The 71,228-nt window shown below is 44.3% G+C and overlaps 4 protein-coding genes across 7 annotated transcripts in view; 1 reads left to right on the top strand and 3 right to left on the bottom strand.

The window, feature by feature from the left end:
- Positions 1-380, bottom strand: part of LOC149466279 (uncharacterized) — a 139,235-nt gene extending 138,855 nt beyond the window's left edge. The window contains exons 1-2 of the mRNA XM_089672727.1: positions 164-380; positions 1-70 (exon numbers count right to left, since the gene is read on the bottom strand). The exon at positions 1-70 is cut by the window's left edge and continues 111 nt beyond it. The gene's annotated coding sequence lies outside the window, so the exon portion shown is untranslated. The remainder of the gene's footprint in view (positions 71-163) is intronic.
- A 1,311-nt stretch (positions 381-1,691) lies between these two features.
- Positions 1,692-23,069, top strand: LOC149466283 (uncharacterized). 3 transcript variants are annotated; one of them, XM_089672898.1, is made up of 8 exons: positions 1,692-1,896; positions 3,483-3,591; positions 4,862-4,996; positions 5,082-5,205; positions 9,416-9,636; positions 9,818-9,914; positions 10,193-10,282; positions 18,173-23,069. In XM_089672898.1, the coding sequence occupies exons 2-8, from the start codon at positions 3,514-3,516 to the stop codon at positions 19,915-19,917; spliced, it is 2,490 nt and encodes an 829-aa protein (XP_089529024.1). In that variant the 5' UTR covers positions 1,692-1,896; positions 3,483-3,513; the 3' UTR covers positions 19,918-23,069. The 3 variants fall into 3 exon arrangements, with proteins under 3 accessions (XP_089529024.1, XP_089529025.1, XP_089529026.1); XM_089672899.1 differs by lacking the exon at positions 1,692-1,896 and having other exon boundaries at positions 3,417-3,591; XM_089672900.1 differs by lacking the exons at positions 1,692-1,896; positions 3,483-3,591; positions 4,862-4,996; positions 5,082-5,205 and adding an exon at positions 5,312-5,367.
- Positions 23,070-38,963: 15,894 nt separating this feature from the next.
- On the bottom strand, positions 38,964-53,100 carry LOC149466284 (uncharacterized). The gene is made up of 8 exons (XM_089672976.1): positions 52,866-53,100; positions 50,152-50,297; positions 46,635-46,787; positions 46,425-46,548; positions 46,098-46,195; positions 45,898-46,006; positions 45,313-45,414; positions 38,964-42,987 (listed from the first exon to the last, which is right to left on the bottom strand). Exons 2-8 carry the CDS (start codon positions 50,227-50,229, stop codon positions 42,257-42,259), a joined length of 1,395 nt encoding a protein of 464 aa, XP_089529102.1. The 5' UTR covers positions 50,230-50,297; positions 52,866-53,100; the 3' UTR covers positions 38,964-42,256.
- Positions 53,101-60,289: 7,189 nt separating this feature from the next.
- Positions 60,290-66,264, bottom strand: LOC149466285 (uncharacterized). Of its 2 annotated transcripts, none has more exons than XM_089672945.1 (9): positions 66,160-66,264; positions 65,655-65,804; positions 64,850-65,002; positions 64,640-64,763; positions 64,379-64,483; positions 64,185-64,282; positions 63,801-63,918; positions 63,425-63,529; positions 60,290-61,542 (listed from the first exon to the last, which is right to left on the bottom strand). In XM_089672945.1, the coding sequence occupies exons 2-9, from the start codon at positions 65,730-65,732 to the stop codon at positions 60,710-60,712; spliced, it is 1,614 nt and encodes a 537-aa protein (XP_089529071.1). In that variant the 5' UTR covers positions 65,733-65,804; positions 66,160-66,264; the 3' UTR covers positions 60,290-60,709. The 2 variants fall into 2 exon arrangements, with proteins under 2 accessions (XP_089529071.1, XP_089529072.1); XM_089672946.1 differs by lacking the exon at positions 66,160-66,264 and adding an exon at positions 65,888-66,115.
- Between the last annotated feature and the right edge of the window lie 4,964 nt (positions 66,265-71,228).

The following is a 71,228-nucleotide window of genomic DNA, read 5'->3' on the forward strand; positions in this document are numbered from 1 at the left end:
CCGAAAAACAGTTCTGGCCTTCAATTTGGGCGTTCTGCTGGATTGGAGTGTTCCTTTAATTACAAGATATCTGTAATGATAAGAGGCAAAGCATATAAGACGTACGCTCAAGCATCCTACTTCAAAATATAAAGAGAGAGAGGGGGGAGGGATGGGGACATACGCAGGGGGAGATCGCTCTGTTAGGTCAAGCAGTATGAACGTAATAGCTTCCTCCTCCTCACTAACCAGCCACTCTCCAGCCTCAAACAACTACTGGAGCTCCACCCCTTCCTACTGTGACCTACAACAAAATGGACCCTATTGGCTCTGGGCTATAAGAAAATGGACACAACAATGCTTGATCTAGGGCTAGGCTACAGCAAAATAGCAACTTTGTCCCCCTCGCAGGACATGAAACCTCTAATGGTGGCTCTGGTGCATAGCAAATACTAGAGGCAAAAGACAGGGGTACAAAGTGTCCTCAATGAAGGAGGTAGCCATTTTATTGTAACCCAAAGAAGAAAGACCTTCCTGGTGAGTGTTCAGGCTGGAAATAGTGTTTTTATTGAGGAGGAGATAAAAAAAAATTGTATTATTATTAATATGAGAGGAGTATCTAAATGCAGGAATAAAACTAAATGGCCACAAGTCTATTTGGCTCTGGGCTACAAGAAAATGGAACAACAATGCTTGCTCTAGGCTGCAACTAAATAGCAACTGTGTCCCCCTTGCAGGACATGAAACCTCTAATGGTGGCTCTGGGGCAGAGCAAACACTAGAGGCAAAATACAGGGGCACAAAGTGTCCTCAATGAAGGAGAGGAAGTGGCCATTTTCTTGTAGCATAAAAATTGTTTCTAATTATATTTAGCAAAGTGGCAAACTTTGTGTGTGTCATTGGACTGGAGTAACCCGTGTCTGCTTCTAATTTTATATGAAACAATATTACCAATATGGGAACAAATTGTCCCCAATGAAGGAGGTAGCCATTTTGTTGTAGTCCAAAGAAGAAAGACCTTCCTGATGTGTGTTCAGGCTGGAAATAGTGTTTTTATTGAGGAAGAGGAGGTAAAAAAAATTGTATTATTATGAGAGGAGTATCTAAATGCAGGAATAAAACTAAATGGCCACAATGCCATTTGACTCTGGGCTACAAGAAAATGGACATACAATGCTTGCTCTAGGCTACAACAAAATAGCGACTTTGTCCTTTCATAGGACATTTAACCTCTAAAGGTGGCTCTGGGGCAGAGCAAATACTAGAGGAAAAATAGAGGGGGGCAAAATGTCCTCAATGAAGGAGAGGAAGTGGCCATTTTCTTGTAGCACACAATTTGTTTCTAATTATATTTAGAAAAGTAGGGGAACTGTATGCGTCACTGGAATGCAGTAACCCATGTCTGCTTACTTCTAATCGGATAAAAAAACAATGTTGTCAATAAGGGGACAAAAAATGTCCTCACTGCAGGAGGTAGCCATTTTGTTGTAGACCACAGAAGAAAGACATTCCTGATGTGTGTTCAGGCTGGAAATTGTGTGTTTATTGAGGAGGAGGTAAAAAAAAAATTGTATTATTATTATTATGAGAGGGTTATTTAAATGAAGAAATAAAACTGTAACATGTTGGCTATTGTTCTATGTGTGGGAGCACAGTGGCCATTTTGTTGTAGACCAAAGAAGAAAGCAGCTATTTCTGATGCATGATCAGTCTGGGGATTGTGAATGGAGAGGAGGTACTAAAGCCTTTTTTATTATAAGAATCATATCTGAATGCAGAAACAAATCTGTAATATATTGTTAATCGTTTGTTTGTGTGTGTGTATATATGTGGCACAGTGGCCATTTTGTTGTAGGCCAGAGTAGCAGGAACGGGCAGGAGCAGTGAGCCTGGAGAGTGTGCGCTCAGTAGGAGAAGGTAAGAGTCTGTATTTGCTCTCCCTCTCTCTTTAACCCGTTGCTGCCCACGTAACACGTATGTGCGGTGGTAAATGGGTGGACTTTAACGCCCATACACTGCACATATACTTTGCCGGCTGATATCTCTGTGCCAAGAGTACGCTCACTACACACTGCTAGCACAGAGACTGAGCTGTCAAAGACAGATCTTGATCCAGACTAATGAGTGCTAGCTGCCGGGACTGGCTCCCGATCATCTGACCACAGTGACAGTCATGATTGCCAATCCTTCCTGCTCCCAAGCCACGTGTTTGAAACTCTTTAACCACTTTCGTACCTGTCCGAGAGACCCGAGCGACCAACCAGCACGTCCGCCGACTGGCCGGACAACCGACCAAAGTCAGGATCGGCTTTGAGCGGTTGTCCATTATAGTAACCCGGAAGTGGTGGTCACTTCCGGTCAGGGGCGGACTGACAACTCATGGGGCCCCCGGGCATTAGGGGACCTTGGGGCCCCTGTGTCCTTGCTCACACTCAAACCACACCCAAAAAGCCTATGAATAAGGTACCAGGGGCATCTCATGGGGCCCCCTTCTGACCCCGGGCCCTCGGGCACTGCCCGAGTTCCCAAATGCTCAGTCCGCCGCTGCTTCCGGTTTACTCAGAACTAAATGGCCCCATTTTTAAAAAATGTAAAGCATTCAAAAACACAGATCTTGGTGTTTCGAAAGCTTTTAAGTGCAGAGGAGGGACTTGGGGTCTTATAGAGCCCAGATCTACCCATAAAGAGGACCTGTCACATGTCTATTGCTGTCACAAGGATGTTTACATTCCTCGTGACAGCAATAAAAGTCATCAAAATAAATTAAAGAAATAGTGTACAAATAAAATAAATTATTGATTATAAACAAAAAAATTAAATGTAAGTGCCCCCGTCCCCTCATGCTCACACACAAAGCCAAATGCACGAGTCGGTCCCACACGCATGCAAACAGTGATTGTCCCACACGTGAGGTATCACTGCGGATGTCAGATCATGGGCAGCAATTCTGGCACCACACCGAAATCTAAAACGGTAACCTGTAAAGGCTTTTAAAGCATCACCCGTAGATAGTAAAATTTATGTGGTTCGTCGTCGTTGCATGGGCGCATGCAATTTTAAAGCGTGACATGTTTGGTATCTATTTACTCACCGTTACATCATCTTTTATATTTTACAAAAAAAATGGATTATCTCTTCTGTTTTTTTTTTGCATTACAATTCAAAATACAGTTTTTTTCCCCAAAAATTACATTTGAAAAACCACTGCACAAATATCGTGTGACATAAAAAAAATTTGCAAAACCCACCAATTTATTTTCTAGCTCTGCTTTAAAAAATAACAAAAACATAAATAAATTATAAAAATGTATATAATATAAATATTGATTTTTACATATAAACAAAAGTGTCAGAAAAAGGCCTGGAGGTCAAGTGGATAAAGGGACACAGGGCTAAGTGGGTAAAGGGACACCGGGGTGGGTGGGTAGGGGTTAAATATCAACAATAAAAATCTATGCTTCTTTCTTATTTTTACTGTTTATCTCCTCCAATTCTAAAACTAGTTTATAAAGGAAGTAGGTCAGCTGACTGAGCATGGAGACGGAGCGGAGACGTGTAGTGGAGCGGATATTAGACCTCACCCTGGAGATCATCTACCTGCTGAATGGAGAGGTGAGGAGGATTCTGGGAGGTCACATGACATCACTGTTATCTCTATTAATAAAACATGGACCTGACTGGAGAGGTGAGGAGGATTCTGGGAGGTCAGATGACATCATTCCTTTCTCTAGTATTAAGACACAGATCTGACCAGAGAGGTGAGGGGGATTCTGGGAGGTCACATGACATCACTCCTATTTCTATTAATAAAACAGACCTGACCTGTCACGTCTATGGTAGTGAGCTCTATAAAACCACAGCTTGGGGTTCCCCAGGGCGCGGAATCTAAGCCCCAGCCTGCTTGTTCACCAGGGCCCCTGATGGTGGGGATAGACTTGCAGCAGGCTGGGACCAGGTCGCGGCCCCCAGATACACCCAGCTGAGGTGGAGCAGACCACTAGCGGGAGCAGGGTGCAAGGGAGAAGACACCGGGAATCCAATGGGCAAGCCAAGGTCAGGATAGGCGGAAAATCTAGCAAGGTCAGAAACAAAGCCGGGGTCGGTACACAGATAGACAACACTGGATACATAGCTGAACCACTCAGGGACTCCAACAACACAAAGTTGCTCAGGCAATGTGGCCTAGTCTGGGCACATCTTAAATAGACAGGCAGACAAGGAGGCGGGACAGGAAGTGATGGAAGGGAAGGACATAAAACCCAGGGAATAGCAGACGACACCCACAGGTGAGCACAGAACAACACACGTGAAGAAATCAAGAGCAGCAAGGAGGTAAGAGTAAACACACAAGAGGCTGCAAGCTAACTTGTGACATGACCGGAGAGGTGAGGAGGATTCTGGGAGGTCACATGACATCACTTTTATCTCTATTAATAAAACACGGACCTGACCGGAGAGGTGAGGAGTATTTTGGGAGGTCACATGACATCACTAAAAACAATACTTGATCCCCTTCTGAGCACTGTGGTTCCTCCCGTTGGCTTGTACTTAATGGGGGAATATGTGCAGCTGCTGGGGAGCAGAGAAGCTGTGGCTTTTCAATATATGGGCTGTGGTAAACAGGTTGCAGAATTAAGGCCCTCTTTAAACATCTTAACAAATGGTAATCAGCGTAAACTTATAATGTAAAGAAGTATCAATACAGGTTTGTATTTGGCATTCTTCTGAACACAGGAGTGCTCACACGTTTCACTTCTTGTCATCCCACGATACGAAAAATGGTATAGTTGAAATCCTGAAAATACTGTATATGCTACACTTCTTTGGCAATCAAAGCATCAATGTTGTCCGGGTGGTCACCAGTATTTTTGTTTACATATAGAATTATATAACTCTCAAGCTTTCCAAAATGAAAAAACAAAGTCCTGTTATAGAACCTCCGTCTCACTACCAAAGAAAAACCAACAAGAAGATTCAAGAAGCAACCAGACAGATCACTGAGCTGCTAACAGGAGAGGTGAGCGCTGCTGGGAATTCTGGGACATTCTCCAGTAAAGACAAGGGATGTGTCTGGATGGTGACTGTATCATTGTGTGTGTCAGGTTCCTATAAGGTGTCAGGATGTCACTGTCTATTTCTCCATGGAGGAGTGGGAGTATCTAGAAGGACACAAGGATCTCTACAAGGACGTCATGATGGAGAACCGGCTGCCCCTCACATCACCGGGTAAGAGGAGACTTTCATTTCTTGTATTGAGGATCCACCTAGATATGCACATCCTCTGATATAAAGTCATAGAAACATTAGAGGAGTGGGAGTATATAGAAGGACACAAGGATCTGTAGAAGAACGTCATGATGGAGAACCGGCTGCCCCTCACATCACCGGGTAAGAGGAGACTTTCATTTCTTGTATTGAGGATCCACCTAGATACACACATCCTCTGATATAAAGACATTATTATTATTATTATTATTATACAGTATTTATAAAGCGCCAATAGTTCGCTCAGCGCTGTACATTACAGAGGGGGACAGAACATATGACAGAACAATACCAATACAATGCAAAACATGAGGGGATTGAGGGCCCTGCTCTTTCGAGCTTACAATCTAGGAGGGAGGGGATGGTGGCACAGGAGGAGATAGCTGTGGGGGATGGAGTGGTAGGAAGAGTGGAGGAGGTCGGCAAGTTAGCAGGGGGTGGGGTAGGCTTCCCTGAACAGATGGGTTTTCAGGGTGCGCCTAAAGGAGAGGAGAGTAGGTGATAATCTGATGGGTTGGGGCAGGGAGTTCCAGAGGATGGGTGACACCCTGGAGAAGTCCTGGAGGCGGGCATGGGAGGAGGAGACCAGGGAACTAGAGAGAAGGAGGTCTTGTGAGGAGCGGAGTGTACGTGCTGGGCGGTACTTGGATATTAGGTCATTGATGTAGTTCGGGGCAGTATGGTGGACAGCTTTGTACGTCAGCGTTAGGATTTTGAATTTGATCCGTTGCGCAATCGGAAGCCAGTGGAGGGATTGGCAGAGGGGGGTGGCGGAGACAGAGCGGTTGGAAAGGTGAATGAGTCTGGCAGCCGTATTCAGGATCGACTTAAGCGGGGATAGCCAGCGGCGAGGCAGGCCAGTGAGGAGGGAGTTGCAGTAGTCGAGTCGTGATATGATGAGGGAGTGGATGAGCAGTTTAGTGGTTTCTGGGGTTAGGAACGTGCGGATTTTGGCGATGTTGCGGAGGTGGAGTCTGCACGAGTTTGTTAAAGATTGGACTTGGGGCTGAAAGGATAGGTTAGAGTCCAGAATGACACCAAGTACTCTGGCCTGCAGGGCGGGTTTGATGGTAGCGTTGTTGGATGTGACGGAGAAGTCAATGGGGGGTGGTGTCCGGGCTGGGGGGAAGACAAGAAACTCGGTTTTGGAGAGGTTCAATTTAAGGAAGTGGAGCGACATCCAGTCTGATATGTCGCTCAGTAGGTGTGTGATTCAGGCTGAGACCAAGGAGGTGAGGTGGGGGGTTGAGAGATAGATTTGTGTGTCATCGGCATAGAGGTGGTAGTTGAAGCCGTGAGAGTGTATGAGTTGGCCAAGGGAGGAGGTATAGATGGAGAAGGGGCCCGAGGACAGAGCCTTGAGGGACCCCAACAGAGAGGGGGAGTGAGGGGGAGGTGGTAGCATTATAGGTAACGCTGAAGGAGCGTTGTGACAGGTAGGATGAGAGCCAGGAGAGAGCAGAATCTCTGAGGCCGAGGGAGTGTAGTTTTTTGAGGAGGAGGGGGTGGTCGACTGTGTCGAAGGCCGCAGAGAGGTCAAGGAGTAGGAGCACTGAATAGTGGCCATTAGCTTGGCGGTTAGCAGGTCGTTGGAGAGTTTGAGTAAGGCAGTTTCGGTGGAGTGTAGGGAACGGAAGCTGGACTGTAGGGGATCGAGGAGGTTGTTGTCGTTGAGGTGAGAGCATAGGCGGGTGTAGACTAGGCGCTTGAGGAGTTTAGATGTAAATGGGAGCAGGGAGATGGGTCTGAGGTTGTTCGGGTCATTGGGGTCCAGGGAGGGCTTTTTAAGTATGGGGGTGATGTGTGCATGTTTCAGAGGGGAGGGGAAAGTGCTGGAGGAGAGGGAGAGATTGAAGATGTGGGTGAGGGAGCGTAGGATGGAGGGGGAGGGAGGTCGTAGGAGTTGTGAGGGGATAGGATCGAGGGGCCAGGTGGTGAGGCGGGCATCAGAGAGGATCTTGGAGACTTCCACGATGGTAGTAAGGTCAAAGGTGCGGAGTGTTGGGGGAGCTTCAGTATGAGGAATGTAGGGTGGGGTGGAAGAGGAGGTCAGAGCCGTGGTGGGGCCGTGGGAGAGGGGTGATGAGGGGGTAGCTGAGTGAGGGTGAAGGGGGTTGGAGAGAGTTTGAGCAGCGACGAAGTCCGTGCGGGTTATGTCGAGGGGGAGGGGGGATGAGGGGGTAGCTGTGTGAGAGGGGACGGGTTGAGAGGGCGTGTGACTTGCGGCAATGTCCTTGCGAATTGTGTCAATCTTGTTTTTGAAGTGATTGGCAATCTCAAGGGCAGTGAGTGAGGTGCTGGGCGGAGGTGGGGGTGGAGAGAGTAGAGAGTTGAAGGCGGAGAAGAGTCTGCGAGGATTGGAGGAGAGGGCCTTGATGAGGGTCAGGAAGTAGGCTTGTTTGGCAGCATGGAGGGAGGAGGTGTAGGTGTGGAAGGCAGATTTGTAGCGGGCGAAGGCTTGTTGGGATTTGGTTTTGCGCCATAGTCGCTCCAGGGCACGACTGTGTCGTTTGAGGGTTTTGGTGTGATCAGTCTGCCAGGGCTGGAGCGGTCGGGGTCTGATGTTGCGTGTGGTTAAAGGCGCTAGTGAGTCAAGGGCTGTTGACAGCGCGTTGTTGTAGGCAGTCATAGCCAAGTCGGGGCAGGACAGGGGGAAGATGCGGTCATGGAGTTGATCAGCTGCAGAGTGGAGGGAGGCAGGGTTAAGGTTGCGGAGGTTACGGCTGGTAGTAGTGTGACATTTGGAGGGGTAGGCGTTGGAGGACGAGGAGATAGAGAAGGTAATCAGGTTGTGGTCAGAGAGAGGGAAAGGGGTGTTAGTGAGGTTGTGGGGAGCGCAGTGGTTGGAGAAGACGAGATCAAGGATATTACCATCGGAGTGGGTGGTGGATTGTATGCACTGTGGAAGTGCAAAGGAGGATGTTAAGTGGAGGAGACGGGCTGTTTCCGGGTTGTCGAGGTTGACAGGGATGTTGAAATCCCCAAGGATGATGGTGGGTAGCTCAGAGGAGAGGAAGAAGGGTAGCCAGGAGGAGAAGTCATCCAGGAAGCGGGGTATGGATCCAGGAGGCCGGTATATCACAGCAATCTTCAGGGGGGTTGGGGAGAACAGTCGGACGCAGTGGGCCTCGAAGGAGGAGAAGGATAGGGAGGGGGGGTTTGGGAGGACTCGGAAGGTGCTCTGCGGTGACAGGAGCAGACCAACCCCACCACCTCTACGACCGTTGGGCCTGGGTGAGTGGGTCCAGGTGAGACCTCCGTAGGAGAGTGCAGCAGGGGAGGTAGAGTCAGTGGGCTGGATCCAGGTTTCTGTAATCGCCAGGAGGTTGAGGGAATGGGAAACAAAGAGGTCGTGGATGGCGGTAAGCTTGTTGCACACCGATCGGGCGTTCAGGAGTGCGCATGAAACGATTTTAGGGAGCAGGGGGACAGATACTAAGTTGCGGGGGTTGCTGCGGGACGTGGAGGCGGGAGGGTGTTGTGCGGGTGAGGGAGGTGGTGGAGGGCCAGGATTCGGGGAGATGTCCCCTGCGGCTAGGAGGAGGAGAAGGGTGAGAAAGGTGGCATGGGAGCGGGATGTGCAGGAGCGTGAGAAACCACTAGTGGAGGTATTCGGGTCAGTGGGAGAGTGGAGTAATAGGAGGAGGTGGTGGGTGCCGTAGAGGGGTGAAGGAAGCAGTGAGGACACAATATACAATTGTTTGGGAGGAGCAGAGGGATATAGTGAATGGATTTTGGGAACGGAGGAGAGGAAAATGAGAAGGAGGAGTGGAAGAGGCATTTTGGGGAGGTGAAGAGAGCAATAGTAGGGAGATGATAGCAATGAGGGGGAGATGTACAAGTTTTGGGGTGGAGCAGAGGGGTAAAGAAATTAGATTTGGGAACAGAGGATAGTAATGTGATAAAGAGAAGAGGGGATGTATTACATAAAGGTACACAGAGTGGGTCTCAGGTATGTAAGAGATGACATAGAAACAATAGAGGAGTGGGAGTATATAGAAGGACACAAGGATCTCTACAAGGACGTCATGATGGAGAACTGGCTGCCCCTCACATCACCAGGTAAGAGGAGACTTCCATTTCTTGTATTGAGGATCCACCTAGATACACACATCCTCTGATACCAAGACATAGAAACAATGTATTCAGTCAGTGTGTGTGTTTCCTACAGATGGATCCAGTAATGGGAACCCACCAGAGAGATGTCCCTGTCCTCTGTATTCCCGGGACTCCACACAGGAACATCAGGAGATCCCTCAGGAAAATCAGGAGATCCCTCAGGAGGATCAGGTAGATGGATCCAGTAATGGGAACCCACCAGAAAGATGTCCCCATCCTCTGTATTTTTGGGACTCCACACAGGAACATCAGGAGATCCTTCAGGAGGATCAGGTAGGTTGCATCCAAAATGGAATATGAATACACAACTAAACTAACAAGTAGACCCATATAACACCTTTTTTACTTGCAAGCACTGTAACAATCTATTCAACCCTGTGATCATTATAAAAAGAATGTTGCTTTAATCTGTAATAGATATTAGATAACATTTACAGTAATCATTCTTGTATAGGTCACATTTGCGGTGGATTACATTGATTACAGGATGGAAGCAGAAGAGCCGTATGTGAGGTTCGATGAGCTGGAAATCCCTCCAGAGATCAGCACAGGTGAGGAATAAACACTAAATCCAGAGAAGAGTCCCAGATCCTCCTTGTTCAGTCACTACAACAATCTCTTCTTCTCTCCCTTCCTCTGTCAGTAGACAGTAATGGGGGGACAGTATGTGTCCAGTGGGGGGGGGGGTCAGGGGCCATCAGCCTCTATTAGACTCCGGCTCTCCTCCTCACATCATGTCATTGAGATGTGACCAGTCTCCCCCCACACACACTCTCTGGGGTCTCTCATACATCTCAGTACAGGGGGCTTCACTCTTCTTTATTCACAGACCCTGGAGACACTCAGAGAGACTGCAAGGTTGAGGAAGAAGAACATGTGAGGATAAAAGAGGAGGAAATTCCTATAGAGATCAACACAGGTAAGTAATAAACACTAAATACAGCAAAATAATTCATCTTGTTTTGAAGAATTTTGCTTTGGAAAAGGAACTCCAACTAAAACGGAATAACTGTTTTCAGCCACTGTAGCTCTGGTCTTGTTGGTGGGTTGTCATAGGCTGGAGTTAAAGCGCAGTCTGTTTGCATGAATTGCGCATTGATGTTTCTCATACAACATGGCTGCCACTCCGTGATGTATCCAATGACATATGAAAAAACAAAAAGGTGAAAGTAAGCATATGCCCGATCACTAGCACATGTTCGAAAATGGGAGCCAATCTAAGACACGTCCCACCGTACTTCAGAAAACTGAGAGCGGTGCCAGTTTGGTTCAGTTATGTTCACTGATCTCCTTGGCCGTGAATCAACCCAAAAGCGCTCAGTGCTCACTTCCTGTTGACTCTAGGAAACACGAAAATAGATTCCAGTGTTCTTTATATAGAGAAGGTCAATCATGAGGACTTGTCATCCAGAGATACACTATATTACATTACATTACATTGAGTTTATATAGCGCCAAAGGGTTTGCTCAGCGCTGTACAATAGAGGGGGGGACAATACATGAAACATTACAGCAACTACAAACAGCACACGAGGGGTTATAGGGCCCTACTCTTTCGAGCTTACAATCTAGGAGGGAAGGGGTAGTGGTACAGGAGGAAGTGGCTGTGGGGGATGGAGTGGTAGGAGGAATGAAGGAGAGCAGCAGTTAGGTGAGGGTGGGGTAGGCTTCCCTGAAGAGGTGGGTTTTCAGGGAGCGCCTGAAGGTGAGGAGGGAAGGTGACAGTCTGATGGATTGGGGTAGTGAGTTCCAGAGGATGGGGGAGGACCTGGAGAAGTCTTGCAGACGTGCGTGTGAGGAGGAGACCAGGGAGCAAGATAGAAGGAGGTCCTGTGAAGAGCGAAGGGTACGGGTAGGGTGGTACTTGGGAATCAGGTTGGTGAGGTAGTTAGGGGCAGTGTTGTGAATGTCTTTGTAGGTCAGAGTGAGTAGTTTGAATTTGATGCGTTGGGCGATAGGGAGCCAGTGGAGGGAGAGGCAGAGGGGGGTGGCAGAGGTGGAGCGGGTGGTGAGGTGGATGAGTCTAGCCGCTGAGTTGAGGATGGTCTGAAGCGGGGAGAGCCTGCACTGGGGTAGGTCGGTGAGGAGGGAGTTGCAGTAGTCAAGGCGTGAGATAATCAGGGAGTGCACAAGTAGTTTAGTAAGAAAAATTAATAATAGCGCCTATGGTCAAAATTATATAACTTACTAATAGTGTACCAGCTGCAAAAAATCACCATATATAAAGTGTACCAATAAATAAATAATTTGCGCTAGTAAATGTGTATAAATATATAAATATATATAAAGAAATCATCAAATCATAAGTCCAGAAAAAAAAAATATATATATGTCAATACCACAAAAAAAAAAAACTTTTAAGTGCAAAAAACTTTTGTGCAAAAAAAGTGTCTAAATATGAAAAATTTTTTCACCAAAAAACCTTGATAATATAATGGCAGATCATCCATAAATATATCTTCAGAAACGGAAACTCTGCAACACACCGATCCTCATCGATCGAAATAACAGGATGAAAAACTTTGTAGTTAATCGAAAATCCACTTCTCCAATAGATAAAGGACCACCTTCAAACGTATCCATGGGGGGAAATGCCAAGCACTCGAGAGAAACAGAAAGACTTCATGGTGCAATATTATAAAAACCAATTCCTTTATTAGGTACTCATTGCACTTACTCAAGAGGTGTCCCAGCCGACACCAGCATCAACAGCATAACAGCAATCACATAAACGAGCCTGGCTACTCAGCACATGCGCAGTAGCTAGCAGCCAAAAACGTAATGACGTCACATCAATCAAGCTCCGCCCTACGCGTTTCGTCATCGACGTCCTCACGGAGCGGAGGACGTCGGTGACGAAACGCGTAGGGCGGAGCTTGATTGATGTGACATCATTACGTTTTTGGCTGCCAGCTACTGCGCATGTGCTGAGTAGCCAGGCTCGTTTATGTGATTGCTGTTATGCTGTTGATGCTGGTGTCGGCTGGGACACCTCTTGAGTAAGTGCAATGAGTACCTAATAAAGGAATTGGTTTTTATAATATTGCACCATGAAGTCTTTCTGTTTCTCTCGAGTGCTTGGCATTTCCCCCCATGGATACGTTTGAAGGTGGTCCTTTATCTATTGGAGAAGTGGATTTTCGATTAACTACAAAGTTTTTCATCCTGTTATTTCGATCGATGAGGATCGGTGTGTTGCAGAGTTTCCGTTTCTGAAGATATATTTATGGATGATCTGCCATTATATTATCAAGGTTTTTTGGTGAAATTTTTCATATTTAGACACTTTTTTTGCACAAAAGTTTTTTGCACTTAAAAGTTTTTTTTTTTTTTGTGGTATTGACATATATATATATTTTTTTTCTGGACTTATGATTTGATGATTTCTTTATATATATTTATATATTTATACACATTTACTAGCGCAAATTATTTATTTACAAGTAGTTTAGTGGTGTCTGGGGTAAGGAAGGAGCGTATTTTGGCGATATTGCGGAGGTGGAGTCTGCATGTGTTTGTAAGTGATTTGACATGAGGTTGGAAGGAGAGGTTAGAGTCCAGAATGACTCCAAGGACTTTGGCTTGCGGGGCGGGATTGATGGTGGTGATGTTAGTAGTGATGGATAGGATGGGGGGGGGGGGCGCGGGCAGGAGGGAAGACGAGAAGCTCGGTTTTGGAGAGGTTGAGTTTGAGGAAATGGAGCGACATCCAGTCAGAGATGTCGTTTAGGAGGTGAGTGATGCGGGCGGAGAAAGTGGAGGTGAGGTGAGGGGTGGAGAGGTAAATTTGAGTGTCATCAGCATAGAGATGGTAGTTGAAGCCGTGGGAGTGTATGAGTTTGCCAAGGGAGGAGGTGTAGATGGAGAAGAGAAGGGGTCCAAGGACAGAGCCCTGGGGGACCCCAACAGAGAGGGGTAGTGAGGGGGAGGTGGCACCATTGCCAAAAGTATTGGCCCTATATTGCCAAAAGTATTGGCCCCGCCCTCCCAATCATGTGAATGAGTTGTTCCAATCCCCTCCATGGTCACAGGCGTATAAAATCAAGCTCCCAGGCATGCAGACTGCTTCTACAAACATTGGTGAAAGAATGGGTCACTCTCAGGAGCTCAGTGACTCCAAGCATGGTCCCGTGATAGGTTGCCACCTGTGCAATAAGTCCATCCATAACATTTCCTGGCTACTAAATATTCCACGGTCAACTGTTAGTGGGATTATAACAAAGTGGAAGCAACTGGGAACAACAGCAACTCAGCCACCAAGTGGTAGGCCACGTCACATGACAGAGCGGGGTCAGCACATGCTGAACCGCACAGTGCGCAGAAGTCGCCAACTGTCTGCAGAGTCAATAGCTAAAGACCTCCAAACTTGGTGTGGCCTTCAGATGAGGCCAACAACAGTGCGTAGAGAGCTTCATGGAATGGGTTTCCATGGCCGAGCAGCTGCATCCAAGCCTTCCATCACCAAGTGCAATGCAAAGCGTCGGATACCGTGATGTAAAGCGCGCTGCCACTGGACTCTAGAGCAGTGGAGACGTGTTCTCTGGAGTGACCAATCACGCTTCTCTGTCTGAAATCTGATGGACATGTCTGGGTTTGGTGGTTGCCAGGAGAACGGTACTTGCATGACTGTATTGTGCCAAGTGTAAAGTTTGGTGGAGAGGGGATTATGGTATGGGGTTGTTTTTCATGGGTTGGGCTTGGCCTCCTAGTTCCAGTGAAGGGAACTCTTAAGGCGACATTTTGGACAATTTCATGCTCCCAACTTTGTGGGAAGAGTTTGGGGATGGCCCCTTCCTGTTCCAACATGACTGCGCACCAGTGCACAAAGCAAGGCCCATAAAGACATGAGCCAGTTTAGGGTGGAGGAACTTGACTGGCCTGCACAGAGTTCTGACCTCAACCCCATAGAACACCTTTGGGATGAATTAGAGTGGAGACTGTGAGCCAGGCCTCCTCCCCCGACATCAGTGCCTGACCTGACAAATGTGCTTCTGGAAGAATGGTCCAACCTTCCCATAGACACCCTCCTAAATCTTGTGGACGGCCTTCCCAGAAGAGTTGAAGCTGTTATAGCTGCAAAGTGGGGTACCAACTCAATATTGAACCCTACGGACCAAGACTGGGAGGCCATTAAAGTTCATGTGCGTGGAAAGGCCGGCCGACCAATACTTGGGACAATATAGTGTATCTTGAGCAAACAGCAGATTGCCATTCATACGGGATTCTATTCTGATGTTGTTTGCAGGGAAATGTCATATCCATCTTAATACTCAGTACCATATATTCAGACCTGGTTTGTCCATGAATGTCATTCGAAACCTTTTTTATACAAGCTAGTTTATCATGTATATTCATAGTAGAACTCCAGTTGAAAAATAAATAACACAGCATTAGGCCTCTGTGGTGCTGCCCCCACAAAATCACCGTCTCAAGGTTCATCAGAATTTCTTTTTGGCTGAATGATGAACGGCATCATTCATCCCACTCAGTTATGGGCATCTCCACCCTGGCTTTGGCTCAAAGTACGATACTGCATGAGAACGGCAGTGATGTCATAACCTAAGTACCTCTCTCTGTATTGAAGACAGGCCACTGGCACCACACGGTGAAGAAGCAGCGGGCTCCAAGGTGCCACTTCACCAGCTGGATTTAAAGGAGAAGTATAGCCAAAGCTTTTTCAGCTGTACTTCTGCTGTGGATCACAGGAGTGCAGTTCGTTCGTGCCTATGGTCAAATGACAGCCAGGCGAATCTCTCGTCTCTCTGGGAGGGCGTTATATGACATCCTTCCCGGATCGCACTTTGCACGTGCCAGCAGGGCCACGCTGTGGCAAGAACTGTCACCAGCCGTGTACCTCAGATACGGCCAATGAGAGATCTGAGTACCGGCCCCGTTGCCAATACCGTGTGACCTGCTGTGACCAATCACAGCAGGTCACATGACAGTTGTATACAATGGATGGCTTCCTTTCATGCCATCCATTGTATACAAGTGTGTCTAGCTGTGAATGGTCACAGGGATCACTTGTACAGGCTAGGCCAATCACAGCCCATCTATGTCATGTGATTAGCCATGGCCAATCACAGCTAATCACAACAAAAAAACCTGAATGAATCGATTTCATTCAGTTAAATGCTTGCTTATAGCAAATAAATGCTTTGCTATGAGCAATCAAATTGTGTAAAAAAAAAAAAAAAAATTCTGATCACTTCCCCAAAGTAGTACGATGTTACTATGGTAACATTATACTACTTTGGTCATAGTGTAATATGCAAAAAAATCTTTAAAAAAGAAAAAAAAATTAATAAAAATTTATCAGTTTGTTTTTTTTCGTACTGCCACCAGTCGGTGTCCCTGATCACCGTCACACCATTTATATGCTGACCATGTACTGCACTAGTGACAGTATGCAAAAAGAAGAATGGTGAAAATAATTTTTTTCATTTCTTCATTTTCCGAAAAATTCGGACAAAAAAATTACAACTTCAAAAAATTTGCCATGCCTCTTATGAAATACGTTGGACTGTCTACTTAGAAAAAAGTGGTCATTTGGGGGATATCTGTACTGTTCTGACATTTGGGGGATATCTGTACTGTTCTGACATTTGGGGGATATCTGTACTGTTCTGACATTTGGGGGATATCTGTACTGTTCTGACATTTGAGGGATATCTGTACTGTCCTGACATTTTGGGGGATATCTGTACTGTCCTGACATTTTGGGGGGATATCTGTACTCTCCTGACATTTGGGGGATATCTGCCCTCTCCTGACATTTGGGGGATATCTGCCCTGTCCTGACATTTGGGGGGATATCTGTCCTGTTCTGACATTTGGGGGATATCTATACTGTCCTGACATTTGGGGGATATCTGTACTGTTCTGACATTTGGGGGGATATCTGTACTGTTCTGACATTTGGGGGGATATCTGTCCTGAAATTTGGGGGGATATCTGTCCTGTCCTAACATTTGGGGGATATCTGTACTGTCCTGACATTCTTGGACCTCAAGAAATTAGATTAGCCGTCAGTACTTCAGGATCGATCAATTTTCAGATATATCCCATAGTTTGTGAACTCTGTAACTTTCCTACAAACTAAATAATAATACTGATTTGGGTTATTTTCACCAAAGAAATGTAGCAGAATACATCTTGGCCTAAATTTATGAAGAAAAATTATTTATTTGCAAAATTTTATAACAGAAACAAAGGTGTTTTTTTTTTCAAAAATGTTGGTCTTTTTTTGTTAAGTTAGCAAAAAATAAAAACCCCAGCGGTGATTAAATACCACCAAAAGAAAGCTCTAGTTGTGTGAACAAAATGATAACATTTTAGTTTGGGTACAGTGTTGTATGACCGTGCAATTGTCATTCAAAGTGTGAGAGCGCTGAAACCTGAAAAATGTCCTGTGCAGGGAGGGGGTAAAAGTGCCCGGTATTGAAGTGGGTAAATCCGGCAGGGAAAGATGAAGCATCAGGCTTCATTATTATTTTTTACCTAAACCATACTTCTCTTTTAAGCCTGGTGCACACTAGTGTGCGCCGTGCGGCCTGCGTTTGTGCAGGCAGAGCAGCCTATTCATTTGAATGGGCTGCTGTGCCCGTGATGCACACAAGAAAAAGGTACATGTGCCTTTTCTGAAAAGCATCCGCACGGAAGCCGCATGGTGTGGTTCCCTCACCCGTGATCATGCTGCAATCGTGCTGCAGGATGAGATGCATGAGGGTGCCATTTGTTCTGAATGGCAACCCTGCACATCTCATCCCACAGTGCGGTTGCACCCCCCCCCCCGGGTGGTTGCGCATCGATTCCCACAACCAGCCTGCAGGCTAGTGTGCACTGGGCCTTAAGGTATGTATAAGTGTAATCCATTTTGAATGGAGTAAGGCAGGGTTTTAACCCCCATCAGATTTTTTTTATCTGCCATCTGTGTCCCATTGGGGAGATTTCCCTTCACTTCTTCTATCATAGCCAAAACAGGAAGTGAGAGGAAATCCCTGCAAATTAAGGGAATCCCTTGGAGACTCCCCATGTCACCAGAACTAGTGTCCCCATTGGAAGATTTCCTATTACTTCCTCTATCACAGCCAAAGCAGGAAGTGAGAGGAAATCCCTGCAAATTAACCCCTCGACCTCCTGAGGATTCCCCCCCCCCCCCCCTTCCTGACCAGGCAATTTTTTTTGCGATACTGTGCTGCGCTACTTTAACTGACAATTGTGCGGTCATGCAGCGCTGCACCCAAATTGAATTTATGCCCTTTTTTCCAACGAATAAAGCTTTCTTTTGGTGGTATTTGATCACTTATTTTTTGCGCTAAAAACAAAAAAAGACCGTCAATTTTGGAAAAAAAAACATTTTTGGCTTTTTGCTATTAAACGTCCAGTAAAAAAAATTTAAAAAATTTAATTTCAGCATCAATGTTGTTCAAAATGTATTCTGCTCCGTGTTTTTACTAAAAAAAAAAATCCCAATACGTGAAAATTAATCGGTTTACGTGAAAGTTTTATAGCGTTTACAAATGGCGGTATAGATACTGGGATTTTTTTTTTTTAACTAGTAATGGCGGCGATCAGCGGGACTGTGGCGGGCATTCTGACAGTGGGGGGGAACTGACTTTGTGTCACTGACATCCCCAGTGACACCAATACAGTGATCAGTGCTATTAAAAAGCAAGAGGGGGTGAAAGTGTCCGGACTTGCAGTGGTTAAGGAGGGGGTGAAGGAGAGGACAGGATGTTTGTTTCCTTTTATAAATGGAGATCTGTTGTAAGTGTTCCTTCTCTCCTCCGTTTCTATTTCCCTGCAGAAGGACAATACTACATGAACAGTCTGGGAGAATATTCCATGATCTCTTCAGAAGGTACTTACATCAAAGCAGATTTTACTGGAGAAAGCAACATGATGATAAAGGTCCATCCTATCACAGATCTACTATCTGATCCTGCCACGCATGGGACAAGTTTTTCCAATCACTTACCTCTTGCCACTTACCCCTCGGGTTATAAAGGGGGTAAAATGTTCCAGTGTCCTATCTGTGGGAAATGTGTTACCCGGAAATCCACTCTCATTGAACATCAGAGGATTCATACCGGGGAGAAGCCGTATTCCTGCTCGGAATGCGGGAAATGTTTTGCCAAAAGAACGAACTTTATTTTGCATCAGAGAACCCACACGGGAGAGAAGCCGTATTCGTGTCCCGATTGCGGGGAATGTTTTCCTTCTGGTTCAGATCTTAAGAAACACAATAGGACTCATACCGGGGAGAAGCCCTATTCATGTTCGTTGTGTGGGAAGTGTTTCTCCCAAAAAAACAAACTGACTTTACATGAGAAGTCTCACACGGGGGAAAAGCCCTATTCGTGTTCGATGTGCGGGAAATGTTTCACTCGAAGAAATAAACTTGTATTACATGAGAAAACTCACATTGGTGAGAAGACCTGTTCCTGTTCCGAATGCGGGGAATGTTTCTCCCAAAGAAGCAAACTGATTTTGCACGAGAGAATTCACACGGGGGAGAGGCCCTACTCGTGTTCGGAATGCGGGGAACAGTTTTCCAGCAATTCGGCTGTTGCCAGCCACAAGAGAGCTCACGCAGGGTTAAAGCCGTATACATGCTCGGATTGCGGGAAATGTTTCTCTCGGAATTCAGCGCTTACTGATCACAAACGGATTCACACGGGGGAAAGGCCATATTCGTGTTCGGAGTGCGGGAGGTGTTTTGCTCGGAAGGACAACCTGGCCTCGCATCAGAGAACACACACCGGTGTGAAGCCGTTTTCCTGTTCCGAATGCGGGAAATATTTTAGCCACAAAGCCAGCCTTTTTGTGCATAAGAGGACTCACACGGGGGAGAAGCCCTATTCCTGTTCCTTGTGCGGGAAGTGTTTTTCCCAAAGAAACAAACTTATTTTGCACGAGAGGACGCACACGGGGGAAAAGTCGTATTCATGTTCGACGTGCGGGAAGTGTTTCTCCCGAAGAAGTAAACTTGCATTACACGAGAAAACGCACGAAGGGGAGAAGCCCCATTCATGTTCCGAATGCGGGAAATGTTTCTCCCAAAGAAGCAAACTGATTTTACACGAGAGGATTCACACGGGGGAGAAGCCCTACTCCTGCACAGAATGCGGGGAGCGCTTTTCCAGCAATTCAGCGGTTGCTAGTCACAAGAGATCTCACGCGGGGTTAAAGCCGTATACGTGTTCAGATTGCGGGAAATGTTTCTCTCGGAATTCAGCCCTTACCGATCACAAACGGATTCACACGGGGGAAAAGCCATATTCATGTTCGGAGTGCGGGAGGTGTTTTGCTCGGAAGGACAACCTCATCTCACATCAGAGAATACACACCGGCGTGAAGCCGTTTTCATGCTCCGAATGTGGCAGATGTTTTGGCCATAAAGCCAGTCTTTTTATGCACAAGAGGACTCACACCGGAGAGAAACCCTATTCGTGCTCAGAGTGCGGGAAGTGTTTCACACGGAGGGCCTATGTTATTGTACATCAGAGAACTCATATCGCAAATAGCCACACATCAAATAAGTCGCAGTGATGATCCCCAATGTGTCCTGGTCCCGAAAGGAGATATACTTTATGTAGTCAAACGTCTGTGAACCCCTGACCATCACACCCACTATATAGGCAAAAGTATTGGATACCCATTAAAATCAGATGTTTCCAATGAAGGTACTCATAGTTAGTCTGGCTGAAAAAAAGACAAAAGTCCATCCAGTTCAACCATTAAAAAAAAAAAGTTATAATCCTACACCCACAGTTGATCCAGAGGAAGGCAAAAAACCCAGCAAAGCATGATCCAATTTGCTCCTGCAGGGGAAAGAGTTCCTTCCTGATCCCCCGAGAGGCAATCGGATATTCCCTGGATCAACTTTACCTATATACTCTTAATGCTAAAGACAGTTTAGCCCAGGGTTTCTCAACTAGGGTTCCTCCAGAGGTTGCCTGGGGTTCCTTGAGCAATGAGCAATTTTTGCCTCTCAGGTAAGTTCCCACTGACACCATTAATCTTTTTAGCAATCTGTAAGGGGGTAATTCTTCCCAATGACCACAAGGGTAAGGAGCATTCTTCCTATTGACTATCACAATAATGTATCATGAATTGTAGATAAAGCCAATTTTGTAGGGGTTCCCTGAGACCGGAAAGTTACGTCAAGGGTTCCTCTGCGTTGAAAAGGTTGAGAAAAGCTGGTTTACACTACTTCAACCTTATGGTAACAGTTTTGGAAGGCCCTCTTCTGTTCATGACTGTGCCTCTGTGTACAAAGCCAGTTTAATAAAGACTCGGTTTGGTGCTGAGGAACTCTAGTGGCTTGCACAGTGCCCTGCCCTCAACTCTACTGAACACACTTGGGATATAATTGAACGCTGGTTGCAAGCCAATTCAATAAAGACTTGGTTTGGTGAGTTTGGTGTTGAGGAACTCAAGTGGCTTGCACCGAGCCCTGCCCTCAGCTGTACTGAACACACTTGGGATATAATGGAACGCTGGTTGCAAGTCAGCTCAATAAAGACTCGGTTTGGTGTTGAGGAACTCTAGTGGCTTGCGCCAAGCCCTGCCCTCAACTGTACTGAACACACTTGGGATATAATGGAACTCTGGTTGCAAGCCAGGTCTTCTTGTCCAACATCAGTACCTGACCTCGCAAATGCTCCTTTGGCTGAATAGCCATACATTCCTACAGACATACTCCAAAATCTTGTTCAACGCCTTCCCAGAAGAGCTGTTATAGCTACAAAGGGGAGAACTCAATAATAATGCTGGGATGGGATGTCCAACAAGTCCATATGGTGTGATGGTCAGGTATAGCCATATAGTGTAGCTGTAAATCAAGTCTGGTTAGGTGGGTCAACTTAAGCAACCACCTGCATGTTCTGAAGGTAAACATAAGGAATTATGCTGTGTGACATATATGAGGTGTATCCAGAAAGTAATGAGAATGATATTTAAAAAACTCTTTAATTGAAACATTTTACAACTGAACATTGTCTCCTTCAAAGTATGCACCTTGAGAATGTACACAACCCTCCCAACAATTTTTCCATTCTCCATAGCATCGCTGGAAGCTTTCTAGAGGGATGGCATTCAGAGTCCGCGTAGTGGCTCTTTGGACGTTATCCATACTGCCAAGGTGGTGTCCTTTCAAACCCTTCCTCATTTTCTGATAGCGAGCCCCCAGTCACGGTTGAGAACAAACCTCACTGCATCCACATTCTGTTTCGTTTTTGACGAAGAGGGGCATCCTGATAGTTGTGTCTTCAACTCCTTCTTGTCTTTCCTTGAAGGCCTTGTGCCAACGGTACACTTGTGCAGATGATAGCGCAGCTTCTTCATAAGCTTTCCTCACCATTTCCAAAGTTTCTGATGCACTTTTACCCAATTTCACACTAAATTTTATTGAATACCGCTGTTCTAAAAACCTACTTTCATTTTTCTTAGTACGAGGCACTGGAACAGGATGTCCCAAAAAAAGAAGGTCTTGACCTTGACAGGGCTGGAATGCAACTGATCGGTGTTCTAACCCAGTGTTTCTCAACCTTTTTTCGGTCAAGACACCCTTTAAAATTATGGACAGTCCCAAGGCATCCTTTAAATTATAGACAGTCCCGAGGCACCCTTTAAAATTATGGACAGTCCCGAGGCACCCTTTAAAATTATGGACAGTCCCGAGGCACCCCATTCTAAAATGTGAAAGACTATTCTAATAGTTTTATATAACGCAGCAACATCCATACATGTAGGACACCCAACATTAGAGGGGATATATTCTTCCAAAGCAAATACACTTTTGCACGCTGGTACTGACTAGTATTCCAATGTTTAACCTCTCCCTCATTTTTTCTCCATCATTGGGCTAATGTGACCCCAGCACTGATGGAAAGGGGCAGGGAAGGGTCAAACTAGGATGCTGTACAGGCAGCCGACATCCTCCTTATCAACTGATGATGTAATTGGATGTCAAGATGCCAGCGGCTAGAAGGTTATAATGTTGCACAATGGAAACCTGTGGCTTTGTGTAACTAAAAGGCAGGCTTGTTCCACCCGCTGGCTTGTATACAAGTTTTGGGCAATTTTTAGACATTTTGCCAAGGCACCCCTGAAGAAACCTCAAGGCACCCCTGAAGAAACCTCAAGGCACCCCTGAAGAAACCTCAAGACACCCCAGGGTGCCTGGGCACCCTGGTTGAGAAAGGCTGTTCTAACTTATACCTGGCACCCCACCCCAAGTGACCTTTAGTCAGCTTCTCCCTTCCCAGAGCTCTTCTCTAGAGTAGGACCTCCATTCTCATTATATTCTGGACTCGCCTTGTGTCCACCATATCTCCAAAGATCCCTTCAGCAGACGTGTATCTAATGCTAAGCCTTTTTTTTTTTTTTTTAGGATAGAGTAAGAAGTGATTAAAACCCACCTATGTCCCATAGTGCGCAGAGTTTAAAAAAAAAAAAAAACACTAATGATATTAGTAGAAGCGTCCATGGTTCTAAGTGTGTGTTTTCTCGAGATGTTGGATATTTGTAAGAAAGGTCTAGAATACCAGTCCTTCAGCAGATATTCTCCTAGAATAGACACTCTATGTTTGAAAGTTGCCTGTTTTCATCTCCCTTTTTTTAACATTTTTTATTTTGTACTCTTTTTAATTTGATGTAAACAGTTGATGCAGCCAGTAAATAAATAAATCAACAAAACATTTTGGGCCTGACTCACGTATTCCATATTTTAAAGTTAACACAAAGAGGTATACAAGGTCAATGTAGTCATCAACTGAAGTGTATTGTAGAGGCTGAGGGGGCTATATTTTATACCTAGCATGTGAATTCGTTGCAGTCATATGGCCTAGGCCCTAGGTTGACACAGATCAGTCAGCGATAGTGAGATGTTCAGATTCTGGAGTGAGTACAAACAAAGTATAAACTTTCTAAACACCAATGCGTAGATTATTGGACCCAATGAAAGGTTTTAGCTCAACTTTGCCCATAATTTGCGCCTTTCTATTGGTCAACAATTACAGGCGGACCACCCAACGAACAGCGTCTAGGCCAGTGTCGGTCACCGATGTGGTCATCAACATCACCAATGGGCCGCACATAAAATTCAGTGAATATTCGATGTCCTAAGCAGCAAACACACAACAGGATATGGGCAAAGAGACTGCATACATGATACAGAAGATGGTCAGAAACTGTTAATATAATACAAATGATGGTCAGAGACTGTAAATGCTAGGTATAAATTATGGTTTTGAGACTGCAGACAGGTACAGGAGATGTCCAGGGAATGTAGACATGATAGTAGAGATGGTCAGAGACTGTAAATATAACACAAAAGATGGTTTTGAGAATGTAGACATGATACAAGAGATGGTCAGAGACTACTTACATGCTGCTGGAGACTGTCAAAGACTGTGAATATGCTGTAAAAGTTGTTGTAGACTGGGGGCATGTCCAAGAGATAGTCAAAGACTAGAGACATACTACATGAGACTGCTGGAAATCACCGCTATAAGAAGGCATAATGGGAAACAAAGATTTGTGCCTACAGGGATCCCGCACACAAGATGTGCCAAAAAGCCACATATGGCTTTCGGGCTGCAGGTTGAACACCAGGGTTCTAGCCAATAAGAGAGAAAATTTAAAAAAATGATGGCATCCATTTTATTTACCTTGGGCATATTTCTATATTATGTCACCCCTTACGATGCCACATTAATGATGAAATATGTCCACATTGGGGTTTTTGTTTTAGGGCAATACACCATTTAAAGGTTGTGCCCATGTTAGATTGATCAGCGTAGTGAGCGACAGCAGAAAGAGCAAGTTGGAAGAGTCCTCCACATACATCACCCACCCCAACCCTTCCTCCTAAAGTGGAATTTCAGTCAAAACTAAAGAAAAGGTTGCTATACTTACCTATTCTGAAGCTGCTCTGGTCCGGTCTCCAGTGGCGGCTTCTGCATAGAAAGAGAAAGGTGACAACGGCTGGGGAATGAAAAGGAGATGACGTCACCCGTAGACATACTATAGGGCATCTGTCGTTGGCTGCCTCTGCTCTACAGCTCAGCCTGGGACCGGACCAGAGCAGCTTCAGAATAGGTAGGTATAGCGAACTTTTCTTTACAAGGTTGGATAGGTTAGACTTAGAATGGGGCTGGGAGCAGGTTTTGGCTGGGATTTCACTGTAATCCAGCTATTAGGTGGAAAGGGTTAACAAGAATTTGAGAAACGGTCAATTGGATTGCGTGGTGATGATAAAACTGTGGAGAAGAAAAGCAGAAAACCGTGCCCACGAAATCCCTCATTTCAAAATACGGAAGACGGCAAGACCATTCGTGAGCTGAGGTATGAGGTTGTCAAAAAGAACAAACTGTTTTAACCACTTCCCGTTTGGCCCTTGTAGATAAACGGCCAGACGGGGGGCACTGCCGAAGCAGGTGGACGTTTCTAAACGTCCCCCTGCTTCCATTGCCTGCGCGCGCTCCTTGGAAGCGCGCGGCACCGCGAACTGCCTTTTTTTCTACGTGGGCTGGACGGGAGCGCTGCTGAAGCAGGTGGACGAATCTAAACGTCCCCCCGCTTCCATTTCCTTCACGCACCCCCTGGAAGCATGTGGAACCGCGGTCAGTGCCTGCTGTGTCCTGCTACGGTGACAATATGCTAAAAAAAAAACATAAATAATATAGCAAAATAAAAATGTAAAAAAAAAAAATTTTTTTAATTAACATTTTTGGTTCTAAACTAATTTGGGTTTTTTTTTTTTTATTAAAAAGATAGATAAATACATTTTGGCCAAGATTTATGAAGAAAGATTATTTATGTGAAAAGTTTTATAAGAAAAACACTTTTTTTCCTCAAAGTTTTTGGACTTTTTTCATTTATATAGCAAAAAAATAAAAATCCCAGTGGTAAATAAATACCACCAAAATAAAGTTTTATCTGTCTCAAAAAAATGCTAAAAAATTCATATGGGTATAGTGTTGCATGACCGCGCAATTGTAATTCAAATTGTGATGGCCCTGAAAGCTGAAAATTGGCCTGGTCTGGAAGGGGGTGGAAGTGTCCGGCGTTGAACTGGTTAAAGGCTTGATTAAAAGTTACGACTTCAAAGTTTGGGTTCGATTTGTGAGCGGTACATCCCTCGTATACCGATTTAGTTAGTTTCTATTAAAACTTCCAAGAGATGAATAAATTTGGATCCGGAAGAGGGTTTCATTTCGGTGGTCTGGGTTTCAGATCCGTTTTTTGTTCCAGGGTCCTGTTGTCCCATTGGTCTTCATCATCATCACCAAAACCTTGATGGAGGAGGTAAGCTTTGGTCCCTCAAAATACGTTTCTTGCATAGTCTTCTACCTGATTTTTACATTCATCAGTCTCACATCCATGTCTGTGTATTACAAACCAAGGAAACTGGGGGAATTTTTTGGTGAGTAGAGGCCACCAGCCTGCATAGCAATACCGATATGGAAATTTCAAGGTTCCATTGTTGCCTATCCATTCCTTTCAACGTTCTTGCCTCTGGGCAGCTACACTCGCTTAAAGTGGATGGGATCAAACAGGACACAAGGGTAACCACCTTCGGATATTTTATTTTTATTCCACTCTCAGTATTATTATTCAAGACTTATAAATCGACCTCAGTTCAACGATTTACAAAAGAAAAAGACGGTACAGTTACCAAACATTACAAGACAAAGAAGAGGGCCCTACTCATAAGAGCTTACAATCAAAAACAATTTTTTTTTGCAGTTTCTTTTTTATTACAGTTACCTAAAACCATTCTACGACCCAGAGGCAGACTGACCATTTGGAAACTCGGGCACTGCCCGAGGGCCCGGGGTCAGTAGGGGGCCCCATGAGATGCCCCTGGTACCTTTTTCATAGGATTTTTTGCGTTTGGGCAAGGACACAGGGGCCCCATGATCCCCTATTGCCCGGTGGCCCCATGAGTTGTCAGTCCGCCCCTGCTACGACCGTAACCAAAACCCTGAAACATGAATAAAGACAGATCTCTGCTTTTTTTTGCTGACTACCGTGTCAAAAAAATAAAAGTAGCGGGATCAAAACACAAATGAATAAAGCTATAATACTACAGACGTACCTCGGTTTATGAACGCCTCGGTAATGTAATTTTCGGTTTACAAATAAAAATCCACTGAAAATAATGCCTCTGTTTACAAATTTTTTTCGCAATTGGAACGGATTCATTGGTTTTCAATGCATTTACTAATTTTTTTTTTTATGATGTCCCTGTACAGTATTTATGCCTTTAAAGTGCACTTTATAAAGAGTTTTGAACAGATGAGAATTTTTTACACTTTTTTTCTGACTTCCGGAACGAATTAATTGGTTTTCAATGCATTTCCAAATTAATTTTTAACCATGTCCCTGTACAGTATGCCTTTAAAGTGCACTTTTTAAAGAGTTTTGAACAGATAAAATACTTTTTTTTTACATTTTTCTGACCTCTGGCAATGGATTAATTGGTTTTCAATACATTCCTATGGGAAACCGTGTTTTGGTTTCTGCATTTTTTGCAATACGAAAAATCCCGCAGAACGAATTAAATTCGTAAACCGAGGTACGCCTATATGAGCAGAGACGCCTAAAAGACACAAAGAGCTTGTTTTTCTTACCGCTTTGAAAAAAATAAAGATAAATTACCGACATAAAAACAAACAAGACGCTCACATACACATGGGATTTAGGCTACATGGGCTATGAATACGTTTTTTTTTACCGAAACGCGTAAACTGCTGTAACTTGCACACTGTACCCTTTATGAATAAAGTACTTTTATTGGCAGAACGAGTTGCCGGCTCTTCACCTTATACTCTTAGGCTACATGTCCCCTAGACGTTAAAGCAGAGCTCCGGTCTCTGGCAAAAAAAATAAATAAAAGACAGCAGCTACAGTCACTCACCTGTCCCACGATCCAGCAGTGTCATCACAGCAGCCGGGTTCAACGATCATCTTGTGTCCCCGGCACTGGCATACTAAGTGTGGGCACCCACCTGTGACCGCTTACGACTTCACAGCTGGGTGCCCACTGTGTATGTACGAGTGGCGCTGTGCACTGTCAATGGTCCTGGGAAGTGTCACTTGTACCAGAAGATTGCAGGCGAGAGGAGAACTTCCACTTCTGATCACCTAGGCCAGGGGTTTCTAAACTATGGCCCTCCAGGTGTTGAGGAACTGCAAGTCCCATGAGGTCTTGCAAGACTCTGACAGCCAATTGCAGGCAAGACTCCTAGAGGCAGAGGCATGATAGGACTTGTAGTTCCTAGCCATAGTTTGGAGATCCCTGGCGTAGGCGATTGCAGTGGAAGTGGGAGTGGGTACCTGTCAAAATCAGTTACCCGCTACCCAAAGGTGCCAAACCCTAACGGGGAGCGGGGGACGAGGTCTTAAAGTGCAACTTGGTAGGTTAATTGGATCCTGTCTAAATTGGCCCTAATATGTGTATGTATGAATGTGAGTTAGGGACCTTAGATTGTACACCCCTTGAAGGTTAGGGACTGATGTGAATGCACAATATATATACAGTTGTGTTCAAAATAATAGCAATAATATTATGTTGAAAAAAGTGAATAAAGCTCAAAATCCTACTAATAGCTTTTATTTCCATACAAATGCATTGGGAACACTACACATTCTATTCCAAATCAAAACATGAAGAAAAATATATCAAATTTGTGTTGTTCCTCTAAAAAATTTGAAGAAAAGTGAATATTAGACTGTTCAAAAAAATAGCAGCGTTTGTATTCTAAAGAAGAAACTCAAACATTCTCTATATAAACTGAAAAATGTTTGAAGATTTTGCTTTCCTTTGAATCACTTAATGAATATTTAGTTGTATAAGCACTGTTTCTGAGAACTGCTGTACATCTGTGTTGCATGGAGTCAACCAACTTCTGGCACCTGTGAACAGGTATTCCAGCCCAGGATGATTGGACTACATTCCACAGTTCTTCTTTATTTCTTGGTTTTGCCTCAGAAAGTGCATTTTTGATGTCACCCCACAAGTCTTCTATTGGATTAAGATCCGGGGATTGGGCTGGCCACTCCATAACGTCAATCTTGTTGGTCTGGAACCAAGATGTTGCACATTTACTGGTGTGTTTGGGGTCGTTGTCTTGTTGGAACACCCATTTCAAGGGCATTTCCTCTTCAGCATAAGGCAGCATGACCTCTTCAAGTATTCTGATGTATTCAAACTGATCCATGATCCCTGGCATGCGATAAATAGGCCCAACACCGTAGTATGAGAAACATCCCCATATCATGATGCTTGCACAACCATACTTCACTGTCTTCACAGTGTACTGTGGCTTGAATTCAGCGTTTGGGGGTCGTCTGACAAACTGTCTCCGGCCAATAGACCCAAAAAGAACAATCTTACTTTCATCAGTCCACAAAATGTTGCGCCATTTCTCTTTAGGCCAGTCAATGTGCTCTTTGGCAAATTGTAACCTCTTCAGCACATGTCTTTTTTTCAACAGTGGGACTTTGCGGGGGGCTTCTTGCAGATAGCTTGGCTTCTAATTGTAACAGTACTCACAGGTACCTTTAGACCTTCTTTGATCTTCCTGGAGCTGATTGTTGGCTGAGTCCTTGCCATTTTGGCTATTCTTCTATCCATTCCAATGGTAGTTTTTTGCTTTCTTCCACGTCTTTCAGGTTTTGGTTGCCATTTTAAAGCATTTGCGATCATTTTAGCTGAGCAGCCTATCATTTTCTGCACTTCTTTATGTTTTCCCCTCTCCAATCAACTTTTTAATCAAGGTACGCTCTTCTTCTGAACAATGTCTGGAACGACCCATTTTCCTCAGAATTTCAGAGAGAAATGCAATGTAACCAGCATGTACAACATTTGCTGCCTTCCTTCCTTAAATAAGGGCAATAATTGCCACCTGTTTTTCAAAGAATGAATGACCTCACTAATAGAACTCCACACTGCTATTATTTTGAACATGTCCCTTTCAATTATTGATTCAATGACAGAATCAGCAGCATGCATGTCATGACTGTTGGGTCTGTTGGATTTCTATTACTCTACTACACCTGCTAGTAAATTATTTGCCATGTAGAAATATCATTTCTACCAAAAACAGGGATTAATCAGGTTAGTGATGTCTGGCTGCTATTATTTTTAACACAACTGTATGTGTAAAGCGCTGCGTAAATTGACAGAGCTCTTTAAGTACCTGAAATAAATAAATAAATAAACTTCCCCTTTTGGGTGGAGCTCCACTTTATCTCTCCTGGCAGAAGAAAAATGCTAAACGCGTGAAAACTGCACGTAAACGCAGTACTGCATTTAGCGCTTGGAGGTTTATTAATGTCATTGTCCAGAGTACTGGTCATAGAAATGAATAAACGTCCCATGCTAGGAGTGTTTACATGCGTTTTTGCCGCGTTTGGCGTTTTGTTTTTTTTTTTCTGCCAAAAACACCACTGCTAAGAGAAAAGGCATCTGGGAGGGATATCAAAAAATGTCCAGTGTGCATGAGGCCTTATGCAGGCCATAGGCGGGTCGAAAATCGGCCAATTTTGTGGGCGAAAAAAAAATCGGCCGATTTTTGCAATGTTAATGGGTTAATTGGTTGACCGTTTTTTAGGGTTTTGGCACATTTTTTTTATCGGTAAAGTTGGAAAAAAATCGGAAGATTTTTCCGATCGGCCGATTTTCCCGGCAATGATGGGAACTTATTTCCCTCATGAACATGCAAATCAGTCATCATTTGTTAGACATGCATTTCTGCTGAATTTGTAGTTGCTATTCTGTCTCTCAGTGTTACAATACACCTACCATTCGATTTTTAGACCGATCATTTCTTTGTGAGTGGGCAAACATTCAAAATCAGCAGGGGATCAAATACGCATTTCCTGCACTGTACTGTATGTGCACAGAAATCTCTGTATGTACTGGTTGTAAGTACACAATATAACTGTACACTCCTGGATCTCACCTTCCTTCTATTGACCCAGATAATATGTGTGAAATGTCTCCTCTAACTCCTGGTGTCACTGTCCCCAAGCAGAATGACCATAGAAGAATGGAGTGTGATCTGTGTTCCATCATCTTCATCAGAAGACAAGGGAGACATTAGAGGACCATCAGCTTCATCAGAATACAGGGGAGACATCAGAAGTCCATCAGCTTCATCACATGATTGAAGAGACAGCGGCGGTCCATCAGCTTCATTGGAGGACAGGGGAGACATTGGAGGTCCATCAGCTTCATCAGAGGACGGGAGACATCAGAGGTCCATCAGCTTCATCAGAGGACAGGGGAGACATCGGCGGTCCATCAGCTTCATCGGAGGACAGGGGAGATACTGGCGGTCCATCAGCTTCATCGGAGGACAGGGGAGACATTGGAGGTCCATCAGCTTCATTGGAGGACAGGGGAGACATCAGAGGTCAATCAGCTTCATCAGGGAACAGAAGAGACATCCGAAGTCCATCAGCTTCATTAGAGGACAGGGGAGAAATCAGAGGTGCATCGGCTTCATCAGAAGACGGAAGACACATCAGAGGTCCATCAGCTTCATCGGAGGACAGGAGAGACATCAGAGGTCCATCAGCTTCATCAGAGGACAGGGGAGACATCAGAGGTCCATCAGCTTCATTGGTGGACAGGGGAGACATCAGAGGTCCATCAGCTTCATCGGAGGACAGGGGAGACATTGGAGGTCCATCAGCTTCATTGGAGGACAGGGGAGACATCAGAAGTCCATCAGCTTCATCGGAGGACAGGGGAGACATCAGAGGTCCATCAGCTTCATCGGAGGACAGGAGAGACATCAGAGGTCCATCAGCTTCATCGGAGGACAGGAGAGACATCAGAGGTCCATCAGCTTCATCAAAGGACAGGGGGGACATCAGAGGTCCATCAGCTTGACTGAAGTGCAGGAGAGACATCAGAGGTCCATCCACTTTATTAGAGATCCCCACGTCACTGCCCTGCCTCTCCACATTGTGGACAGGTGCCCGTCTTGTTGTGACAAAATGCTGCGTCCGAAGAGGTGGCTGACATACGTACTGGTCGTTCTTTAGATATTGAGCTGAGCAAAGGTGCAGAGGTGCCGGGCGAGAGGAACCACTGTGCGCAACAGCAGCACACAATTTGATTTAATTTAATCAACTGAGAATCTAGATTCTTTCGAGCTTTAAAAGTCAGTAGGTCAGGTTCCAAATCAGTTCACTCTTTTATTGATAACCGGAGGCATGAGGACATCAGTTTTATCCAACAAGGTATAAAACATTCCACAGCACAGCATAATACAAACACCTATATAATGAAGAAGATGAGATACCTTCTGAAGACAATGCAGTTAATGAGTCAGAGAGGAGTCATCTATTTGTGTTGTCTTCATTGTCCTAAAAGTGTTTTTTAATATTCTATCAGATAAAAAATGAAACTGAAAGAATCAGATAAAAGTTCCTGGTAACAGTACACATGGAAGGTCAGATTTATGCAAGAACTGCTTCCGATTTGAAATTGGTGATAGGGGAAGAATCGGTCCATGTAGGCCTTCATGAGGAGCCATAACTAGTGTCCTAAATTGGACCTTCACTCTCTCAATCATCATTGACTATTGTGAACCTTTAGTAATTAGATAGGAAAGTATATCCTATTTACATGTTTTAAATTTTTTTTTTTTTAATATTTCTTTAGTTACTATCTGGTTTCCTGAGCTAGGGGAAAAGAATTCCAGGAAGTAAATGCTACATGAATCATCTGCCTTTATTCAAGATGGCCACAGCCAGAAATGCTGGTTTTTCTTTTTTTTTTTTTAAGTGATTTCTCAGCAGAATAACACATGGAGACACGGATGGGTGGGTGAGTTTGCTTTGAATATTAAAAATGAATTAGATAGTGCTTTTGGGTTGTGGTGCTAAGATACAGTGGGCAGCACAGTGGCTAAATGGTTAGCACTTCCATCTGGCAGTACTAGGGTCGTTGGTTCAAATCCCAACCATGGCACCACCTGCCTGGAGTTTGTATGTTCTCCCTGTGCCTGCATGGGTTTCCTCCCACACTCCAAAGGCATGCTGGTAGGTGTATTGGCTCCTGTCTATATTGGCCCTAGTATGTGTATGTATGAATGTGAGTTAGGGACCATAGATTGTACTCCCCTTGAGGGTTAGGGACTGATGTGAATGTACAATATATAAGTAAAGCGCTGCATAAATTGATGGCGCTATATAAGTACCTGAAATAAATAAAATAATTCCACTCTTACTAATTTTCGGAAAAAGCTTGGTTTTGAACAAAGAGATTTTTAGGACTTGTTGAAGCAGGAAATGGTTGTTCCCTCTTCTGCATTGAAAAGGGAACAAAAGTATCACTGTGCCAAGGCTACCAATGTCTAACTCTTAGTAGAAGATGGTAGAAGGTGCTCAGGAGAAATTTCATGACATGTGGTCTGGCTGGATGTAGTATTCCCTGGAACTTGATCATTTATCCTAAACCGTTTCCCTGGCCCCTGCACTGCCTATTATGCTCTTAGGGGCCACTCCTATGGTACCTATGACTGTCCCAGGAACTGAGGACATTTCCTTATGGGGACATTGTTGGCCACCTACAGGCCACACACCGACTTCTTGACTATCACCATACGGGCTCATTTACACTTGCTTCAAAATGTGGCACTCTGAACGCCAATCAAAGCTGTCACTAAATAAAATGGTAATCCTACAGTCCTGTATATATGTTGTGTTTTCTGTGCTTTGCTTCAAAAATTATCCCACATGTTGCTTTCTTGGTCCTTCAAAGCATCTTCAAAGCCTCCATAGAAGTCTAGCAGTAAAGCTTTTGAGGTGCTTTAATTCAGCTTTAGCTTTGTTTTGTTTTGTATGTATATTGCAGGTATGAGATATCCCAGGATGCACTGGGAAACCAACAAGCGAACCAGAAAGACGTCATCAGTCACTTCCGGTTCATGTGTATATATTCTGGGAGTGTCTGGTGCAGAAGTTACATCTGGTGTGCAGCATGGAGCAGCAGGAAAGTGAGCAGGGTCTGGACTGGAGCGGAGCAAGTAGCAGACTGCACATATGGTGGGCAACATGGGAACACTATAGCGGAAGGTGAGCGGGAACTGGAGAGGGAGGATTGAGCAGCAGAGGATCAGCAGAGCTGGGGGACCTGAGCTGGAGAAACTAGCAATGTCACACGTGGTGTGCAGTTTGGGAGCAATATAGTGCAAGGTGAGCGGAGACCAGAGAGAGAGGAAGATCACCAAATCAGAAGATCAGCAGAGCTGGGGGATACTACTGTGTGGGGGATCAGCAGAGCTGGGGGATACTACTGTGTGGGGGATCAGCAGAACTGGGGGTTACTATTGAGCAGGGGATCAGCAGAGCTAGGGGTTACTATTGAGCGGGGGATCAGCAGAGCTAGAGGTTACTATTAAGCGGGGGATCACCAGAGCTGGGGGTTACTATTGAGCGGGGAATCAGTAGAGCTGGCTGGTACTATTGAGTGGGGATCAGTAGAGCTGGGGGTTACTACTGAGTGGGGGATCAGCAGAGGTAGGGGTTACTATTGAGCGAGGGATCAGCAGAGCTGGGGGTTACTACTGAGTGAGGGATCAGAAGAGCTGGGGGTTACTACTGAGCAGGGGATCTGATGAATGAGGGTACTAATAAGATGGGGATCTGCTGAACAGGGGTATTAATGAGCTGGAGATCTGCTGAGTGGGGGTTCTACTGGGTCTCTTTAAAAAAAGAAAAAAAATCAACACACACACAGGGCATTTGCTTCATGAAAACTTCTAAAAAGCATAAAAAACACATCAAAAAAGCATGTTGAAACAGCAGGCGCTTTAATGTGTATACTATTATCCCCCTCCACCAAACTTTACACTTGGCATAATACAGTCAGGCAAGTCCCGTTCTCCTGGCAACCACCAAACCCAGACACGTCCATCGGATTGCCAGACAGAGAAGCATGATTGGTGACTCCAGAGAACACGTCTCCACTGCTTTAGAATCCAGTGGTGGCGTGCTTTACACCACTGCATCTAATGCTTTGCATTGCACTTGGTGATGTAAGGCTTGGGTGCAGCTGCTCGGCCATGGAAACCCATTCCATGAAGCTCTCTACGCACTGTTGTTGTGCTAATCTGAAGGCCACACTAATTTGCAGTTCCTTAGCTATTGACTCTGCAGACAGTTGGTGACTTCTGCACACTGTGCGCTTCAGCATGCGCTGACCTCGCTCTGTCATGTGACATGGCCTACCACTTGGTGGCTGAGTTGCTGTTGTTCCCAGTTGCTTCCACTTTGTTATAATCCCACTAACAGTTGAGCGTAGAATATTAAGTAGCCAGGAAATGTCACGGATGGACTTATTGCACAGGTGACAACCTATCACGGGATCACGCTTGGAGTCACTGAGCTCCTGAGAGCGAACAATTCTTTCACCAATGTCTGTAGAAGCAGTCTGCATGCCTAGGGGCTTGATTGTATACACCTGTGGCCATGGAGGGGATTGGAACACCTGAATCACATGATTTGGAGGGCGGGGACAATACTTTTGGGAAAATTTCTTTGATACTCGTGCTTTGCTATGTCCTATTGTTGGTTGCTTGTACAACTGAGCCGTGCACTGGACTTACTAAATGGCAATACCGTGTTTTGGAAATATTTACACAGTATACTTGCCCTGTTTTATTTTCTGCTTTCTGTAAAGTCTTACTCTTTTGTTAAAAAAACAGTTCTCAATAAGAAGAGACTGTGCAAAAAAAAAAAAAAAATGGTAGCAGGTTCTAATATGCAGGAGAAACAAAAAGTAGCCAAGGGCGCAGGAAATGAGTAACCACTTTGCAACCTTTAGTAACAAATATATCCACACGTACATCAAGGACAAGGGTGGTGCAGCTTGACCGTGGAGGGATTGTGATGTGCTGAGATGGAGGTTTGCAGCCGCTGACAGGAGCCGCTAGAGCACATGGAAGCTGGATTTGCCAGATGAACCAGGAGAGTGACGGCTTCTAATTGGGAGTCCACAGTGAGAAAGTAAGATATGGTGGTCAACCCAACCTCATGAGGTATATAATGACTGTACATCAAATGTAAGATTGCTCCCAGGTGTCATTTTTATTCATTTATTTCAGGTACTTATATAGCGCCATTTACGCAGCGCTTTACATATATATTGTACATTCACATCAGCCCCTAACCCTCAAGGGGCGTACAATCTAAGGTCCCTAACTCATATTCATACATACACATACTAGGGCCAAATTAGACAGTAGCCAATTAATCCACCAGCATGACCACTACTCCGTACTCATCCCAACCAATGGCCACTACTCCGTACTCATCCCAACCAATGGCCACTACTCCGTACTCATCCCAACCAATGACCACTACTCCATACTCATCCCAACCAATGGCCACTACTCCATACTCATCCCAACCAATGACCACTACTCCGTACTCATCCCAACCAATGGCCACTACTCCATGCTCATCCCAACCAATGGCCACTACTCCGTACTCATCCCAACCAATGGCCACTACTTCATACTCACCCTAACCAATGGCCACTACTCCATACTTGACCTCCCTGCAGCTTTTGATACTGTTGACCATCCCCTCCTCCTCAAAAAACTCCACTCTCTTGGCCTCCGAGACTCTGCTCTCTCCTGGTTCTCCTCCTACCTATCGCAGCGCTCCTTCAGCGTTACCTATAACTCTGTCTCCTCCTCTCCACTTCCTCTTTCTGTAGGGGTCCCTCAAGGTTCTGTCCTTGGACCCCTTCTCTTCTCCATCTCCTCCCTTGGTCACTTGATAAACTCCCATGGCTTTAAGTACCATCTCTATGCTGATGACACACAAATCTCTCTTTCTACTCCTCACCTCACCCCTTCAGTCTCCTCTCACATTACTGACCTACTAAGCGACATATTGGCATGGATGTCACTCCACTTCCTCAAACTCAATCTTTCCAAAACTGAGCTCTTAGTATTCCCCCAGCCTGTGCTCCCTCCCCTGACTTCTCCGTCAAGATCAATAACACAATCATCAGTCCCTCAACTCATGCCAGGTTACTAGGTGTAATCCTGGACTCCCATCTGTTCTTTCAGCCCCAAATGCAATCGCTGTCCAAATCATGGAGACTTCATCTCTGCGACATCTCCAAGATACGCCCGTTCCTAACCCCGGAAACTACTAAGCAACCTATTCACTCTCTGGTTATCTCTCGCCTTGACTATTGTAACTCCCTCCCCATTGGCTTACCTCATCGCAGGCTATCCCCTCTTCAGTCTATCATGAATGCTGCTGCCAGACTCATCCACCTTATTATCCGTTCCATATCTGCCAATCCCTCTACTGACCTCCACTCAGTGACCTCCATCCCTCTCTGCCAATCCCTCCACTGGCCTTCACCCCTCTCTGCCAATCCCTCTACTGGCCTCTACTCAGTGTCTTCCAGCCCTCTCTGCCAATCCCTCCACTCAGTGTCCTCCATCCCTCTATGCCAATCCCTCCACTGGCCTCCACTCAGTGTCTACCATCGCTCTTTGCCAATCCCTCCACTGGCCTCCACTCAGTGTCCTCCAACCCCCTCTGCCAATCTCTCCACTGGCCTCCACTCAGTGTCCTCCATCCCTCTCTGTCAATCCCTCCACTGGCCTCCATTCAGTGTCCTCCATCCCTCTCTGCCAATCCCTCCTCTGGCCTCCACCCAGTGTCCTCCATCCCTCTCTGCCAATCCCTACACTGGCCTCCACTCAGTGTCCTCCATCCCTCTCTGCCAATCCCTCCACTGGCCTCTACTCAGTGTACTCCACCCCTCTCTACCAATCCCTCCACTAGCTTCCCATTGCCCAACGAATAAAATTCAAAACATTAACAATAACATATAAAGCCATTTATAACTCTGCCCCAAATTACATCACCGATCTTGTCTCCAAATATCACCCAAACCGTCCTCTCCGCACGACCTCCTGCTCTCTAGCTCCCTTGTCTCCTCCTCCCATGCTCGTCTCCAGACTTCTCCAGAGCTTCCCCCATCCTCTGGAACTCTCTACCCCAATTTATCAGACTATCACCTACTCTGCTCACTTTTAGGCGATCTCTGAAAACTTATCTCTTCAGGGAAGCCTATCTTGCCTTCAGCTAATAATGGAATCTTCTACTCTTCCTACAAGTCCATCCCCCAGTTATTACCTTTTCTACCACTAGCCCCTCCCTCTTAGATTGTAAGCTCCAAGGAGCAGAGCCCTCACAGCCCTCTTGTATTGAACTGTATTGTCTCCCGTTATATTGTAAAGCTCTGAGCAAACTGTTGGCGCTATATAAATCCTGTAAATTAATAATAATAGCTACTTGCTGTCCTCATTTTTAGTATTGCCCAATAATTAGGAGGAGACTCTGATGTAGGAAGGGACAAAAGATTGAAGAAAGCCATCCACATAATGAAAAGTCCATTAGTGAGGCTCGATCTGCAAAAAAGTTTTCATTTTAAATGTTGACGTTTCCCGTTTTAGCTGTTGAGGCTGGTATTTGTAGTTCCATTAGGTATGCTGCTCTTTGACAACTGTCATCCCTTTTCTGGCTTCTTCCGTTTCAAAAGCTGTCACTAAATGCCAGTTGTTTACCCGCTCATGTGCTGGCTAACAGTCCCCTCTATCTTCGAGGAACCTGAAAAAGATGGCAGGGCCTTTGAAACACGTGGTGCCTGCCACTCTCCTGGTGCCCACCCTGTTCATCGAGGACGGCTGTAGATGCCGCCGCTGGCTGGGTCATCTGGTGGGTCTGCTTTCCATGTGCTCTAGTGGCTCCACACCTCCATCTCGGCACATCACATAGTAACATAGTTAGTCTGGCTGAAAAAAGAGAAAAGTCTATCCAGTTCAACCATTAAAAAAAAAAAAGTTATAATCCTACACTCACAGTTGATCCAGAAGGCAAAAAAACCTGGACGGGCGGCCCATGCAGGCAAAGTGGCATACTGGTACGTTGCTACCTGCTTCTGGGTTTCAGGGGTGGCATGCACGCCCCCTCGCCAACACCCGCTGTGATTGTACACAGTGGAAGTCTATCAGCAAGTCCCAGCCAATCACAGCCCACAGCTCTGTGTTGATATTCAATACAGGGCTCTGTACAGAGGGATCGATCTCACTGTTTCTCCTCCCTGAGAAGCAAGGAGGAGAAACAAAGAGATCTCTTAGTAAAAGCAGCACATAATCCACACATTCCACACTGGTAGGCACACATTTAACCCCTTGATCGCCCTCTATGTTAACCCCTTCACAGCCAGTGTCATTAGTACAGTGACAGCATTATCTCTGATCACTGTATTAATGTCACTGGTGATGTCAGTGGCAGTTAGTCAATTACCATCCAGAGTCAGTTACTGTCAGATTTCCTACCGCATTTTCACAGTCTCATTACAAGTTGCTGATCACCACCATTAGGAGTATAAAAAAAAAAATTCCAGTATGTATATCCCATCGTTTGCAGACGCTGCAATTTTCACGCAAACCAATTAATATACACTTATTGTGATTTTTTTTATCAGAGACGTGTAGCAGAATACATTTTGGCCTAAATTTATGAAGAAAATGTGATTTTTTATAAATATTTATTGGATATATTTTATAGCAGAAATTAAAACATTTTTTTTTACCAAAATATTGCAAAAAAAAGCAAAACAAAAAAAAACTGTAGTAATCAAATACCACCAAAAGAAAGCTTTATTTGTGTGAAAAAAATTATATAAATTTTGTTTGGGTACAGCGTTGCATGACCGCTCAAATACCAGCGAAAGTAGTGCAGTGCCGAATAGCAAAAAAATGGCCAAAAAAAGGGGTAAAATCTTCCGTAGCTCAAGTGGTTAGTAAATGTTGGAAAGTGGTTAAAATTTCCTTGGTTACTTTCTTTCTCCTGCATGGGCGTTGGATTTCTCCCTGATCTGCCTGTGCTGAGGCGCTGCGGAAAATCAAAGTCCTACGTTTCTCCATGAGATGATCTGCCCAACGATCCATCCACCCATCCATCTTTTTGATCGCATCTACCTGATATACTTACTTACCTACCCACATGGGAGAAAAATATATTTGAAATATTCTTCCCAAATATATTGGCATACAGTATATTTGAAATGCTACAATTTTGGCCAGACTCAATATATTAAAAAATAAAATAAATATATATATATATATATATATATATATATATATATACTGCATGTTGAAATGCGCTTTTTATATATTACAAAATATATGAAAAATATTTTTAAAAATATATATTTTTGAAATATATTCTTCAGATTTTTTTTAACATATAAAAAAGTCATTTTAACATATATTTTTACATATATTTGTAAATGCATTCCAAAGATGTAGATTTGTATTTTTAAAGACATACAGTATATTTGAAATGTATTTTTAAAAATATTTTTCATATATTTTGTAATAAAAAATGCATTTCAACATGCAGTATATATAAATGTATTTATTGAAATATATTTTTAAATATATAGAATATGGCCAAAATTGTAGTATTTCAAATATATGCCAATATATTTGGGAAGAATATTTTTAAAATATATTTCAAATATATTTTTCTTCCATATGGGGTGGGAGGGGCAGCAACCCTGGATGCAATGGTTTGCTGTAGGGATGGGGGCCAGGGGCGGTCTGACCATTTGGAAACTGCCCGAGGGCCCAAGGTCAGTAGGGGGCCCCATGAGATGCCCCTGGTACCTTTTTCATAGGCTTTTTTGAGTTTGGGCAAGGACATAGGGGCCCCATGATCCCTTATTTCCCGAGGGCCCCCTGATGGGGGCACCATCTTTCTGTTACAAGGAACAGGAGTAGTGACAGTGATTTTTACCAAGGTGCCCCAAGCTTGCACATTATGAACCCGGGGGGGGCGCAGTTTGACATCCTTGCTCTGGGTGCCGGATGGCCGGTGATACCCCGCCAGCACTCAGCGATCCCCAAGTATCACTGACGGGGAGAGACCTGTATGTAAGCAATAGAGATCTCTCCCGTCAGCTCCTGCACACTGCTTTGTATGGCTCTGTATAGCACAGCCATACAAAGCAGCGTGCAGGAGCAGTAAACACACACACAGCACACAGTAAAACAACACACAGTTAACCCTTTGATCGCCCCAGATGTTAACCTCTTCCTGTCTAGTGCCATTAGTACAGTGTCAGCGCTTTTTATTAGCACTGATCACTGCATTGGTGTCACTGAGGATGTCAGTGACACCAAGTCAGTTCCCCCCACCAGTGTCAGAATTCCTGCTGCAGTCCCGCTATAAGTCGCTTATTTTATATATAATATACATATATATATATATATGTATATTATATATGAAATCCCAGTATCTATACCGCCATTTGTAGACGCTATAACTTTTACGTAAACCAATTAATTTACACGTATTGGGATTTTTTTTTTTCAGCAAAGACATGTTGCAGAATACATTTTGGCCGAAATTTATGACGCAATTTGATTTTTTAAATTTTTTCAATGGGCATGTTTAATATCAAAAAAGTCAAAACTATTGTTTTTTTTTCTCAAAATTGTCGGTCTGTTTGTATAGCGCAAAAAAAAAAAAAACGCACAGGCGATCAAATACCACAGAAAGAAAGCTCAATTTGTGGGAAAAAAGGGATACATTTAATTTGGGTGCAGCGTTGCATGAGTGCATAATTGTCAGTTAAAGTAATGCAGCGCTGTATCGCAAAACTATACAGATCTCTCCCGTCAGCACCAGCATGCTGCTTTGTATTGCTCTGCATTACTAGTATAAAAAAAGTTTTAAAAAAAAATCCAGTATATATATCGCCATTTGTAAACGCTATAACTTTTACGTAAACCAATTAATTAATTAATTTACACGTATTGGGATTTTTTTTCTAGCAAAGACATGGAGCAGAATACATTTTGGCCTAAATTTATGACGAAATTTGATTTTTTAAATTTTTTTCTAGACATGTTTTACAGAAAAATTCGAAAATATCTTTTTTTTTCAAATTTTTTTGTTTATAGTGCAAAAAATAAAAACCGCACAGGTGATCAAACACCACTGAAAGAAAGCTCTAATTATGGGAAGAAAAGTCATAATTTAATTTGGGTGCAGCGTTGCACGACCGCGCAGTTGTCAGCACTGTATCACAAAATATGGCCTGGTCAGGAAGGGGGGGAAATCCTCTGAAGGGCAAGTGTTTAAAAGTGAAAGTAAAAGAAAAATACCAAATTTTGGGTTGCCCCCAGAAAAGTAATAGAAGGGAAAATCTTCCAATGAGGACACTAAATCTGGTGACCTGGGGCGGGCGGCGGTCTCCAAGGAATTCCCTTAATTTGCAGGGATCTCCTCCCACTTCCTCTTTGGCTATGGGACAGGAAGTGAAGGGAAATCTCTCCAATGGGACACAGAAAAAAATCTGATGGGGGTTATGACCCTCTCTTGCTCTATCCAAAATAAAAATAAATGAGAAAAAAAAATGAAAAAAAAAAAAAAAGTTTTGCCTAAAATTCTACTTTAATTAAAAACAGACACCTGCTTTCCAAATGATACAATACTAAACATGGATCCAACAAAAAAAAATTATACAAGCTATTTCAGCCTTGGTAATAAAAAATTAGATGCTGAAAAGAGAAAAAAAAACATCCTATCAATGATAATGAATATTAAAAATGGCAAAAAAAATGGTGTGGTTTTGGTTTAGCTTGACGCTGCTAAAGCAAGCACAACGTGGACGTGTGTGGTTACTAGCGACTTCGTTGCAATTCAAAACTGTCCGCTTCCTCAAAGTGAAAAACGGAAGACCACCGATGTGAATGATTTGATGTGCAACAGGCAGTTCTATTTCAGTAAACAGTTTCCCGCACTTCGAACGTGTTTACGGCTTCTCTCCCATGTGAGTTCTCTGATGTTCAAGAAGACTGGCTTTCCGGGTAAAACTCTTCCCGCACACCAAGCAAGAGTACGGTTTCACCCCTGTGTGAGTCCTCTGGTGTATCATAAGGTGGTCCCTCCGGGTAAAACATTTCCCGCACTCCGTACACGAAAATGGCTTCTCCCCAGTGTGGGTTCTCTGGTGTTTAATAAGAGTCGAATTAAGTGAAAAGCATCTCCCGCATTCAGAACACGAGAATGGCTTCTCCCCCGTGTGGACTATTTTGTGTCTGTTGAGAGTTGAATTGAATGAAAAGCTCTTTCCGCATTCAGAACATGAGTACGGCTTTACCCCTGTGTGCGTTCGTTCGTGTAAAGGAAGATATCCTACCTGGGTAAAACATTTCCCGCACACAGAACATGAATATGGCTTCTCCGCCGTGTGAGGCATCTGGTGAGATCCAGATCTTGCCCTCTGGGCAAAACAATGCCCACCTATGGAACACGGGAATGGTTCACCCACCCTGTGATCTGGACGATGGGCGACGGAAGGCAAGTGATCAGTGAAACTCCTCCCGTACGTAGAGGGATCTGACAACAGATCTGCACTGTAAGGTATTGAATGGCGGAGTGCAACAATGGGATTTTCTTCTGAAGAGTCATAGGTCATGTGATTTGCCATTTCTGGAGAGATCATTGGCTGCTTCTCTGTATCACTCACTTGATCTTGTTGATCTGGAGGTAAAAATTTATGTTTTTAAACTCTGAAATAAACAGTTAATGCATTGACAAAACGCTACGGGCTCATTCACATGGGTGCCCATCCCTGCCAAGCATGCACAGCTTTTTGCGTACTTTTTTTTTTTTTAACTTATAAACTAGGTAGGAACTGGCTGTACAGACTTCCCTGCACAGATGAGGTTGACAGGTACACAGGAATGAGTTCAAGGACCTGGACGCACATTTGGGTCCCTGCACCCATATCTGCATAACTGACAAATTCAGCTGTGAAGGGGAGTCTGTAGAATCAATGGATTACATTCCCTTCCCACATGGAAGAAAAATATATTTGAAATACTACAATTTAGGCCGTATTCAATATATTTCAAAATAGATTTCAATAAATAATTAAATATACAGTATATATATATATATATATATAGTATGTTGAAATGCATTTTTATTACAAAATATATGAAAAATATTTTTAAAAATACATTTTCAAACTTACTGTATGTCTTTAAAAATACATTTAATCTACATTTTTCGAATGCATGTAAAAATAACTTTTTTTATATGTTAAGAAAAATCTGGAGTATATTTAAAAAATATATTTTTCAAAATATTTTGTAATATTTAAAAAACACTTTTCAACATGCAGTATGTACCGTATATATTTAGATATACATATATATATATATATTCTACCCACATGGAAGAAAAATATATTTGAAATATATTTTAAGAATATTCTTCCCAAATATATTGACATATATTTGAAATACTACAATTTTGGCCGTATTCAGTATATTTCAAAATGTATTGCAATAAATAAATACATTAAAATTGGAGCTGTGAGTTTTCTGGAGCTGTCTCTGAATGGTGTGTGATCTTAACTGGCCGGTGGAGGCTAATAAACATGTTTTTATGAATCTTGGAAAATGTGAGTGGCCTGGTATTTGTTTTTACATGCTTTATGGTCATTAGCAATATTACACTATATGCAATATTTTCCCTTTGGCACAACAGTGGAGCTGGAAGGATCATCATAGCTCTGTATGGTGGAATGGAGGTCTGGAGGCTATAGAGGGGGTGTAGGATCCCTGAAAGTCCTAAAAGGCCTACTATTCACCATTATCTGGTGAGTGCGGTTTATGTCGGTTTGCACTGGTGGATGGTGGAAGCATATATCACAGAAGAATATTTCTTTGTCAAAGCACTGTGAAGTCTGGGAGGAAGGATTTTGAATTTATATTTTTGAGTTGTTGTGGACACTATTATATATATAATAATATATTTTTTTTTTTTGGACACTATATTATATATCTACAATATATTTATTTGGTTTAGGTATTCTTTTGCGCTGTTTTATATTTTTGTCTAGTGCTGTATATGAATGATGACACTGATTATTTTAATAAAAAAAAATCTAAGTACTTTTTTCCTAATCAATATAAATCTGTCACATAACCCAGCTCTTTCCCAGCCTGTCTGCAGGGACACAGTGGCAGGAGGAGCTTCTACTCCTCTGTTGCTGGTCACGTGTTCAAAATTAAAAACAAAAAAAAAAGCATCTGGGATACAGAGTAAAAATAAATAATATCAATAAACTGTTTTAAACAGTCATAAAAATATATACTGTATTTGAAATTAAATCAGTATTATTTTGTGGAAATCACATGGTGTGGGCAGATTTCTGCCAGTCACAGGCTGTGGCACGCCCCAGAAGTGTGTGTCTTAGAATAGGAGGGAGGTGAAGCCTCTATCAATCAAGAGTTATTATCCCAACCCCCATCGTTTTAGCTGGTTAGTGGGCATAGGGCAGAGGGAGGGAGTGGGCTGTCATTTGCCACTCTGTATACGCCCACATGTGTGACTTTATAGTTACATGGGCTGCTCAGATGTGATAGGGAGGAAATGCTCATTAGAGAAACTTGCTAAAAACTGAGCATGTGCAGAGCTGCCAACACTGCTCTGCAAAAATCCCAGATGCACTGGAGACATGGACAGCAGGGGGAGATAGAGAGCAGCAGGATCAACCAGGTTTTTTTTGCAGAATACAGAAAACAAACCTCAAAGTGACGGAGTGAGTATGAACAGCACGTAACACGGCATTTATTGATAGTTTATGATGTGGGTTTAGAGACACTAAAGATTATTGGGGGATGGCACGATTCTTCAATTGGACTGAATCTTCCACTTACTCACATGATGAAACTTAATTCATTCTCAATGTATTTGCGTACATTCTTGAAGTCTTAAGCTGAATTTGCTAAATTAATGTACTGGTGTAAGACAAAGGAAAAACAAATGAACGCCATATGCAATGTTTATTCTCACCTGCACCAATCACAATAGGGATTTCCTCCTCTTCAATTTTCACATAATCTATGCTTCCTTCCTCCTCCTCAACTTTGACCTCTGTCTGAGTGTCTCCGGGGTCTGTGAATAAAGATGAGAGTGAAGCCCCCTGTACTGAGATGCATGAGAGACCCCAGAGAGTGTGTGTGGGGGGAGACTGGTCACGTCTCAATGACATGATGTGAGGAGAGGCGGAGTCTAATAGAGGCTGATGGCTCCTGACCCCCCCACTGGGCACATACTGTCCCCCCATTACTGTCTACTGACAGAGGAGGGGGGAGAAGAAGAGATGGTTGTAGTGACTGAACAAGGAGGATCTGGGACTCTTCTCTGGATTTAGTGTTTATTCCTCACCTGGGCTGATCTCTGGGGGGATCTTCTCCTCCTTACATGGCTTATAGCTGGAGTCTACTGGAGGCTGATGGCTCCTGACCCCCCCACTGGGCACACACTGTCCCCCCATTACTGTCTACTGACAAAGGAGGGGGGAGAAGAAGAGATTGTTGTAGTGACTGAACAAGGAGGATCTGGGACTCTTCTCTGGATTTAGTGTTTATTCCTCACCTGTGCTGATCTCTGGAAGGATCTCCTCCTCCTTACACGGCTCATAGCCCTTCACATATACCACATCCTCATCCATATCTTGAGTTTTATATCCAGTTAGGCATCCTTCCTACGTAATCAACAACAAAGAAGAATGTCATTCAACTTCCCAGGCTGGGATTGGATGCCAGCTACATTTTCGCCAACTAAAATTCATCTACCTGATAGTTCTGAGGGATCTCCTGATGTTCCTGTGTGGAGTCCCGGGAATAGAGGGGGCTGGGAAATCTCTCTGGGGTATTTCTGTTACTGGATCCATCTGTAGGAAACATACACACTGACTGAATACATTGTTTCTATGTCTTTATATCATAGGATGTGTGTATCTAGGTGGATCCTCAATACAAGAAATGAAAGTCTCCTCTTACCCAGTGATGTGAGGGGCGGCCGGTTCTCCATCATGACGTCCTTCTACAGATCCTTGTGTCCTTCTATATACTCCCACTCCTCTATTGTTTCTATGACTTTATATCAAAGTCTTCTCTTACCCTGTAATGTGAGGGGCGGCCGGTTCTCCATCATTTCATCCTCATATGGACCCTTGTGGCTTTCTAGATACTCCCATCCTTCCATGGAAAAATAAATAGTGCCATCCTGACACCTTGTAGGAACCTGACACACACAATATTACAGTCACCATCCAGACACATCCCTTGTCTGTTACTGGAGAATGTCCCAGAATTCCCGGCACCTCTCACCTCTCCAGTCAGCAGCTCAATGATCTCACTGGTGACCTCTTGTACCTTCTTGTTCTTTCTCAGAGAGTGAGATGGGGGCTGTACAGTGCTACGCTGGGTCTTCACCAAATTCGATGCCACTAAACCATCAGAGAACTTGAACGCCACATAATTCTATATTGAAAGCAGAAATACGAGATAATGCCACCACTCAAACCACAGTAAACATCTTCAATGCATTCAAAATAAATGGACCCTGTGGCATTCCTCACTTTTACGTTCTGTAAATCTTTGTTGGATCTTCAGCTAATGACAGATCCACCTTTACCGTTCCGGAAAGCGCTCCAACTAAAGCACTTTTTGCAAATCTGGGGAAAGCGGACTCTTTCACCTCCTGAGTTTGAAAAGTTATGTGCTTCATCCTCCCCGGTTCGACATGGCCCGTCCTTTATCCTATAAGCAACTTTCTCGCCTTCTGGACCAAGTGGATTCTCCCTATATGGCGAAGTGGGAATCTGACCTGGGCTTCTTGGAAAAGCAGTAGACACGCACGTTGTGTTTGGCCCACACTGCATCTCGTTCCAGCTCTTTACAAGAAACAGGCTTCAAAATATTAACTCGCTGGTACCGGGCCTCTATGATCCTACGCAAAATTGTTCCAAGCCCACCTTCCCTAGGCTGGCACTGGTCCTAGCATGAGGGCACATATCTCCATAGGTTCTGGAGTTGTGCGGTTCTAAAACCCTTTTGGGAGAAGGTTTGTGACCTCATATCTAAACACACTGACATTCAATCAAAAAGGCAAAAAAACAATAGAATGGGACTTTTGAGATACACCATTAAACATTAAAATTCAGTTTTATTTAATCCATATATAAAAAACTGACCTTTTTACATCAATTTCTCTAAAATTGTTACAACAGTTTAGTATAATAAAACATATATATCACTTATAAGAAGCATCGAATTCAAAGAGTAATATATCAGAAGCTGGCATGACGCGCTTCTTGGACAAGGTCCACTTCTTCAGGAGCCAATCTATACATCAACATTTTAAGAAATAACAGTGATAAAGATGAATACAATTGAATCATTAATAATCAATATCACATTGGATGGTTCTAAAAAAATTGGCCTAAAGCACCCGGGGGGGGGGGGGGGAGAGAAAAAGGAAGGGCAGGGAAGGAGGAAAAAGGTGTGTGCAAAGAAACAAACAGAGGGCGCACGGGCCAGTGCATTACCTTCTTCTAAAAAGGAGATTTATTGAATAAAAAGTAGTATACTCGCAAAAGAATAAAATCAAAGGCACATCACGAAAATAGACATCACACAGTTTGGCTCTGAGGAAGAAGTTCTGCCTCGAAACGTGTCCGAATTTGGAGGCCTACAGTCCCCCAATGCCACAAAAAAGCCCGGTTAAAAATATGCCTGACAACACCTTGACATGCCTAACCGGGCATAAAACATATATATATATATATATATATATATATATATAAAACAAGATATATGAAAAATATTTTTAAAATATATACTTTTTAAATATATTCTTCAGATTTTTTTTATATATACTGTGTCTTTAAAAATACAAATCTGCATTTTTGGAATGCCTTTACAAATATATGTCAAAATATGTGTTAAAATGACTTTTTTATATGTTAAAGAAAATCAGAAGGATATATTTAAAAATATATATTTTTAAAAATATATATTTTTTTAAATATATTGTTCAGATTTTTTTTTAAAAAGTAATTTTAACATATATTTTTACATTTATTTGAAAATGCATTCCAAAAATGTAGATTAAATGCATTTTTAAAGACATACAGTATATTTGAAAATGTATTCTTGAAAATATTTTTCATATATATTGTAATAAAAATGCAGTGTGTGTGTGTATATATATATATTGAATATGGCCAAAATTGTAGTATTTAAAATATATGGCAATATATTTGGGAAGAATGTTTTTAAAATATATTTCAAATATATTTTTCTTCCATGTGGGACAGGGCTTGCACTACTGCAGGGTGTGGCACTCTCAGATCGGGTTCTGGAGTTTGAAGGCTTTACAATGTCCTAGGTGGGATAAAGCCTTCAATCCTGTGTCCAGGTCTTGCTGGAAGACCTGTGTTCATTATAAGCCAGGCCTGAGCATAGCTCAAGGCTCCCATGTGGAGACAGAGCCAAGTCAAAATAGAGCTGTGTCCTCCATCCAGGAATGACCTGTGTTGCTGCCAAGAACCTGCACCCCATGTTGGGGGTAGTCTTTGCCCACAGGGCTGGGATAGTCAGGACTTGAGTCTGGAGGGACTGAGAAAGCTGAGACAACCAGCGAGTCCAGAGGACTAGAGATAGTCTCCGAAAAGTGAGGAGCTCAGGTGTCAGGAGAACCCTTATTCAGAGACCAAAAATTGGCCCATTCAGCAAGGTGCTTCAACTAAAAGCTGTGCGAGCCAGGTGGCTCGGTATTTTCTGTTGTTTTATTCCTGGAAAAGAACCCCTGCGTGAGCAACTGTATCTGTGGACTTTTCTTTTGCTGAAGAAAAGTGGGCCAGCCAGCCCTTAAACCACACGTTCGGACTGACGCGACTCATTAAAAATGCTCACCACCGCTAAGTTTAACCACTTGAGCTTCGGAAGATTTACCCCCTTCGTGACCAGGCCATTTTTTTTCTTGCTCTTCGGTACTGTGCTTCTTAAAACTGTGGTCATGCAACATTGTTCCCAATGAAATTTCTATAATTTTTGTTCACACAAAATAGAGCTTTCTTTTGGTGGTATTTGATCACCGCTGGGTTTTTAAAAAAAGTTTTGCAATATAATCGAAAAAAAGAATATGTTAAAAAAAAATTTTGATTTTAAAAAACGATATATCCACAGTTGATCCAATTTGCTCCTGCAGGGAAAAAATTCCTTCCTGATCCCCCGAGAGGCAATCGGATATTCCCTGGATCAACTTTATCTATAAATGTTATATCCAGTTATATTCTGTGTATCTAATGGTGGCCATCAGCAACTTACAGTGGGTCTGCGATAGTGCAGCTGGCAATCTGACTAACTGACACTGGGAGGGGACCAACTAACTGACACTGACATCTCCAGTGACACTAATACAGTGATAATATTATACACTGTCACTGTACTAATGACACTGGCTGGGAAGGGGTTAACATCTAGAGCAATCAAGGGGTTAAATCTGTGCCTAACAATGTTTACTGTTTTACTAAGCAACGTGCTGGTTTTTACTCCCTGCTTTGCAGGAAGAAAAAAAATCAGGCACATCGCTGCTGTCTGAAGAGAGCCCTGTGTTGTTTGCCAACACAGGGCTCTCTTCTGTCATTGGCCGGGACCCACTGATCGGCTTGTGCTGCAGCGAACGACCCAGACCCCGAAGAAAGCCGCAACGTACAGGTATGTCATTGTGCCTGTACCAGCCAATCTGCCGGGTCGGCAATCGGCTAATCACTCCATATGACACTAGGTACATACAACGGATGCAATGAGAAATTACATGAGCTCCCAGAATCCTCCTAACCTCTCCGGTGAGCAGGTAGATGATCTCCAGGGTGAGGTTTAATATCCTCTTGGTCATGTGACTCCGGTCTGTCTCCATCCTCAGTCAGTTGACCTTCTCACAGGTGTTTCCTCATAAACTGTATTTAGCGTGTTAGGTCCCAATGGCTGCACAGGGAAATAAAAGCCGGGAATCAGAGTCAGGTGTCTGTACCGTAGGACAGCGCTTTTCAACCTATTTCCACTCAAGGCACCCTTTAGAACTCTCCCGGGGCACTCCAGTCTGAGGGCTCATTCACTGAGTGTCTGAGCATGCGCTTTTTTTGCGTGTTCGCCCACGTCGCACTTTTGTAATGTTCAGTGATCTTAGGTTGTAATTCTTCTCCCTCCAAATCCCCCTTTCTAGCACAAACCCCCACCGAATCCCCTCACCTAGAACAACAACCCCCCCCCCTAAATCCCTCCTCCAAGAACAACACCCCCCCAAATCCCTCCTCCTAGCACAACAAAACTCCCCCCACCAAATCCCTCCCCCCAAATCCCTCATCCTAGAACCCCCCCAACACCAACCCCCACCAAATTCCTCCTTCTAGCACCCCCCCCAATACTTCCTCTTAGCACAAACCACCCAAATCCCTCCTCCTAGAACAACAACCCCCCCACCCCCAAATTCCTCCTCCTAGCACAACAACCCCCACCAAATCCCTCCCTATAGCACAACAACCCCCCCACCACCACCACCAAGTCCCTCCTTCTAGAACAACCCCCCCCCCAAAATTCCTCCTCCTGGCACAAACCCCCCCCCCAATCCATTTCTCCAAGCACAACCCCCCCCCCCCAAATCATCCCCCCTAGCACAACCCCCCCCAATACGTCCTCCTAGCACAAACTACCAAAATCCCCCCTTCTAGCACAAATTACCCTGTTCCCAAATCCTCACTTCTAGTACAAGCCAGGCTCCAACCCCCCCCCCCCCCCATCCCCTCTCCTAGAAACTACCCCCTCTAATCCCCCCTCCTAACCCAAATCCCCCCACCAAATCCCTCCTCCAAGCTCAACCCCCCAAATTCTTCCTCCGTGCACAAATCCCCCCCCCACAAATCTCCACTCCTAGTACAACAGCCCCCCACCTCCAATCCCTCCTCTAAGCACAACCCCCCCCCCCCCCCAAATCCCCTCTCTTAGCAAAACCCTTCCCCCAAAATTCCTCCTCCTAGTACAAATCCCCTTGCTCCCAAATCCCAACTCCTAGTACAAACCCTGCTCTAACCCCCCTCTCCTAGCACAACACCCTCAAATCCCCCCTCTAACACAAATCCCCCGCCAAATACCAAATCCCTCCTCCAAGCACAACCCTCTCCAAGCACAAATGTGGGTTGTGCTCAATCCCCTCAAGTCCCTCCCATGTCCCCCCTCATAGCACAGCCCCCTCAAATCTCCCCTCTAACACAAATACACCACAAAATACCAAATCCCTCCTCCAAGCACAACTCCCTACCCCAGCACAAATGTGGGCTGTGCTCAATCCCCTCAAGTCCCCCTCCATATCCCTCCTTTTAGCATAACCCCCCCCCCCAAATCCTCCCATCCTAGTACAAATCCCCATACTCCCAAATCTCAACTCCTAGTAAAACCCTGCTCCAACCCACCCTTCACCCCTATCCTAGCACAACCTCCTCAAATCCCCCCACCTAACACAAGTCCCCCCCACCAAATCCCTCCTCCAGGCACAACCCCCCCCCCCTCCATCCCCCCTCCTAGCACAAACCCCCCTGTTCCCAAATCTCCCCTGGCACAAACACCGCTCCAACTCTCTCCCCCCATCCCCTCTCCCAGCACAATCCCCTCAAAGCCCCCCTCTTAGCACCACCCCCACCAAACCCCCCCCTCTTAGCACTACCCCCACCAAATGCCCCCTCTTAGCACCACCTTCACCAAATCCCCCCTCCTAGCACAAATATGGGCTGTGCTAAATCCCCACGTCTTACTCCATGGGAAAACCCGAATAGCAGAATTAGGGGGAGCACACCACATAGGTCAACCACATCCGCTGTTAGGCTAACAGAGGCTTTAGCTACAATCCCTTGGCACTGACGCGTTTCACCCTGGGTGAAACGCGCCAGTGAGCATATTCAAGATGCGAGGACTGTAGCTGAAACCTCAGTTCGTTTTTCAACAGATGTGGTTGATCTATGTGGCGTGAGCTCCCTAATTTTTCTATTGGGGTTGTCGGCGGCAATATGTTTCTATACATCATGGCGGTATACATTGATCCCACCCACCCGCTATAGCCCCCTTCCCAGATAAAATGATAACGATGAGAAGTTCTTGTTTTGCAGAGCCCCTCAGCAGAGATGGATAACATGGGCAAAAAAAATCTCTGCGGATTTGATGACACAATGGCGCCAATGTCATAAATGAGGTCGTAGTCTGTTGCCGCCATGGGAGGCTTTAACTGAGACCGCCTTGTGTACTGGAGTGTGTCTGTATGTTGCGTTTTGCCGTTCAATGGCATGCCACAGCGCCATGTGTACAAGAATCAGTTATAAATCCCCTCTGTAATTATATTTATCTATAAAGACCCCAATACACCAAAGGGGACTAATCCCCCCCCAGTGCAGAGCCTGTTGACCCCTGACTCTAGAGGGCACATGACCTGACCCACAACATGACCACCAGCCCTCCCTGAGTACTGGGACCCGCTTCTCCCATAACAAGATATTACCTTCTCCTTACCTGGCCACACACTCCATAGGTTCCCTCCCCCACCAGGAGGATTACAGTAGCACTGCAGCTCCTCCTCTGGGCTACAACAAAAAGGCCGCTATTGCTCACAATGTACGATTACTTGACTCTATTTCGAGCGGAATCCACTTAGTCTTGGTTAGTAGTGTATTCCGAATCTTATTTACACCGCAGTAACTCTGGTATACTGAAACTAATCGGTGAACAGGCTAATGGAGGAACTGTAGGCTCTACAACAAAATGGCCGCCGTCCCTCATTCACTGAGGACACGTCTTCCTCTATCTCGCCAGACGGTCGCCCTCTAGTGGCGGATCTGGCTCCCTACTGGAATAAACGGTTCTCTGTCACTGGCTGTCCTCTGGACAATTGGCCCATCACCCAGCGGGGCGTTACTATGGCAACCCTTGGAACGCACATAGCTGGAGTGGGGGGGATGGAGCCACAGGGCGGAAGTGATGATGGAGAGAAAAGAGGCAGTTAGTAAAGTCTGTTTTTTTTAACTTGTACCTATTGGCCTTGGCAGAAATGGCGACATTTCGGCATTGATATTGAAAATATGACTGATCATGCCTAAAATCTGTCTTTTATGGAAGGATAGTGATGCGGGGTGACACCATCAAGTCCTGCAAATATTTTTCATAGTGTAGCGGGGTGCGGACTATCTCTCACGTGTTCTCCGCAGCCACGCTGTCACAGGGGAGAGGCACAGCCGTGGGCTGCATGTTTTAGAGCTCACTTGTTCCTCTTCTTCCTCTGTCAGGAGCGGAGCAGCTGTGACAGGGAGTGAGGCTCTGTGTTCCCCCGCTGACCCCCCTTCTCTGGTCAGCAGTGTGGAGATCAAAGACACACAGTGCTGACTGTAATAATATGCAGTAACCTGTAGCAACCAATAGGTGAGTGGTAATGATGTGCGGTAACTAGCAACCAATGGGTGAGAGGTAATGAAGTGCAGTAACCTCTAGCAACCAATAGGTGAGCGGTAATGATGTGCAGTAACCTCTAACAACCAGTAGGTGAGTGGTAATGATGTGCAGTAACCTCTAGCAACCAATATGTGAGTGGTAATGAAGTGCAGTAACCTCCAGCAACCAATAGGTAAGGGGTAATGATGTGCAGTAACCTCTAGCAACCAATAGGTGAGGGGTAATGATGTGCAGTAACCTCTAGCAACCAGTAGGTGAGCGGTAATGATGTGCAGTAACCTCTAGCAACCAATAGGTGAGCGGTCATGATGTGCAGTAACCTCTAGCAACCAATAGGTGAGTGGTAATGATGTGCAGTAACTAGCAACCAATGGGTGAGTGGTAATGAAGTGCAGTAACCTCTAGCAACCAATGGGTGAGCGGTAATGATGTGCAGTAACCTCTAGCAACTAGTAGGTGAGTGGTAATGATGTGCAGTAACCTCTAGCAACCAATGGGTGAGGGGTAATGATGTGCAGTAACCTCTAGCAACCAGTAGGTGATTGGTAATGATGTTCAGTAACCTCTAGCAACCAATGGGTGAGCGGTAATGATGTGCAGTAACCTCTAGCAACCAGTAGGTGGGTAATGATGTGCAGTAACGTCTAGCAACCAATAGGTGAGCGGTAATGATGTGCAGTAACCTCTAGCAACCAGTAGGTGAGTGGTAATGATGTGCAGTAACCTCTAGCAACCAATAGGTGAGTGGTAATGATGTGCAATAACTAGCAAATATGAACAAAGAATATCCCTCTATAGTGGGTTCTTGTCTCAATCCTGAGCACCAAGTGTCATTTCTGTCTGCTGCCTTGTTCCTCTGCTATCTGCATTCTGATAAGTTTTCCTGACACCAAGAGAAAAATGGTGACGGGAGGGACCTCCAGTAAATTGACAGACTTAGCTCTGTTCCTGTGTGCTGTGTGAATGGAGGGTGTGTCTCTTCTCTCCAATCAGCTCTCAGAGGTCTCCTCCATGAGTTCTGCAGTGTGTCATTTCAGCTCTCTGCCCCCTTTCTGAATTCTCAGACAGAGGTTTATAAATTCAGCAGGTGGAACGGATGTAGAGAAGTGGGGATTGCCGATAAACAGGTACAACTTATGTAGGAGACCTTGTTTCATCTCTGTGTATCACCTGAGGCCGGTCATCTCAATGGGAATATATAAGGGTTTACAACCACTTTAAGATGGCCTTACACTGAGTGAATTTCAGCCAGTGAACCAGCAGAAATTTGCTTTATGGGTGGCCCTATCAGCACGCTCCCGCCCAACATCCTCCCACCATTCATCCTGGAGGTGCAATCCTAACACCATGTTCTCTGCAGTTTTTCCCATTCTGTCCTTGATCTTGTCTCCTGGTGAGGTTCAAGGACAACTTAGGCCAGCAATACATTGTACTAGGGGGCTAAATTCAGGTAAGGGTTGGTTGCCCCTTGTTCTCGGGTGAGCTTTTTATATATGTACCCATTCACCCCTGGCACCAGGTTTGTAATCAGCCTGGCTAATGACCAGTTTCAAGCTCTCCCTGTACCTGTATCATGGCCAAGGTCATGGCACAACCAATACACCATCAAATTTCAGTGATTCCTTACCTAGACGACTTACCAATCTTCGCACAAAATTTTTTGGACCTCCAGTTAGTTCTGCAAACCTTTTCAGCCTTGGGTTGGTTGGTGAAGCTGGAAAAGTTCTCTTTCCTCTATGAACTTTTATGGGATACGGCTCTCATGGGGGGTGACATCCTAAAAATAATTGACCTAACTGGAGAAGCTATAGAACCATCACAACAGTCTCTGATATGTTAGGGTTGATTATATCAGCCATTCTGGTGCTTCTGGGGGCCCAACTTTGCTGCAGGAAGTTGCACTTCTCTTGACAATGTGGGACACAAAGAATTACCTTGACATCCTGTCAGGGTCCTGTCCACAGCAGAAGTTCTGGAAGATCTAGCATTTCTGCCAGTACTCTGCATGGCCACAGAAGCACACATCAGCCTCAGTTTGGTGCCAGACGGCCTTTATAAGGAGCCTCATCACTTCCTCAAGTTGCTGGATGATCTCTAGCTCCCCGTGTCCTGTTTCCTGTGATTTTGACCTGTGATTTCCTGTTACCGACTCAGCTTGCTCCTGGACCTGTCTACTCTGCTTTACCCCTGATCTGACCTCAGCTTGGCTTACGGATACTCTCTCTCTCGCTCCTCTGTGTATGACTTTGGCTATCCCATGTGACTACGTCTGCTCTGATTCCCACCTGGTACCTGACCTTGGCTTGAACCGACTACCCAGTAAACATCTAAATCCCGGAAGGGATGCAGACCTATCTCCATGCACCAGCTGTGCTTCTGAGTGGACCACCAACCAGCACTCCTACAGGCGACCTGTGCAACTTTGGGCCTGACTCCCGCTGTCCCACTCTCAGGGGAGTCCGGAAAATAGCCACAAGGGAAGTCCTCTCTCCATTGGCCTCCATCACCAGGTACGTGATACCTTTTCTTGACAATGTGGGACACAGAGAATTACCTTGACATCCCTTACTACCTTACCTCTTGCAGTGATACAAAGGCCTACTTGGTTGGGGGACCAGAGGAACATCCAGGGAGGAAGACATTGATCTCAGAAGAATCCTCTCCGAGGCAAGTGCATGGGGCTGGGGAGTGCACGTGGGCTCCTTACAGGTTCAGGGCACTTGGCCTTCAGATCTCAAGTGATCCTCAAATTTATGGAAGGTTTTAGTGGTAGGCAAAGTGCTTAGGGCCCTTCAGAGTCAGATCAGAAAGACAGAATTTATGGTCTACGTAGACAACACCACTGCGATGGCTCACCTAAACCATCAGGAGATCACCAAATTAGAACCAATCCTGTTAGCTATGAAGATCTTGGAATGTGCAGAGAAAATTTGAACACCTCTGGCTGGTGCACAGACCTTGAAAACTCAGTCCCAGAGTTATAAATTAAGATTTCTGTGCTAACAGAAAAATGGACACCATCCATCCTCTAAAAATCCTTGAATATTTAGAATGGGTAGCACAGTGGCTTAGTCGTTAGCACTTCTGCCTAGGGTCGTTGCATTAAATCCCAACCACGGCACCAGCTGCCTGGAGTTTGCATGTTCCCCCCGTGCCTGCGTGGGTTTCTAGTATGTATGAATGTGAGTTAGGGACCTTAGATTGCAAGCTCCATGAGGGCAGAGACTGATGTGAATGTACAATATAGATGGAAAGCGTTGCCTAAATTGGCAGAGCTATATAGGTACCTATAATGAATTAAAAAAACTAATCATGGACTCAAAACAAGTATGTGGCTAGTGAAGGCATGCATATGTGTTAAAGGTTATTGAAGCCAGAGACAGCAAAGCAATTGTGGAACATTTACTACCCTTTAAAATGCAACATAAGCATTGTAGCCAGGTGTAGGCGCTATCATTACACCATTCAGGGAAATTTACAGTAGGGACTATGGTTAATCCATTTTCCCCCTAGTGCCCGTTACTGGGACTGCTACATCACTTCCTGTTAGCAGAGTGGACCCAGTTCTTCTGATGGGAGAGGATCCTGGGACCTGTAGTCCTATATCCAATACATACTCTATTTCTGAGTACTGATTGAACTACAACTACCAGAGAGTCGGGGAACCAGAAGGATGCTGGGAGAGCACATATATATTCTACAGCAAGGATCTGGCTGGTTCTCTTGCTGCAGGATTCAGAACTGAGCACAGGGGGACTGCTGCTCTCCTCCAGAGACAGATTGCTGGCTAATACCGCGGGACTCCACATACCAGTTCAGCACAGTGGTGACGCCAATCTCCACCCCGGGACGCATCATCTTCTTTGCATCAGGACTGTCACTATCCAGTCTTCAGCCAGTCACCTATACATGCTGCACTGACAAGCTTTCAGGTGGCAACTCTGCACTTCTCTGCAAACAGCCAAGAGCCTGTGCAAGAACCCTGTTCCTAGGAGGCCATGCTATCCATGAGCAGAAGGATGCCCAACCTCTTTCTGATAACATTCTAGAGACACTGCATGCAGACAGCTTTACACCTCAGTACCAGTAGCTCTTTGCTTTGACCATTTACCATAGCCTGTTATCTTCACTGAATTACCATTACTCACTACTGTATATGGGCCCCACCATTGCTAACAAAAGACTATCACATCAGGAACTTTAAACATCCCAGGACTCAAGTTGCTTGGTTCCTAGGTAAAGGGAGTTCTTAGCATCTAAGCCATTATTATTCAAGCTAGTGTGTCTGTACCCATTTATGCCAGAGTATATATATAATCCTGATGTGATAGTCTTTTGTTAGCAATGGTGGGGCCCATATACAGTAGTGAGTAATGGTAAATCAGTGAAGATAAAAGGCCATGGTAAATATATATATATATGGAGATGATAAGTCAACAAGCCTTTTCTTCCCCCTTCTGCTGCTGGTGTTGCACTTACATAGTTACGACGTACCATTTGTAATCTTATCATCTGTTGCTATTTGGTTATTTCCATGTTGGTGTTTTGCTCTTATGCGTTACCTGGGGGTGTACTTTCATTTTGTGGTCTACTTTTTTGAAGGAGCCTCTAATATAGAGGTGTTACTAAAAAAATCGTGTTTCTTGCATTAATATTTCATACTGTTAATATTTGGCTGAACCCAGAGTGTCAGAGGTGTTGGGAGACTTGAAAAGGTCAGGGCAACCACTGGGGACAAGCATTATCAAGCGGCCCCTGTGGGGGTAGCGCTACACCATTAAAGTAAAGAGAATGCAACATTGTGTTTATTAGTTGGTAGTCATTTCTGAACAGAACCCATCCAAGTGTAGGGATTGCAGTCAAATTTAATGAGCCCCAGGTATGTTTGCTTAATATACACTCACCAGCCACTTAATTAGGTCCACCTTGCTAGTACGGGGTTGCACTCCCTTATGCCATTCTTCATGACATAGATTCAACAAGGTGTTGGAAACTTTCCTCAGAGATTTTGGTCAATATTGACATGGTAGTATCATGCAGTTGCTGCAGACTTGTCAGCTGCACATCCATGATGTGAATCTCCCATTCCACCACATCCCAAAGGTCCTCTATTGGATGGAGATCTGGTGACTGTGGAGGACATTGGAGTCCAGTGACCTCATTGTCATGTTCAAGAAACCAGTTGGAGATGATTTGAGCTTTGTGACATGGTGCATTATCCTGCTGGAAGGAGACATCAGAAGATGACACTGGAGTCACACAGGGATGGACATGGTCAGCAACAATATGTGGCATTTAAACGATGCTCAATTGGTACTCAGGGGCCAAAAGTGTGCCAAGAAACTCTCCCTCCCACCATGACACCACCAAAACCAGCCTGAACCATTGATACAAGGCAGGATGGATCCACCACACCATGACACCACCACCACCAGCCTGAACCATTGATACAAAGCAGGATGGATCCACCACACCATGACACCACCACCACCAGCCTGAACTGTTGATACAAGGCAGGATGAAACCACCACCAGCCTGAACCTTTGACACAAGGCAGGATGGATTCATGCTTTCATGTTGATTATGCCAAATTCTGACCCTACAATCTGAATGTTGTAGCTGAAATTCAGACTCATCAGACCAGGCAGCATTTTTCCAACCTTCTATTGTCCAATTTTCGTGATCCTGTATGAATTGTAGCCTCTGTTTCCTGTTCTTAGCTGACAGGAGTGGCACCCGGCGTAGACTTCTGCTGCTGTAGCCCATCTGCTTCAAGGTTCGATATGTGTGTTCAGAGATGGCCTGCTGCATACCTTGGTTGTAACGAGTGGTTATTTAAGTTACTGTTGCCCTTCTGCCATCTCGAACCGTTCTGCCCATTCTCCTCTAACATCAACAAGGCATTTTTGTCCACACAACAGGCGCTCACTGGATATCTTCTCTTTTTCGGACCATTCTCTGTAAATCCTAGAGATGGTTGTGCGTGAAAATCCCAGTAGATCGGCAGTTTTTTAAATACTCAGACCAACGTTCAAAGTCTCTTAAATCCCCTTTCTGAAGCTCAGTTTGAACTTCAGCAAGTTGTCTTCACCACATATAGATGCCTAAATGCATTGAGTTGCTGCCGTGTGATTGGCTGATTAGCAATTTGTGTTACTAAGCCATTGAACAGGTGGACCTAAGAAAGAGGCCGGTGAGTGTATATCATAATGGATAGATTGAGGGAAGGTATGCCTGGAGGGAGTCCACCCCTCCTTAAAGGCACAGGAGTGAACTGGACACCCAGCATATAACACAATGGCAGAAAGAGGTGTCCAGCGCGCCCCATTTCATGTGGACAATTTTATCTAATCAATTTCTACCTAAACACATGCTATAAACAGGATTGCTCAGATGAGGGGGGACAGATCGTACCAGACTGACCATGCTCTGTCACCTCTGAGCAGCTACACATGTCAAAAGCGAACAAGGACAAACAAGACATAACACGGTTAGCCACTAAATATTGTATTTTCATACTACTGTCACTACATGCTTTGTCAGTTTCTTTCTCAATGAATTTACCTAAAAAAAACCCAAACATTCTACAACCCTGAAGGAAAGCTCACACACGAACAAAAACAGACATCTCCTTTCTGTTGGCTACAATGCCAAAAACTGAACCAGTAAATCCAAAACTTTAAAGTCAGGAAAGAAAAAAAAGAAAAAGTAATAGCCGTGTGCTATCATCCATGTCCACAAATAGGCAAAAAAATTATTCACTATCCTAGTTTTGTTTCAAGAAGTAGGAAAGACACCCGTGTGCACACAAGTTGCTCGCCTGGCGTTTCTTGACACAAGTGCCTCCTGTTCCCTGTTGAAATATGACCAAAAAAAAACCCCAACAACATCCAGAACTGTTCTACTCTTCCTCATTCGGGACACTCATGCAGATTACCGCTTGCATGAAGGGGTTGATGTCTATCCAGACTGGCTTTGCTGCTAAAACCTCTCCCACACACAGGACACGAATACGGACGGGCACCAGAGTGACTCATTCGATGTCTGAGAAGTTGAGATCTTTCAGTGAAACATTTCCCACATTCTGGGCACGAATGCGGCTTTTCCCCGGTATGAGTCCTCTGGTGTACAATAAGGTGGGCTTTTCCGGTAAAACCCTTCCCGCATTCCGTACACGAGTACGGCTTCACCCCCGTGTGTGCCCTCTGGTGTACGATGAGAAAGGCTCTCTGGCTGAAACTCTTCCCGCAGTCCGTACATGAATACGGCTTCACCCCTGTGTGGGTCCTCTGATGTATGCTGAGATGGTCCCTCCTGGTAAACCGTTTCCCACATTCTGTGCAGCCGTACGGCCTCTCCCCTGTGTGGGTCCTCTGATGTAATGTAAGTTTGGTTTTTTTGGCAAAACATTTCCCACATTCTGAGCAGGAGTATGGCTTCTCTCCAGTATGAATTCGCAGATGTTCGACGAGGCTGCCTTTCCAGCTAAAGCATTTGCCGCAAATAGAACACGGGAACACTGGACCCGCTCGGTGATCTGGGCGATGGGTTATAGGAGTTGGGTGATTGGGTAAACTCCTCCCGTGCGTAGAGGGATGAGATAATAGATGTGCACTAAGAAGAGCTGGATGATGATTTGGGGTAACAGGGTTTTTCTCCAGAGCCTCTGTTGTGATGACATCTAATTCATTTCCTGGAAAGACGATATGACGTTTCTTTGAGTTATAACCAGTACCTTGAACATCTGCAGGAAACAGGGTTGGGAGAGGAAGAGTTGAAGAATTGTTAAATATACACGGCAGGCTAATGTACATGAAAAGTGTTTTGAAAAGATTAAATTAAATTAAAAAGCAATATTAGGTTGGGGTAATATATTCCTACGCACCACAGTACAACTGCAGTTTGAGTGAAAATCTATTTTCTAGGGACCTCTCTATGTCAGGACCTCTCTGTGTAGGGACATGAAAGCTCCTTCTGGGGCAGTCTCCTGAAGCCATTGGACCTCTCTGTGTACGGACATGAAAGTACCTTCTGGTGCACTCTCGAGGCCATGAGGCCTCTCTATGTTGGGACATGAAGGCACCTTATGGTGCACTGTCTTGAAGCCATGGGACCACTTTGTGTAGGGACACAAATGAAGCTTCTGGGGCACTGTCTTGAAGCCATAGGACCTCTCTGTGTAGGGACATGAAAACACCTTCTGGTGCACTCTCTTGAGGCCATGAGACCTCTCTATGTTGGCACATGAAGGCACCTTATGGTGCGCTGTCTTGAAGCCATGGGACCACTTTGTGTAGGGCCACAAATGCAGCTTCTGGGGCACTGTCTTGAAGCCATAGGACCTCTCTGTGTAGGGACATGAAAACACCTTCTGGTGCACTCTCTTGAGGCCATGAGACCTCTCTATGTTGGGACATGAAGGCACCTTCTGGGACACTCTCATGAAGCCATGGAACCTCTCCATGTAGGGACATTAAGGCACCTACTGGTGCTCTCTCTTGAAGCCATGAGACCTCTTTGGGTAGTAACATGAAGGCACCTCCTGGTGCACTCTCTTGAAGCCATGAGATCTCCCTGGGTAGTAACATGAAGGCACCTCCTGGTGCACTCTCTTGAAGCCATGAGACCTCTCTGGGTAGTAACATGTAGGCACCTCCTGGTGCACTCTCTTGAAGCCATGAGATCTCTCTGGGTAGTAACATGAAGGCACCTCCTGGTGCACTCTCTTGCAGCCATGAGATCTCCCTGGGTAGTAACATGAAGGCACCTCCTGGTGCACTCTCTTGAAGCCATGAGACCTCTCTGGGTAGTAACATGTAGGCACCTCCTGGTGCACTCTCTTGAAGCCATGAGATCTCTCTGGGTAGTAACATGTAGGCACCTCCTGGTGCACTCTCTTGAAGCCATGAGATCTCTCTGGGTAGTAACATGTAGGCACCTCCTGGTGCACTCTCTTGAAGCCATGAGACTTATCTGGGAAGACACCACTTGATGCACTCTAATGCCGGCCATAGATGGGTCAAAAATCAGTCTATTTTTCTGCCGAAAAAAAAATCAGCTGATTTTCGCACTGTTAGTGGGTTAATTGGTCGGCCATTTCTCGTGCTTGTTGCACATTTTTTTATCGGTCATGTTGGAAAGTTTGCGGCCGATTTTGACGATCGGCCAATTTTCCCGGGAATGATGGGCCAATCGCCCAACCGTTTTACCGATAAAAAGTCTGCGCATGAGCCGTGATCTGCAAGGGACAGAAGATATGGGGTGAACTTTATGATTTTATCGGCCGATTTTTTTTTTACCGTTGGTGGTAACGTCGTCCAAACGAACGAACGATTTTTCATTTTTTTTTCTTTTAAAAATCAGCCGATGTTCGACCCGTCTATGGCCTGCATAAGCCATGGCCTACCATCATTTTACAGATCTTAACTGACAACACCATAAATTCAGGCAAAGATCATGTTGTTTTACAAGAAGAAACCAAAATTTGAGGCAATCGTAACTCTTTTAGATACATGGTGGAGACCCAAGAAGGGAGAAGATAAGAAGATATTAGAAGTTGGAAATAGTTTTCATAGATGCTAGACAAGGTTGAATTTTTCATTCAGTATCACCTGTGTATGGCTCACCTGTGCTAATATTTATAGGTACTTCATCCTCTTCTATCTTCACACATATTACATCATCCTCCTCCGCACTGACATCTAAATTAATTGGTCCGGTGTCACCATGGTCTGTGAATAAAGATGAGAGTGAAGCCCCCTGTACTGAGATGTATGAGAGACCCCAGAGAGTGTGTGTGGGGGGAGACTGGTCACGTCTCAATGACATGAGGAGGAGAGCCGGAGTCTAATAGAGGGTGATGGCTTCTGACCCCCCCACTGGGTACATACTGTCCCCCCATTACTGTCTACTGACAGAGGAGGGAGGAGAAGAAGAGATGGTTGTAGTGACTGAACAAGGAGGATCTGGGACTCTTCTCTGGATTTAGTGTTTATTTCTCACCTGTGCTGATCTCTGGAGGGATCTCCTCCTCACATGGCTCATGATCCCTCACATACATCTCTTCTGCTTCCTTTCTAGCTTTTGTTCTACCATCAATCTGGAGTGCATCCAGCGAAACCTACAGAAGAATCAGAAACTTTCCTTCTATTGTTGTCTTATTACCATTAAACATAAAAGCAAAACTTTCTTCTGTATCGATCAGAGATAAAAAAGGTTATTTTCCAGGAATACAGAAAGACACCGAGCTCGACTAGACTAGACGTCAAAGATTTTTTTTATGGCTGGTTTTGTTCTGAGCATGATGTCCCTGAACTCCATCCAGGAAATTCAGGGTGGAGAGGTGCTTATCACGGACAGTTTGGCTAAATACCTTTTGGACTCTACCTGATAACGATGAGGGATCTTGTGTTGTTCCTGAAGGGAATCCCAAGAATACAGAGGACGGGGACATCTCCCTGCTGTATTTCTGTTACTGGATCCATCTGTAGGGAACACACGCTGAGTGAATACATTGTCCTCGTGTCTTTATGTCAGAGGATGTCTCTATGACATTTCAGCGCATTGTTAATCACTCTTGCCTTGAAATGTTGAGGTCCGAAGTCCCACCATGGGCACTTCTTGCATAAAGTTTGTATGTTCTTCCCATCTTGGTGCACGTTTCCTCCAGGAAGTCTGGTTTTCTCCTACAACCCAAAAACAAGTTAGTAGGTTATTGGCACCCATACTGATCTGATTTGAGTTTATGAGGATGGGAGTAACATTAGTTGGAAATGTTGATACCATAAATATGAGAAATAAAAATCGAATTGGATCCTCTCCTTTTACAAGAAGTCCCTTACCTGGTGATGTGAGGGGCGGCCGGTTTGCCATCATGACGTCCTTGAAGAGATTATTGTGTCCTCCTAAATAATCCCACCCCTCCATGGAGAAAACACCAGCTGCATTCTGACTCCTTATAGGAACCTGACACACACAATGATACAGTCACCATACAGACACATCCCTTGTCTGTTACTGGAGAATGTCCCAGAATTCCCAGCACCGCTCACCTCTCCTGTCAGCAGCTCAATGATCTCGCTGGTGACTTCCTGGACCTTTTTGTTCTTTCTCAATAACTGAGACGGAGGCTCTATAATGGGGCTTCGAATCTTCATCATATTGGAAGCAACCAAGCCTTCAGATAACTTGAAAGCTATATAATTCTACATTAGAAGCAAAATATTAAAACAGCATTCAAAATAAACATTATCAATGCATTCAATTAAATACAGCTACGATCCATTTGGCCTCTCTGGTCAGGTCTGTATTATTAATAGAGGTAAGAGCGATGTCATGTGACCTCCCAGAATCCTCCTCACCTCTCCAGTCAGGTCTGTGTGTTAATAGAGATAGGAGTGATGTCAAGTGACCTCCCAGAATCCTCCTCACCTCTCCGGTCAGGTCCGTTTTATTAATAGAGATAGGAGTGATGTCATGTGACCCCCCAGAATCCTCCTCACCTCTCCGGTCAGGTCTGTGTTTTATTAATAGAGATAAGAGTGATGTCATGTGAACTCCCAGAATCCTCCTCACCTCTCCGGTCAGGTCTGTGTTTTAGTAATAGAGATAAGAGTGATGTCATGTGACCTTCCGGAATCCTCCTCACCTCTATGGTCAGGTATGTGTGTTATTAATAGAGATAAGAGTGATATCATGTGACCTCCCAGAATCCTCCTCACCTCTCTGGTCAGGTCTGTGTTTTAAGAAAGAGTGATGTCATGTGAACTCCCAGAATCCTTCTCACCTCTCCAGTCAGGTCTGTTTTATTAATAGAGATAAAAGTGATGTCATGTGACCTCCCAGAATCCTCCTCACCTCTCCGGTCAGCAGGTAGATGATCTCCAGGGTGAGGTTTAATATCCTCTCAGTCGTGTGTTTCCTCTCCATCTCCATTTTCAGTCGGGTGATTTGTTCAGAAGTTTTTTGTTGTATTATTTTTTCTTACCTGGGATGGGGCTGTGTTTTCTGTTATATGAAACAGAAAGTGGCAATTAGAAAAAATAAATATGAAAGCAAATATAAAAGCAAGCATCGCACATCTTTTCCACCTATTTCTCATTGGAGGCTTCAGCCAAGAAGGGTTGGACCGGCTCTGTGCTGATGAGCGGAAGGATGGTCATGAATCCACTCTGTAATAATATTTGTCTCTACAGAGACCCCAATACAGCAGAGGAGACTGAACCCCCCTCCCCTCCCCCAGTGCAGAGCCCTGACTATGGAGGACACGTGACCTGACCCACTATATCACCAGATCATCCTTCTCTGTCCAGTCCACACAGTACTGGGAGCCCATTCTATCATAATAAGAAGACATTATCACCTCCTCCTCATACATCCTCCAGCGTTACAACCCCAGCAGGAAGTGCTTGGAGCTGAAGATGTTCCATCGAGTAATTCTTCTGTCTGTGGGCTACAACAAAATGGCCGACAACCTTTCTGCACTGAAGACACTTTCTGCCCTCACATGGCAGACATGCTCCTGAATTTTAGGTATACATTTTTGTATTTATTTATTTTAACGTAGTGGATACAATGTATGCCCTGCTAAGGGAGATTTTTTTTTAATAATTTTTTTTTTTTTGCTAAATTTAATTTTAGTTTACTACATGGCACCTGAAATATATGTTTATATACACACACACTGCGTATATATATATACATATACACACACATATATTTCAAGTGCATGCCATGTAGTAAACTAAAATTAAATTTAGCAAAAAAAAATATCTCCCATAAATAGTAGCCGCTGCATTAAAATTACATATGGTAAAAAATAAAATAATAATAATAATGTGTATGTACGAATATGTGTGTTTTATATATATAATAACATATATTTAAATAGGTATTTCTTGGAGAATAGAGGGTTCTTTCAAGTACCGTCGATAATCATGAGTGGAATAGATGTATCTCTTGTAAATTTCAGGTGTGGATAATTCTTACGCACAGTGGTTGAGTGAATATTTATTTTACATACATTGTGTGTGTGTATATACAGTGGGGATCGAAAGTTTGGGCACCCCAGCTAAAAATTTGTATTAATGTGCATAAAGAAGCCAAGGAAAGATGGAAAAATCTCCAAAAGGCATCAATTACAGATTAGACATTCTTATAATATGTCAACAAAAGTTAGATTTTATTTCCATCATTTACACTTTCAAAATAACAGAAAACAAAAAAATGGCGTCTGCAAACGTTTGGCCACCCTGCAGAGTTAATATCTTGTACTGCCCCCTTTGGCAAGTATCACAGCTTGTAAACGCTTTTTGTAGCCAGCCAAGAGTCTTTCAATTCTTGTTTGAGGTATCTTTGCCCATTCTTCCTTACAAAAGTCTTCCAGTTCTTTGAGATTTCTGGGCTGTCTGTCACGCACTGCTCTTTTAAGGTCTATCCATAGATTTTCAATTATGTTGAGGTCAGGAGATTGTGAAGACCATGGCAAAACCTTCAGTTTACGCCTCTTGATGTAATCCCCCGTGGATTTCGAGGTGTGTTTAGGATCATTATCCATTTGTAGAAGCCATCCTCTCTTTAACTTCAGCTTTTTCACAGATGGCATCAAGTTACCATCCAAAATTTGCTGATATTTTATTGAATACATTTTTCCTTCTACTCGTGAGATGTTCCCTGTGCCACTGGCTGCAACACAACCCCAAAGCATGATTGATCCAACCCCATGCTTAACAGTTGGACAGAGGTTCTTTTCATTAAATTCTGTGCCCCTTCTTCTCCAAACGTACCTTTGCTCATTCCGGCCAAAAAGTTCAATTTTAACCTCATCGGTCCACAGAACTTGTTTCCAAAATGCATCAGGCTTGTCTCTATGTTCATTTGCAAAGTTCAAACGATGATTTTTGTGGTGAGGACATAGAAGAGGTTTTCTTCTGATGACTCTTCCATGAAGACCATATTTGTACAAGTATCTCTTTATAGTGGAATAGTGTACCACAACTCCAGTGTCTGCCAAATCTTTCTGGAGGGATCGTGCAGTCAAACGTGGGTTTTCACTTGTTTTTCTCACAATCCTGCGAGCTGTTCTGTCTGATATTTTTCTTGGTCTTCCAGATCTTGCTTTAACTTCCACTGTTCCTGATGACTGCCATTTCTTAATTACATTCCGAACAGAGGATATTGACATCTGAAAATGCTTTGCTATCTTCTTATAGCCTTCTCCAGCTTTGTGAGCGTCAACTATTTTCAGTTTCAGTTTTCTAGACAACTGCTTAGAAGAACCCATAGTGCTGATTGTTGGGGCAAGGTCAGATGAGTCTGGGCATTTAAAACTTTTGAGATTGACATCACCTGGTCTTCCCAGACGATGATTGAGAACAATCCATGACACTGGCAGGTCTCAGCTTGGCAAAGGGGGCAGTGCATGCTATAAATTCTGCAGGGTGCCCAAACTTTTGCAGACGCCATTTTTTTGTTTTCTGTTATTTTGAAAGTGTAAATGATGGAAATAAAATCTAACTTTTGTTGACATATTATAAGAATGTCTAATCTGTAATTGATGCCTTTTGGAGATTTTTCCATCTTTCCTTGGCTTCTTTATGCACATTCATACAAATTTTTAGCTGGGGTGCCCAAACTTTCGATCCCCACTGTATATATATGTATGTATATGTATGTATGTGTGGTGTGTGTGTATATGTGTATATATATATATATATATATATATATATGTGTGTGTGTGTGTATATATATATATGTGTGTAATGTATATATATTTATTATATATACACTACACATTTATTTTATATATATACACCAGGAATTTCTTTTCCACCACAAAAGCAGATTGGAACATGCTTTATAGGGATTTTTTTTTCTTTCTTCTGCGTAGCGGACGGCAGAAATTTTTTTCTGTGTCTGTTGTTTTGTTGAAATTAAATGTGTAAAGCAGTCAGTTTGTCTGCTTAGAAGAGTGGGTCATGTGCCGCATAAGCTTCTAATGTTGGCCCTGAAATGCCAGGATAGTACAAGCACACCCTCCCTCAATGACCCCTTTTTGGAAAGTGGGCACTCCAATGTATTTGCTAAGGAGGGCATGGTGAGTATTTGGCAGATCTCATTTGTTGCCACAGGTTTTTGGAAAAAGAAGAAAGGAAACAAAATTGTTTTTTTCTTTTTCAGAACCCTGTGATAAAAAATGATATCTGAAAAATACTCACCATGCCTCTTATCAAATTCTTTGGGGTGTCTGCTTTCCAAAAAGGGGTAATTTGGGGGGGGGTGTTTGTACTATTCTAGCATTTCAGGGCCACCGAAACTGTGATAGGTAGTGAGGAAGTGACATAAGGAAATATGCCCTTTGAAAGCCTAAGGGTGGTCATTGGATCTTGGGCTCCTGTATGTGGATAGGCTGCCAAAAAGTCTCTCACATGTGGTATCCCCATACTTCGGAGAAGCAGCAGAATGTGTTTTGGGGTTTAACTCCACATATACCCATGGCATGTGTGAGCAATATATCATCTGAGACAACTTTGTTTGCGGGGCAAAAAATTGTTTTGTCATTTTCCAAAAAGTTTTGGCAAAAAATAAAATCTTCCATGGACTCAACATGCCTCTCAGCAAATTCATTGGAGTGTCTACTGTTCACAAAATGGTAATTTGGGGCATTTTAGAACCTTAAAAACTGTGATAGATAGTCAGAAAGTAAAAGCTGCGTAGATTCTAATATACAGTATATTCCATAGTTTGCAGATGCTATAACTTTCACGCAAACCAATTAATATACACTTATTGGGATTTTATTTTACCAAAGACATGTAGCAGAATACATTTTGGCCTAAATATATGACTAAACTTGAGTATATTGGATATTTTTTATAACCAAAAGTAGAAAATGTCTTTTTTTTTCAAAATTAACGGTCTTTGTTCATTTATATCCCATATAATAAAAATCCCAGTGGTGATCAAATACCACCAAAAGAAATCTCTATTTGTGTTAAAAAAGGACATACATTTTGTTTGGGTACAGCGCTGCATGACTGCGTAATTACCAGTTGAAATAGTGCAGCGCTGAATAGCAAAAAAATGGCCTGGTTGGGAAGGGGGGTAAATCTTCTGGAGGGCAAGTGGTTAATTCATCGATGAGTTCCTGTGCCCCGCAGTTGGTAGTAGATGAGGCTGATCTCAGTAGGAAGCACAGCATTGTCCTGTAGCTGGATAAAACCAAAAAAAGGACAATATAACATTCAAATGCCAGCAGAAAGGGTCAGACTTTTCTGAGTTTACTCCTGTGATGGACACACAGGAGCTGAGGGCTGCTTGTCTTCCTAGAAGGTTAGAAGACTCTTTCTGAACTTCTGGGACTTGTAGTTCCATATTGTCTATGTGGCTTCATGGACACTGGAACTCTCCTCTCTGATCTTCTCGATCTACTCACTCCTGCTCTCTCTACTCACCACTCTGGTGAGTGGTGTGGATGCTGTGGCCAGGACACACAACCCTCTGAGATACCGTGATGTGCCCAGTGGTGTAATTCGTTTTCGCGCTGACTTAGGCAACACTGGAATTGGGCATCTCCCACCACCACCAGCACCCTCCCCCACGGCCACCCTCCACCAACCCCCTCGTCTCGCCCACTCAGAGAGTGTTATTCCAGCACTAACCTTAACCTCTCCTGAAAGCAGCTGGCCATCCCTGGAACCAAGCCCGGTGTCTTAATTGAGCAGGAACTCTGCTTTCACCCTCCAGCAGTGTGCAGCCTCCTCGGATTCCATGGCGGAGCAGGGGCAGTGCCTCACCAGGTACCCATCAATGCCACATGTAACCTTTTTTCAGGGGGAGGTGACATCTCCTCCCCCTCCCCTGAAAATTGCCACCCAAAGCAAACGTCTTATTTGCCTCATGGTAAATGCGCTGCTGGGTGTGTCTATGGAGGACCTCTGCCCATCAGACCTCCTTTCCCCTACAACGCTGCCTGGATTTCCTCAGTTATTATTATTATTATTATACAGTATTTATATAGTGCCAAAAGGTTTGCTCAGCGCTGTACATTATAGTGGGGGGCAGAACATGAGACAATACAGTAACAAAACAGTACACGAGGGGTTCGAGGGCCCTGCTCTTTCGAGCTTACAATCTAGGAGGGAGGGGATAGTGGTACAGGAGGAAGTGGCTGTGGGGGATGGAGTGATAGGAGGAATGGAGGAAATCGGCTGTTAAGTGAGGGTGGGGTAGGCTTCCCTGAAGAGATGGGTTTTCAGGGTGCGCCTAAAGGTGAGGAGGGTAGGTGACAGTCTGATGGATTTGGGTAGTGAGTTCCAGACGATAGGTGAAGTCGTGGAGAGATCCTGCAGTCGGGCGTGGGAGGAGGAGACCAGGGAGCTAGAAAGTAGGAGGTCTTGTGAGGAGCGAAGATTACGGGTTGGGCGGTATTTG

The sequence above is a fragment of the Staurois parvus genome, unplaced genomic scaffold, assembly GCF_062004578.1.
Source record: "Staurois parvus isolate SC_StPar_1 unplaced genomic scaffold, SC_StPar_1.0 ptg000132l, whole genome shotgun sequence".
Lineage (NCBI taxonomy): Eukaryota > Metazoa > Chordata > Amphibia > Anura > Ranidae > Staurois > Staurois parvus.

Bases quoted from the DNA above. Each gene is read 5' to 3' on its own strand.
- LOC149466283 (XM_089672898.1), top strand. From the start codon at position 3,514: ATGGAGACGGAGCGGAGACGTGTAGTGGAGCGGATATTAGACCTCACC. The intron at 4,997-5,081 runs GTGAGCGCTGCT...TGTGTGTGTCAG, and splicing joins CTGAGCTGCTAACAGGAGAG to GTTCCTATAAGGTGTCAGGA. The intron at 9,637-9,817 runs GTAGGTTGCATC...ATTCTTGTATAG, and splicing joins AGATCCTTCAGGAGGATCAG to GTCACATTTGCGGTGGATTA.
- LOC149466284 (XM_089672976.1), bottom strand. From the start codon at position 50,229: ATGGAGACAGACCGGAGTCACATGACCAAGAGGATATTAAACCTCACC. The intron at 46,788-50,151 runs GTTAGGAGGATT...CTTTCAATATAG, and splicing joins TCTACCTGCTCACCGGAGAG to AATTATGTGGCGTTCAAGTT. The intron at 46,007-46,097 runs GTAGATGAATTT...TTGATTACGTAG, and splicing joins AGATCCCTCAGAACTATCAG to GAAGGATGCCTAACTGGATA.
- LOC149466285 (XM_089672945.1), bottom strand. From the start codon at position 65,732: ATGGAGATGGAGAGGAAACACACGACTGAGAGGATATTAAACCTCACC. The intron at 63,919-64,184 runs GTAGAGTCCAAA...ATTCTTCTGTAG, and splicing joins AGATCCCTCATCGTTATCAG to GTTTCGCTGGATGCACTCCA. The intron at 61,543-63,424 runs GTGAGCCATACA...TGTTTCCTGCAG, and splicing joins ACCTATAAATATTAGCACAG to ATGTTCAAGGTACTGGTTAT.